The sequence below is a fragment of the Elephas maximus genome, chromosome 8 (assembly GCF_024166365.1).
Source record: "Elephas maximus indicus isolate mEleMax1 chromosome 8, mEleMax1 primary haplotype, whole genome shotgun sequence".
NCBI lineage: Eukaryota > Metazoa > Chordata > Mammalia > Proboscidea > Elephantidae > Elephas > Elephas maximus.
Window position 1 is genome coordinate 5750651 of NC_064826.1, and position 72089 is coordinate 5822739.

At 40.4% G+C, this 72089-nt stretch overlaps 3 protein-coding genes across 3 annotated transcripts in view; all 3 read right to left on the bottom strand.

The window, feature by feature from the left end:
* Window positions 1–26447: 26447 nt before the first annotated feature.
* On the bottom strand, window positions 26448–27365 carry LOC126082066 (olfactory receptor 6B1). The gene has a single exon (XM_049894493.1). It carries the CDS (start codon window positions 27363–27365, stop codon window positions 26448–26450), a length of 918 nt encoding a protein of 305 aa, XP_049750450.1.
* A 2491-nt stretch (window positions 27366–29856) lies between these two features.
* LOC126082106 (olfactory receptor-like protein OLF3) lies at window positions 29857–50937 on the bottom strand. Its single transcript, XM_049894559.1, has 4 exons — window positions 50000–50937; window positions 30693–30747; window positions 30527–30580; window positions 29857–30078 (listed from the first exon to the last, which is right to left on the bottom strand). The coding sequence occupies exons 1-4, from the start codon at window positions 50935–50937 to the stop codon at window positions 29857–29859; spliced, it is 1269 nt and encodes a 422-aa protein (XP_049750516.1).
* Window positions 50938–71528: 20591 nt separating this feature from the next.
* The window catches only part of LOC126082107 (olfactory receptor-like protein OLF3), a 981-nt gene continuing 420 nt past the window's right edge, over window positions 71529–72089 (bottom strand). Inside the window, exon 1 of the mRNA XM_049894560.1 lies at window positions 71529–72089. This exon is cut by the window's right edge and continues 420 nt beyond it. Coding sequence (XP_049750517.1) covers window positions 71529–72089 — 561 coding nt within the window.

Below are 72089 nucleotides of genomic sequence, written 5' to 3' on the forward strand. Positions count from 1 at the left end.
GTGTTGGCAAAGAATATTGAATAAACCATGGACTGAAGAATGGACAAATCTGTCTTGGAAGAAGTACAGCCAGAATGCTTCTTAGAAGTGAGGATGGTAAGACTTCATCTCATGTACTTTGGACATGTTATCAGGAAGAACAAGTCCCTGGAGAAGGACATCATGCTTTGTAAAGTAGAGAGTCAGAGAGATGGATTGACACAGTGGCTGCACCAATGGGCTTGGCACAGTGGCTGCAACAATGGACTCAAGCATAGCAGGGATTGCGAGGATGGCACAGGAATGGGCAGTGTTTCATTCCATTTATGTAGGGTTGCTATGAGTTAGAACTGACTCGATGGCACCTAACAATGACAGGAACACCTCCCACTCCCATTCGCACCCCCTGCAAGTTTGCTTCCATGGTGCTGTTTCTGGTACAATGACCAAGGAGTGGATGGATGGATGGATGGATGGATGGATGGATGGATGGATGGATGGATGGATGGATGGATGGATGGATGGATGGATGGATGGATGGATGGATGGATGGATGGATGGATGGATGGATGGATGGATGGATGGATGGATGGATGGATGGATGGATGGATGGATGGATGGATGGATGGATGGATGGATGGATGGATGGATGGATGGATGGATGGATGGATGGATGGATGGGTGGGTGGGTGGGTGGGTGGGTGGGTGGGTGGATGGATGGACAGAAAGACGGATGGACAGACGATGGGCGGACGGATGGATGGATGGGTGCATGGCAGGCATTTCATTAGGAACAACAGCCAAGGTCCATATCCTGGATTTTAATTAAGACTTTCCACTCCTCTGATTTTTTTTTTTTCATCATTCCATAGGCCACATGACCACAGGAGCTATAGAAAGGGAGAACTGGGATGTTCCGGGGAAGTATACTCCCATCCCATGACCACTGGATCATTCTCCATGTGCTCCTTATGTCTCCAGCTCTGCAAACACCAGCCCTGTCTCAAAGCCCAGAAAGCTGTCTGCCTATGAGTTGACCCTGTACTGTCATTGTTAGTTCAGTGTACTGATTTCTGGAACCTTTCTTCCTCCAAACCCTAACTTCTAAAAACTACCAAACTTTACAAAAGACACCTTACTCACCGTGGTACCAGCCCTGGTCTTATTTCAGAGCTATGATTAGCATTAGGAGAAATTGCACAGAGGTCAGGAGAGTGTTTGAAGGTCAAAGTAGAAGCTCATGTTTCATCTGGGAGTCTTAGAAAGAAGATTCCCACTGTTCTCTCTGCTCACTGATGCAGTCACTGGGACTGCTCACTGTGAGCACCAGAATCGAAGGTTTTATTGTGAATTATCTCCACCCAACCCCTCCCAGATCACCCCTGAGGGTTTCATACAGGGAGAAGGGCAAGGATGTTCAGCACAAAGACACCATTTCTACCAGGAGACCCAAAGTTGTTTGTTTTTCCATTTCTGTGCTCTGGGCCCTGGGGATGAGGTTCAGGAGGAAAGGAGCTGGCAGATGGACCCGTACACATGAAGCTCATGTAGTAATAGAACGTACACACCCGTGGGACCACAGCTCTGATTATGCTTCCCGAGCGTTGGGATGGTGATGGTTTCATGGGTCTTAGTCTTGCTGCAGATGGATTAAGTGGAGCTCAGAGGAGGCTGAACCAATCCATTATCCCTATGAGATAATGACTTGGAGATGGACATTAATTTCTCTCTCCCACCCTTCCTTTATCCTCCCTCTTTCTTTTTATTCATCTCTCCTGCCCCCTCCCAGTTTGCTGCACTACATGATATATGATACATTATAAATGATAAAAGTATTAACTTGACTTCAAAATTTTAGTTTTTGCCAAATTTCTTTAGGAAAAATTAATTCATATGCACGGCATATGGCCAGGTGATCACAGCAAGTGATCTTCACTTTGCTTAGTGCTTTTAGACAGAATAGTTTTTAAAATGGCCTCATTCTTCCTTGACTTTAAAATAACACGGATGCTCATGGTAGAAAAAAAATGAAATCTGCCATAAGTCCACTATTGAGAGGTAAATTTTGTCAACACTTGGTGTTTTTTTTTCAGATTTCGTGTACTTTTAACATAGTCGAGCTCATACTATACATAAAATTTCATATGCTGCTATACCACTTATAATACAGGCAGTATCAGTCAATGTAACTTTAATGGTTGCATAATATTCATTATACCATATGAGCATACCATAATTTCTGAAAAAAAAAATTATAATGAAATAAATAACTATAACAAAACGTTTTCCCATTTCAACCATTTTTACACATACAATTTAGTGACAGGAATACATTGCACAACCATCGCCACCGTTTCCTTTTTTTTTTTTTATCACCCTTAACAAAAATTCAGTACCCTTTAAGCAGTAACTGTCCATTTCCCTCTTTCCTCCAACCCCTGATAATCGCTAATAAAGTTTAGTCTCTATACCATTGCCTATTTTGGGTATTTCATATAAGCAGGGTCATACAATATCTGTCCTTTTTTTTTTTTATCTGACTTATTTCACTCAGCATCATGTTTTCAAGGTTCATCCTTGTTGTAGCATGTATCAGAATAAGCCAATAAGCACGTGAAAAGATACTAAATGTCGTTAGCCATCAGAGCAATGCAAATCAAAACCACAATGAGATACCACTCATACCCACTAGGATGGCTGTTATCAGAAAAATGAAACTAATAAGGGTGAGTTCATTTCTCTTTATGGCTGAGTAACATTCCATCATACGCATATACCACATTTTACTTACTCATTCCTCTGTCGATGGACATTTGGATCGTTTCTACCTTTTAGCTATTGTGAATAATGCTGCAATGAACATTGGTGTACAAAGATCTGTTTGAGTCACTGATTTCAATTTTTTTGGATATATACCTAAAAATGCCGTGGTGAGTGATATGGTAATTCTATGTTTAATTTTTTGAGAAACACCAAACTGTCTCCCACACAGACTGCACCATTTTATATTTCCACCAGCAGTGGATGAGGGTTCCAGTTTCTGCATACTCTCACCAACCCTTGTTAGTCCCATTTTTCTGATAACAGCCATCCTAGGTATGAGTGGTATCTCATTGTGGTTTTGATTTGCATTGCTCTGATGGCTAATGACATTTAGCATCTTTTCATGTGCTTATTGGCCTTTGTAAATCTTTGGTGAAATGTCTGTTCAAGTCCTTTGCCCATTTTTCAGTTGGTTGTTTGTCTTTTTGTTGTTGTTGTTTGTTAAGTTGTAGGCATTCTTTATTTATTCTGAATATTAAATTCTTATCAGACATAGGGTTCCCAAATGGAGAGACATTCTGTGTTTATGACTCAGAAGACTTAATATTGTCAAGTTATCAGTCATAACCCAAGTGACCTATACATTCAACACCAAAAAAACCAAACCAAACCCGTTGCCATCAAGTCGATTCTGACTCATAGCGACCCTATAGGACAGAGTAGAACTGTCCCATAGGGTTTCCAAGGAGTAGCTGGTGGGTTCAAACTGCTTACCTTTTAGTTATCAGCCGAGTTCTTAACCACTTTGCCACCAGGGCTCCAGGATCAACACAATGCCTATCAAATTCCAACCACCTTCTTTGCAGAAATGGAAAATCAATCCCTAAATCTATGTAGAATTACAAGTGGTCCGAAATAGCCAAAGCAATCTTGATAAAGAAGAACTAAGTAGAAGGGCTCACATTTCTTAATTTCAAAACATAATATAAAGATATAATAATCAAAACAGTCTGATACTAGTACAATAATAGACAACAGAATAAAATTAATAGTTCAGAAATAAATCCATACATATACAGCCAATTGATTTTCAACAAGAGTGTAAAATCCACCCAGTGGGGAAGGAATAGTCGCTTACTTGCTCGGTGTTTCAAATCTCCTAACCATGCCACCTCCACACTCTGCACCCTTGGATGCCTCCAGTACACATGATTCCTGCAACACCCACAACCCCCCAGCCCCTACCCTACCCCCGTACCAAGCAACTGGCCAAATGCTGACTCTATGTGCTGGGAGGAGAAGGTAGGAAAAGGTAGGATGATCTAATTATTGGAGTTTTTAGTTTTATTCTCGTCTCTGAATCATCTCTGTTTCTACTGAATTATTTTTGTTTTTCATTTTTGTCTCGTATTGGAAACTGCATATGCAGAGTTTTGCATAGGATAAAACTATGCAAAAAGTCATCTCAATTAAATGTCCAAACTGACTTGTGTGTGGATATATATATACATACACACACATGTTTTTTGGGTGCTGATTTCCTGGGGGGTGAGAGGTCACCCAGCACCTCTATCAGGTTAGCCCAGCTAGTCATTTTGAGATTCTTTCAAATGTGAATATTTCTGGGGGCTGTTTAGTTTACCCAGTGAGCTCTTCAGCCTCTTGTCAGAATGTGAATACTTGAGTGTAAGAGATTGAGGGGCAGGGAGAAAACTGGGCTAGTACCCTCATCCTCCAGCGTTCAGACTTTCACTTATTTCCTCTGTGTTCAGCCTGGAGCCTCCTGGTGTCTATTTCAAGTGGGATACCAGAACCCAGGGCTTCTTATCTTTAATTTCTCCAGAAAATAAACCTGCAGACTCTTGCTGGGTGTGAATTGTTGCCTGGAGGTGTGAGTGGTGCAGGGTTTGGACGATCCAATGGCTCTAACAACGACTGTCCTCTCATTTCCGGTTTCTGTCCCTTTGCCTACGGCTCACCCTCCACTGTTGCTGATGCCCTCAAGTCTGAGGCCTCTCAGCAGTCCTTGGAGCTAGCATGTCTCATATCTTCTTGGTCTTCTTGGTGTGGTTGTTAGTAGGTAACTTCTCTGCTAAGTTAATTAGCAGTCCTCTGAGTACTTCCATCCAGTGCCGTCCAGTCAATTCCAACTCATTAACCTGAAAGAGTTGCCAGGTAATCCCTCACCCCTGGGAAATCAGCATCCAAACAATATATGTATGCTTATCCACACACAAGCAAGATTGGACATTTAATTGAGATGGTTAATCAATTCAGGACGAAAATGATTTAATTCAAACTGCTTTGTTGAAGTAAGTTTAGATCCATAATGACCCATTCTTTGACTCTCTGACCTTGTGTTCACAGACGTGCCAATGGAACAATGTTGGGATCTAGGTAAATGGAAGAAGAACCAGGATGGGTGGCACTCATTATAGATGGTATCTCTGATGGAATTGTATAAAGAAGCTTCAGATCATGAGTTAATGGTGAACAAAACCCCCTTCTTTGAAATACATCATGAAAAGAATGAGCTAGGAAGCTACTAAAAGTCAAAAAATTTTCCTGAATATGCTTGGGCAATTTCCTTGTGCAAATATCACTAAATTGCACACCTGAAAAATGTTGAATTGGCAAATGTTGAGTTATACGTATTTTTATAACAATAAAAAAGAAATTTAGATAAACGCAATTAATTTTTAGGGAAAGAACTTTCTTAGAGTGAAGATTAATTCATGAAAATATGCATTTTCAAATGACTGTGAGCCATCCCTTAAAGCAAGGTACATGCTATAAGTGTACTTCCATATGTATATATATACAAATGTATATATATTATATATATATACACACATATATATATTATATATATATATATAAAGTTACTACTTCTCTTGTCCACTTATGTCTTCTCTCCCATTTTATTTGTTCCTGCCATTTGTACTTTTTGCTCTACTGCCATTTCAGTGGTATCTGGGGAAGAGGGTAGAGATAAACATGTATGATAGATATACCTTGCTTTAAGGGATGGCTCACAGTCATTTGAAAATGCATATTTTCATGAATTAATCTTTCACTCTAAGAAAGTTCTTTCCCTAAAAATTAATTGCGTTTATCTAAATTTCTTTTTTATTGTTATAAAAATACGTATAACTCAACATTTGCCAATTCAACATTTTTCAGGTGTGCAATTTAGTGATATTTGCACAAGGAAATTGCCCAAGCATATTCAGGAAAATTTTTTGACTTTTAGTAGCTTCCTAGCTCATTCTTTTCATGATGTATTTCAAAGAAGGGGGTTTTGTTCACCATTAACTCATGATCTGAAGCTTCTTTATACAATTCCATCAGAGATACCATCTATAATGAGTGCCACCCATCCTGGTTCTTCTTCCATTTACCTAGATCCCAACATTGTTCCATTGGCACGTCTGTGAACACAAGGTCAGAGAGTCAAAGAATGGGTCATTATGGATCTAAACTTACTTCAACAAAGCAGTTTGAATTAAATCATTTTCGTCCTGAATTGATTAACCATCTCAATTAAATGTCCAATCTTGCTTGTGTGTGGATAAGCATACATATATTGTTTGGATGCTGATTTCCCAGGGGTGAGGGATTAGCTGGCACCTCTGTCAGGTTAATTAAGATCAGAGGCAGGGCCACAATAGATGGATCCTGATAGAATGGGAGAAAAATTTAGAACAGACCTCAAACTCTTGAAGTCCAAACTTATCGGACTGGTTGAGACTAGTGGACTCCTAGAGACTACGGCCCTAAGATACTTTTTAAACCTTGAACTGACTAAACTAATCTCCTGATCTCACCTTTTAGCTAAATAACAGGTTGGCTCACAAAATAAAGAACATTACCCATGAGTACTGTGCTCCTTTAAAAAATCATCTATATGAAACCAATTGGTCAGCAATTAGTTTAAAACAAAGGTGTAAAGGTAAAGAGGCAGGGAAACTAGATTATTGAAAGTGGCACAAACAGAACAGAAATAATGAGAATGGTGACACATTGTGAAAAAACTAACCAATGCCACTGAAAAACTTGTTCAGAAATTATTGAATGGGAACTTAATTTGCTGTGTAAGCTTTCACTGAAAACACAGTAAAATACTATTTAAAAAAAAAAAAAAACCAAAAAGAGCAGAGGTAGGCTAAGGGTAGGGATGTGCTTGGTAAATGTATACATGCTTCTCACTGCAGAGCTTGGCAGCACTCCAGCTTCTCCAGTTGGCAGCCAATAGGACATCGCCAAGAAGCCCCAAGTTGTGCACCCAGACAGGAAAATAAGTGTGAGAGCCTCACGTATCAGTGACCTATTAGATCCTTCAGAGTATTCTCTCTCCCCCCCTCAGGGGCTGTGAGTGAATCCGGAAAGATTCCAAGTTGCAGGGAATGTGACGTTGGAGCCATCACCCGCCGGGTTTCTTGGAAGTTTCCATACTTTGTTCCCTGAGCTCTCGCAGTCCCAGTTAACACACTAGACAACCATATCTTAGAGTCTGTTTGTGATTCATTAAAAAGACACAGCTGAAAAGTTGCCCAGGCATCTTGGCAAAGATTTAAAAAAACAAAAAACTTTTTAATTGGTCTCGAAGGTATAGAAACTATTTCAGGATTTAAAAAGTGTCAGAAAAATTCTCCTTGAGGGGTTCATTAAAACTTTGCCACCGTTAATTATGGCAGCAGCTTTCTCAGCAGGCAACTGCTCAGAGACAGTGGGGCACGTGGCCTCGTGGGGAAGAGTTCTGGTGGCTCTGGTGTGTGCCCAGAGGTGATACCTAAGTGGACCACAGAGATGCCCTCCTTGGAGATCTGAGTGCCAAGTATTTTATCAATGGGCTGAGCGCTTCTCCCACTCTCACATTAGAATAATAAGCCAAATGAGCTACAACATACAAAGGAGCCTTTATATTCCAGAAACAGTGCTAAGATTTTGTATACATTATTACCAGTCTTCAAAATAATCTTAAACAGTTGGCATCCATTCCCTCTCTGTTTAAAAAAGAGGAAGCCACTATAACCACATTAAATAACTCACCCAAAGTCATATCAGTGACAGCCCTGGGATTTGAAATGGACTCCAAAGCCTCTCCATTTCTCTGCTGATGGAGAGTTGAACACGAACTCAAGCAGGCAGCCTCTAAACCTCTACCCCCAGTACCTAGTTCGGCCACCCAAATAATCTCTTGCATGTTTTTCTTTGGCAACAGCAATGAAGACAAAACGAAGCAACATTACCCGGGGGCGTGATGATAAAGGATATAGGCAGGAACTTATTCAGATGAGCTTTATTCCAGTTTTAGAATTCCATGCTGCCGCCATGTGTCTGTCCCAGCTGCTATTAATGCCAGGTCTAACTCCACCATCCCCTTGCCACCTACCACATTTAGGTACTGTCACTGGTATTCTAATACAATAGAATCTGTCTCCATAGACAGTCACAAATTGACGCCAAATTATTCAGTACTCTCATTTTCCCAATGTCAAAGTGGTAAAAAATAACAAGAACCCTGTAAGGAGAGGAACGATAAAGTTTTATTGAGGATTTGTAACAGCTGAAGCTGGGGTATAAAACAAAAAAAAATTTTTTTTTTTTTCCTGAAGTCCAAAAGGAGAGAGAGATTTTTATATAGGAAGGCTGGGGGTTACACATGAGTAACAAGTAAATCTTTCACAGTCAATTAATCTCAGAATTTCTGAGGGCAAACTGTGTAAGTAATTTTTGAGAACAATTTTATATAAATATCTTTTTGGGGGAATATTTTTGTCATTCTTTTACTGGAACATTCTTATCATTTGCTTAGCTATAAACTATAACTTTGTCAATAAGCATTCTTTCTGTGAACAGAAGATTTTTATTAGAGTCTTAAGTAAGCGTGACTACATACTTGTTCGTTCAAGGGGGTGCACATATCCTGAAAACAAAAGCAGTGATTTATGGCAAAAGTGAGTTTGATTTAGACTTTTTAGTAAGCGAGGCACCTTAGTTTTAAAGCATCCCTACACAATCCTCCCTTCTGATCATGAGTCTCCACATAGATTCCTTGATCACAATTATAAGAGCGCTTTCTCCTGCCTGGGCTTGCTCTATGTGAGCTTTCCTTCTGTGTTTATAGTATCATAGTTAGGCACCTTACTTCACCATGCCATAGTTCAGACACTCTGCTCCCGTGATCTTCTCGTTGGTACGTGTGTAGAGCGAGGCCACATTTGGAAAAACAACTTGGCATTTTCAAAAGACTGACTCAAGGTATGAAACTATGGTTGTTTATAAACTTGATTTCTTTAAGATACATAATTTTTTGCATTGTTGGGGAAATAATAGTTTGATTAAAAATGTTGGAGAAACAATTCATACTTACAAACATTAAACTAACTCCATAAAATTCAGTAACATGCGTGGAGTCTTGTTCCATGATCTTGGGATTAATTGTTTACCTCTGCAGTCATCTGCTTCTGGCCACTGGGGCATTTAAATATTATTTTAAAGTCTCCAGAAGGCTGGCTTGTCCAAAGAGATGTTTTGGCTTTCTTAAGTTAGAAAATTTGGGACTTCCCTTGATTTGACAACATGCTTCGTGTAATTTATAACATATTAAATAAAACTTCTTGGTATTTTTCCCTTCATAAAATAGAAACAAATATTTTATGGCTTTTCTACAAAATTTTAAAAATTTCAGGAGTTTATTACAGGAACAATATTTGAGTTATTTAACCAAATATCTTAAAGGTAAAAACTAGCTTTTTCTAGAGCCATAGGGCTTAGTTTTTTATTCAGAAATTTATTTTGTAGAACCCTTGTTTTCAAAGTAGATTTCATAAAGAGTAAAATAAACTTTTCAACCAAGTAATTAAGAGAAATTTTGTATCTTAACAGAAAGAAATTTTCTTATCTCAATGTTATTTGACATTAAATCCTTTGAAATTTTCATGAATTAATCCATTAAACCTTCAGCTGTAATAAACAAGAACCTTGATCATAACAAAAAAAATCTTTAACAAACTTTCTAAATTTCTTGTCTTTGTTATGTATTTCTCATAACATAATCCTTAAAGTGACAAGAAAATGAACACATTCACTGTTAGACACACATATACATACACATACCTTTTCTATGTGGCTTTTTTTTTTTTCTTTTTTTTCCAGCTTACTATATACCCTCAAGTTTTCCTTTTATTATCTTTCATATTCTGGCATAACCAGACTTTCCATTTTATGACAAAACTACTCTTTCTCCCTCTTAAAAAATTTTAACCTTCACTTCTTGTCTATTTAACTTTCCTCTAAGCATTTACAACTTTCTATATCCATCTAAATTCTTTTCTTTCCTCTTTCTCATCTTGGTTCTATGCTTTTCTCTTTCTTATCATGTAACAACCAATCTATTTTAGGACAAAATTATTATCTTTTCTTTTAACAAAACATATTTCATATACTTAATTTAGCTCAAGTTATTTAAAAAATAAACTGCTACTATGCTGACGTATCACAAAACGTAAAACTTTATTAGAATGAATTCATTTTTATTAATTCCTGGGAATGGTAGGATTATTCAATTCATATAAGTGCTTATTTATTATTAAACTAATTAGAGTAATTTTTTGAAGAAATAATCTAATTTAGTAATACCATCCAGAGTTTAGAAATTATTATATTTTCATAGCTTTGTCTTTTACATGTTTTATAGGATTTTCTTAGAGAAGCAATTTAGAATAATTTGTCCTTTTTTAAGGCTTTGTTATACCAATGAACAATTCATTCTTGTTTGGTACATTTTTCAAGTAGACTGATTTATATCAAAGTTTCTTAGAGTAACTATTAAAAGCCCAGGATACAAGCCAGGCACAAGAAGCAATTTTTCTTGGAAGAGAAAAGAACTGAGATTTTTAGATTGTCCTATGATAAACAGCAGCCATGGCCTTCAGTTTGATACAAAAACAGAAGCATAGACACAGTGAACTCTCAGAACAAGGTAAAACAGAAAAATCATATAAATTCATCAGTCTGTGAGACCAGCTTCAAAATCAAGCTTATACAATATTATATAATATAAACATATGGGAAGCCTAGGTTCAACAATTCTTGGACAAGGTTGACTCAATTTAACAGAAAAAAACAAGTCCCACATAAGCTTATTAATTTGCTATAGTTTCAGCTGGAGGTATTTTATTTAAACTTTCTGACTAAAGCTGAGCATTAAACAAAATTCTCTAAGAAGACAATGTAAGTGGGAATTCATTTTCTCAAAGTGGAAGGAGAAATGCAGAGCAGGTAGAAATTCATTTTTCTCAAAGTGATCATTGAAATTCCAAATTTCTTATAATATATTTCACTTGTTGTTGTTTTGAACATGAACTTCAAGCCAGTGTCCTGGTGGGTTTGGGGGGGTCTAGGCTTATTTATCATGGATGCTTTAAAAGTTCAGTTATCAGCACAGTCTCTTCAATGCCATTCAATATAAGCAGGTCTGGAAGGGCTTTTTATTTTTTGTCTCTTGCTTTGCACTGAGTCTTCTCAGTTCTGGGAACTCAGAGAGCTGTTATATGGGAGTCAAAATTCTTCCATCCCCATGAGCCTTCCAATTCTTGTTTGTTTATGGCTTAAATTGGATATTTTACTTTTAAATTAGAGGGATTTCTCTTTGCCTGATTATCATATAGACTAGTTAGTGTAAATCAGGAAGTCCAGGCTGGTAGCTTCAACAAGGATCTGAAATTCTTCATGATAGCTGGCATTTCTGATTAAGCAGCCTTAAATTGCTCACAAACAAACAAACAGACAAACTAATTAAAATAGGAACCCAAAGAACCTCAAAGAGGCTACTGATTTAACAAATTGTCCTTAGGGAGCTCAAACAAAAATCCAAATGCAAACATTTTTGCCATGTAGCAAGCAAGAGTAGACACTCACAACAACCAATACAAACAAGACCTAGACCCATAGTTCTTGGCCATGTATCAAGGAAAATCAGCTTCTCTTTTGGATTTAGCATACCCCATATTGAGACAGTCACAATAAACAAATTTTTACTTGCAAGAACCAAAACAAATCCTACAATAATACTCTAAAAACTTTGAAGTAAGACAGTAGAACTCAAATTGCAGAGGTTATTTACCTTAAGATGTCTACCAAAGCCCACGGAGTTGGACAGCCCAATTGGAGCCTGGGTCCTTGGCACTTCAGGTCACAGAAGATAATGCAGCTTTGAATCCCACAATTCTGATATCTTGGTAAAAATATCAACAACTCTGTAAGGAGAGAAATGATAATTTTATTGGAGATTGTTTTAGCTGAAGCTGGGATAACTCTTGGTAAAATACCAAGTGCTCCAAAGCCTGAAAGAAGAGAGGGATTTTTCTACAGGAGGGCTGGGGGTTACATATGAGTCCTAAGTAAACCTTTTACAATGTCAACTAATCTTAGACTTTCTGGTGGCAAATTGCTTAAGTAGTTTCTTGAGAACAATTTTATATAAACATCTTTTGGGGGAATATTTTTGTCATTATTTTACTGGAACATTCTCATCATTTGCTTAACAGTGAAATATAACTTTGTCTATAAGCATTCTTTCTGAGGACAGAATATTTTTATCACAGTCTTAAGTAAGTGTGACAACATACTTGCTCCTTCGAGGGGTATGTACATATTCTGAAAGCAGAAGCAGGGATTTAGGGCAAAGGGGAGTTTGATTTAGACTTTTTAGTCATGCCAGTCACCTCAGTTTTAAAGTGCCCTTACACATCAGTAATGCATTAACTAAGGTCCATGGTATGGTGAATGCTTGGGGTTACCAGCTTTGGTATTATTCTGAGTTCTCCAAAAAGTAGACGCCGAGAAGAAATTAGATGTACAAAAGGTTTTTTGGAGGAAATGCCATGAAAAAATGAGGAGGAATCGAGGAAAGGCTGGAGAGCCATTGGATACAGGTCCCTGTGAAGGAGAGAGAGGGGAAAGAGAGGATGGAAGGCATCAGACTGCAGAGCAAATCTAGGAAAATATTGCAAGGTAAAATAAATAAGGAAACGCTGGTGGCTTAGTGGTTAAGTGCTATGGCTGCTAATCAAAGGGTCAGCAGTTCAAATCTGTCAGGCGCTCCTTGGAAACTGTATGGGGCAGTTCTACTGTGGTATGATGGCACTAGGTTTTTTTTTTAATAAATAATTTTTTAAATAAATTTCTTAAAATAATTTTTTTTAAATAAATAATTCTATGAAAACCCTTGAAAAATGGTAGAAGTGGGGACTTACATTCTTTTCAGATGTAAAATATCACTAATTGAGAAATAACGATGGTGTGAGAAGTGTACAGGGACAGGGGTCATGGAGTCCACATGCCCCTAAGCCCAGTGTTGACACTTCCTAACTTGATCATAAGTAACCCCTCTACTCTAAGGTTCAGTTTATCTACCTGTGGAATAACCCATAAACCCATTGCCTTCGAGTCAATTCTGACTCATAGCGACCCTATAGGACAGAGTAGAACTGCCCTGTAGGGTTTGCAAGGAGCGCCTGGCAGATTTGAACTGTTGACCTTTTGGTTAGCAGCCATAGTGGGAGTGCAAAACATCTTCCCAAACCTGCTTTGAAATCCTAATAATTGGTCCAGATGTAAAGTATTGTTATTATTGCTACGTGGCCCAAGATAGGTTACACGGAATCCACAGAATCATGGATGAGGGTGAAATAAATTCTGATCTAAGAAAAAATAATATTTTGAAGGGTTTACAATGCTTTCTGTAGAATCTGAATTTATGTACCAACACCGCTTTCATTAACCAGTGCCTGCTAACCAAAAGATTGGCAGTTCAAATCCACCGGGTGCTCCTTGGAAGCCCTATGGGGCAGTTCTACTCTGCCCTATAGGGTCACTATGAGTCAGAATCGACTTGACAGCAATGGGTTTGGTTTTTTGCTTTGGAGATCAAAGGCAGGTAAAACAAATCCAGTCCTTGAATGCTAATGGGACCTGTCACATTTTATGGAAATGAGCTCTTATACTGAAGACATTTCCTGTTCTAAAACTAGTTTCCAAAAATGCAAGAGTTTCTTCAAGTATAAAACCTTCCCATTTCACCTTAAAATAATGCTCCTTTTCTAAAACAAACTTGGAATGTTTTTGAAGGTTGCTTTTTTTGAACCAATGTCAAGGCAATAAAAAGAGATAATGTGTGTTTCAACAAGAGTTTACCCAAATTAAGGGGCAAGAAGGACAGATCCTCTGGAGCTCAGCTTCACAGAGGTGGTGAGAAAGACGTTTTAAAACAGCTAAGCCTGGGTTAACTGTAGGCAGCCTCCTCTACTCAGTAGATGGCTGTAGCACAGTGCAACCCCTCCACCATAGCAATCAAAAACATCTCCAGACATTGTCAAATGTCCCCTAGAAGGCAAAATAGCCCCCATTTGGGAACCATCATTTATAGCCATATCTGTATCTATATCTATGATATAAAGCGAATATGTGAAAATATTAACAATTGTTGTTTTGTTGTTAGGTGCCATCAAGTCGGCTCCAACTCACAGCGAACCTAAATATCATGTATAACAGAATGAAACATTGCCCAGTCCTGTGCTATCCTTACAATAGTAGGTATGTTTGAGCCCATTATTGCAGCCACGGTGCCAGTTCATCTCATAGAGGATCTTCTTTTTCACTTACCCTCTACTTTGCTGGGAGCCCTCGTGGCACAGTCATGAAGAGCTTGGCTGCTAACCAAAAGGTTGGCAGTTTGAATCCACCAGAAGCTCCATGGAAACCCTACGGGGCAGTTCTACTCCGTCTTCTAGGGTTGCTATGAGTTGGAATTGACATCAACAGGTTTTCTACTTTACCAAGCATGATGGCCTTCTCCAGGGACTGATCCCAACTGATAACATGTCCAAATAGTAAATATAGGAGAAGAGTGTATCGGTACTCAATGTACTATTTTTCAAAATTTATGTAGATTTGTGAAAATTTCACAACAAAATGTTGAGAAAAAGAATAAATTGAATCAAACAACACATAAATTGATTGGCCAAAAGTGTATATAATAAATACAATATAATAAAAATATAATAGCAGCATCTAGAAGACAAGGATTATGGAAAACTACATGGCAGCCTGACCCTGCCCCATTTTCATTCTCTCACTACTTACCTTGGATTTATTTTTTAATACTCCAAAGTTCACAAAAATCTGTTAATACATAGATTCTATTTTTCACTCTTTCAGTGCAGAGCAGTTACCAGGCACAGAGTTGGCAATCGAATGTTAGTTGCAGCTGTTACTTTAAGACAGTTAGGATCAATATTATCCCTAGTCATAGTCTATGGTGAGTTCTGGAAGACAGAGTCCTATTTCTGAAAAACAACCAAACTATACACAAACCAGGGTGGGTCCAACTACTGAGCACACTCCTGCCCAGTCGGCATGCTTGAGTCTCTCTCCAGCTTTTTCTTCTTTTCTCTGTTCTCCAGCCTCTTCTCTCATACTGAACTCCTGAGCTAAATTAAAGTGTTATTCATATCATTCTTTCTACAAGTTTCGTTCACAGTCTTCAGTGGACAAGGAATGATAATAGAATCAAGTAAAATCTGGACAGAGAGGAAGGAGAAGAAAGGCAGGATGAAAAGTACATGCACAAATTTCATAATTGTCCATTGTAGGTAATTCTCTACCTGGAGCAGATCATTAATTCAATGTAAAGAAGTGGAAGACTAAGGATGTTATACAGTAAACCTGTGAGAACCAGAACTCAACAGAACTGTATTATTTTTCTGGGTTTCACAGGTTTTCCATCTTTGACAGGGTGCAGTACTACCACTTTTCTATTGTTCATTTTAGTGGAAAATATTTGAGTTTTCCTTCTCTGACAGGTTTCCGCCTAACACAGCTTCCAGCTTTTGCAGGTTTTACTGTACTATATTAAAGCTATAAATATAACATCCAGAATGAAACCACAATCTTCCTAACTATTAAAAGAAATGTGCACAATAAAAATAAAACATACCATATGGTTTTTTCAGATATAAATCCTCAAATCTTAACATCAAATCACATGATATAACCCAGACCAAACATTTCAGTCACATCAAAATTGTCAAAATGTAAATAGGCTAAACTTACTTATTAAAAGAACTTAGAGATTGGGTTAAAAAAAAAAAAAAAAACTGAAGCTCAATTTTATGCTGTACACATGAGACACTGCCAAAGCAAAAAGACTCAAAATGTGTAGAAAGGAATGTTTAGAAAGAAAATATGATTGTGGCAAACTGGGAAAATACAAACAAAAATAAAGCATGAGTTGTAATCTTAATATCAGACAAGGTTTAATACAGACCAAAAAAGGATGTTTACCTGTGTTTTGTTGACTATGCAGAGGCATTCAACTGTGTGGATCATAACAAATTACAGATAACATTGCAGAGAATGGGAATTCCGGAACACCTAATAGTGCTCATGAAAGTACCTGTGCACAGACCAAGAGCCAGTGGTGCGAACAGAATAAGAAGATGCTGCGTGTTTTAAAGTCAGGAAAGGTGTGTGTCAGGGTTGCATCCTTTCAGCACACTTATTATATCTGTATGCTGAGCAAATAACCTGAGGGCTAGACTATATGAAGAAGAATATGTCATCAGGATTGAAGGAAGACTCGTTAACAACTTGTGATGTGCAGATGACACAACCTTGCTTGCTGAAAGTGAAGAGGACTTGAAGCACTTACTGATGAAGCTCAAAGACCACAGCCTTCAGTATGGATTACACCTCAACACAAAGAAAACAAAAATCCTCACAACTGGACCAATAAGCAACATCATGATAAATGGAGAAAAGATTGAAGTTGTCAAGGATTTCATTGTATTTGGATTCACAATAAATGCCCATGAAAACACCAGTCAAGAAATCAGAAGACATTGCATTGGACAAATCTGCTGCAAAAGACCTCTTTGAAGTGTTTGAAAAGCAAAGATGTCACCTTGAGGACTAAGGTGCACCTGACCCAAGCCACAGTGCTTTCAATTGCCTCACGTGCCTGCGAAAGCTGGACGATGAATAAAGAAGACTGGGGAGGAATTGGTGCCTTTGAATTGTGGTGTTGGCAAAGAATATTGAATACACCGTGGACTGCCAGAAGAGCAAACAAGTCTGTCTTGGATGAAGTACAGAGTGCTCCTTGGAAGCGAGAGTGGCAAGACTTCATCTCATGTACTTTGGACATGTTATAAGTAGTGAGTAATCCCTGCAGAAGGATATCATACTTGGTAATACAAAGGGTCAGCAAAAAAGAGGAGGACCCTCTGTGAGGTGGATTGACACAGTGCCTATAACAGTGGGCTCAAACATAGCAACAATTGTGAGGATGGCGTAGGATCAGACTGTTTTTTGTTGTATGTAGGGTCACTATGAATTGGAATGAAGTCGTCAACACCTAACAACAACAACAAAATGGTCTTGAAATTTAAACCATGTAAGGTATAAACTTAAAATAATTTTTTTTAAATGCAAAGAGCGTCTTTTGCCATTCAGTTTTACGTAGCGTATTTTTGCCATTTGACTCAGTAGGTACTCAGGCTTATGCAGACCTTGAGAATCTTAAAATGTCTCAGTCTCAGTTTATTCATTTGTGTAATGCAGAGTGTTGGACCAGATGGTGCTCAAGGCCTTTGTCAGTTCTAATTCTCCAATTTAATTGTTGAGCATTATTCATATTGCCCACTAGATGGTACCCACACCATATAAAATTGGTGCCCATCCCACAGTTGAGATAAGTGGCTTTTATTTAATTTATTTATTTATTTATTTTGTGAGTGGTAAAAATGAATTATCAGGACGGGTAGCCTGTTAGGTACAACAGTTAAAATTTAAGAAATAACTTATAGTGAACCATAGTTTTTCTGTGAAATTGATACAGAATTGTCATATGAAAATACAACCATTATTTAAAGAAACATGTGCTAATAATTAATAAGTATCCCTTCCAAAAAAGAAAACATTTTTTTAAACCTTATTTAAAGAGTATCTTTCATGATATGAACTCAAAACACATTATTTAACAAATATTAACTGAGTGGTTACCCTGAATACAGCACACAGAGCAACATGATAGTGTTTCCAGCCACACAAGGATAAATGAGGCACAGATGTTCTTCCACGGAAATGGATATTTACAGTTTAAAACACTAATACAAGGGAAAAAGTGAGAAGGTCCAGGGAGTGCAGACATTATTTTCAGCAGCAGACATCAGCATTTCTTCTTGGTATTTGAGATGAGTTTTGGGTTACAGGCTGAATTTGTCGTGTTGCAAAAAAAAAAAAAAAGAAAAGCAAGTTGAAGTGTAGTAGAGGATGTTAATTGCCAAGGTAAGGTCTTTGGACTTTATTAAGTAGACAATGGAGAAAATTGAAGACTTTTTCACACAGTTTCACAGGCAGAGATGCGTTCTAGATAGATGTCTGGTGGCTATTCGATTAGAATGAGAGAACAGAAGCAGGGCTCCTTGTACCACCTGAGAGACCATGGTGTCTGAGATGGATGATAGCCACGGTGGTGACAGGTGGTAAGGCAGTACGGTGAAGGACGGCATGAATCCAGGATGAGGAAACTGAGTCAAAGATAATAACTGCATGATTGAAAAAAAAATCAGAGTCACTTATGTTTCTGCGAGGATTGCGTGAAATGATTATTTTTGAACATCTTGAGTTTCAGAAGCTGACAACAGCTTTTCTCTTTCAATGAATCCAGTTTTTTCCTCTCAGCAAAGCAAAAGCTCCCAGTGACTGGTTTTGTAGCTGTCTGGATGAGCACTTGTGATTTGTAAAGTTAGAAGACTGCTGAGGCAGCATTACGACTGCAGCAAGTAGCTCTGAGTTGGGTCTGGGTTTACTCTGTCAGTAACCACTGCAGTGCTTCTAGATGCTTCTCTTAAGAGGCTTTTCCAAGACACCTAGAGTACGAGGAAAAATACCCACACAATGCCCCAGGAAACTCTCCCTTCATTCAGTTCAGGTTAGTTTAGCAATGTTGACTGAGTGCCAACTCTGTGTCAGATGCTGGGACAGGCTCTAGGGACACAAAGATGACAACAACATCCCTCTCCTTTGAGCTCAAGGAAGACAACAGAGGATGGTGGACTGTACCTGGCTGGGGAGGTGTTGGTTGGTAAGACTCCTGGAGGAGGTGCTGCCTAAGTTGAAACAGAAGAATAAAAAATACTACTCACACAGCTGAAAAGGGAAGGCCCAGGAGACAGCCTGAGCAAAGCCTCAGCTACCTGCTGGAGAGGGTAGTGCAGAGGGGGGAGAGGAGGCAGGAGGCAAGAGCACACCACAGAGAGCTAAATAAGTAATACAGCATTAATTAAGCAGAAAAAGAAATGGTAAATGGGACACTGAAATCTAAAAAGTGGTTGTCTACGAGTAGATGGATTGCAAGAGCTTTGTATCTCCTCCTCCTTCCCTCTCTTCCTCCTCCTTCTTCGGTTACCTCCCATTTACCATTACTTGTTTCCAAGATGAAATTATTCAAAACCAGATTAAAATGCTGATTTAATCCTGTCATTCTCTTCTTTAAAACATCAATGTTTCTCTTCATCATATGCAGTCAAGCAGAGTCCTAAGCCTTTGTTATCGATGGATTTTTGCACCACCGATCCCTGAAAAAAAGACATGTTTCTTGTACCTCCAGGTGTGCCTCTTAAGGGACATTGTTATTGACACATGATTTCAGCATACCAGGGGGGACTCGCACTTTATCAGTTTCAACATGAGCCAAAAGGTGACCTTGCCAAATGTTAAATATGCTTCACGCAGTGTTATAAAAGCAGCTTTAGCCTGCTCCCAGTGCTGAGCCCTCCCGTTACCATGACAACCTTCATAACAAAAGGAATGGCTGATGAGACTCCTCTGAGAACCAGAGCTTTGCCTCTCCGTTTGCTGCCTCTTTTTGGTCTATAGTATCATCGAAGCAGCCACGGCCAGCCTTCTCTACGCACCATATTATACATCAGAAATCCTAAATTGTTTAAATCTTCTGTTTCATTATAGCCTGTTTCCCCATCTATACATGTGAACTTTGCCCACGTTTGCCCAGCGGGGAGCACTCAGAAGCCCATGCCTCTCAGCCCCTGCAGTTGTCCTATACGAAGGGTTAACTCTTTACAGTTCAATAAACCATGTCAGCTTTGTTTCAACTTCTCTGCCAAACCAAAAAACCAAACCCGAAGCCACTGAGTCCATTCTGACTCACAGCGACCCTATATAGGACAGAGGTTTCCAAGGAGCGCCTGGTGGATTTAAACTGCTGACCTTTTGGTTAGCAGCTGTAGCTCTTAACAAATATACCACCAGGGTTTCCCAACTCCTCTAAGCAGGCTATAAAATTATAACTTTTTTTTCAATTTCTGCAGGTTAACCTCCAACCGTAAAGGGCTGTAGACTATTTGCACCTTTACCTGACATACATTTTTAGTGAAATATACTGCTGCCTTCCGTAAGAATGTCAGATTAGAATCAAGCAGACTTATGAGACAAGGCTCAGGCATGATGTCAAAAAATGAAGCGATTTCCATTTTTCCAAATTACAGACAATTTTTTAACAAGAGCTCTATCTGCTCATACAGAGAGGACTACTCATTATTTTGTAGGCATGAGCATTTTAGAAGGTTTATCTTGGGGAATTAAATATATGGAGTGCACAAAACCCTGGTGGCACAGTGGTTAAGTGTTAGGCTGCTAACTAAAAGGCCAGCGGCTCAAATCTACCAGCTGCCCCTTAGAAACCCTGCGGGGCAGCTCTATTCTGTCCTATAGGGTTGCTATGAGTCGGCATCGACTCAAAGGCAATGGCTTTTGGACAGTCAAACGAAGTAGTGTGGTAGGCATTTGCTGATTTGAGATAACCAGCATCAATGGCTCCCTCTTCCTGTTAACAGAATCCCAGTTTTATCTCAGGTAATTATTCTCACTGAGCAGCCCATGGGCTTCAGGGCAGGTTGATTCATCACTAGCTCCAGGTGTGATCCCTGACTGGCTTAAGCCAGTTAGCATGTTCCATCCTCATAGTCATGGGGACACTTTTAGGGATGGGCATGAATGTGTGACTAAATCCCAGCCAATAAAGCCAGACCAGACACATTCTCAGGGTCTCTGAGAAAGATGTGACCTTGCTTTCCCGAAAACAGTACCAGGAAAAACTGCAAGGAAGGCTGTGGTCCCAGATGCTGCTGACAGCCACGTTGTAGCCACAGAGAGAGCCAGCTCCACAGGAAGCCTGCCAAGAGGAAGACAGCAAGGGACAGAAAGGAACCTGGCCTTTGGTGACATGATCTAACTGGGGGTAAAGTTTCACCTAAAGCTTGCCCACCCTTTGTTATGTTACATGAAGCAACCGATTCCTGTTGATGTTTAGTACAGTTGAGTCAAAGTTCCAATATTTGCATACACAAAATTTCTTAATGGTCTCTGTCCCCCACTTCACCTCTCCATTTCAGAATCTTTCTTCTCACTTGCTTTGAAAAGCCATATATTCTTGAACTCTTGTGAGAACATAAAACAATTTCCTTGAATGTCCAATATCCTATAAATTCTGCCATCAATCACTTTCGGAAACACGCTCTCTCTCTGCACCTTGAGAAGCTGACACTTTCTCATGTCCTCAGGCCAATGTTTTTGTCATTGTTCTTACTCATCTTTAAATGAGGTGAAATCTGCCTAGATTTCATACACAGGTTGAAAGGATCTTCCTACCCTTTTCCAGACATCATTCCCTCTCACGAAGCAAAGACACGGCAGGTTTAGTCAGATCAGTTTTCTGCCTTATAATTATTTTCTTTTCACCCCAGGTTGCGGGATGAGGCACTCTTGTATTTCAGATCATCCCTAACTTAGCTAGAGGAATATGGTCACAGATAGCCCACTGAATTAGCTCATAGATGGTTAACACCAGAAATTTATTTAAGAAAAAAGTCAGATAATTAGGTTGCAGTGGACAAAGCAGGAAGTGTCACAAACCCCCTGCCCCAATTTCCTACTCTTGGCTCCTAGGTGAGATAACTACAGCCTGCACATGTTTTCTCAGGGTAGAGCTGCTCAGAGACGATACCATAGTACTCTTTATTGACTATGGTTAACTCTTCCAGGCCTCAGCATTAGAGCCTATTCAATGGAAGGTAAGGTACGGTGTTGGGTCTCCAAGGATTATCTGAACAGGCAGGTTCCCCACAGCAGGCCACCCTATGACCAGTGATCAGTGTTCCTACAGTATACCCACAATAACCCCACACACCATATTTTTCTTTTGCTATCAGTGTACCATTGTATCCTCACCACTTAAAATGGTGTCTAGCACACAGAAGGTACTCAATAAATAATAGTTGAATAACATGTCTTAATATAGTCCACTGAATGATATATTCCATGTGTAATTAACATATTTTTATTTTATGAACTTCTTTATGAGTTTGGTTGGCGATAACAAAATCCTCAGGACTTGTCCTCTGGATAAACTGTTACACCTAGCTACCAGGCTCTGTATCATGGCCACTCCACAAATTCACCCAACCCCAAGCAGGCTGACCTAAAACTTCTAGCTTGCTTTATATGAGTTTCATGTTACAAATAGCTCTCTGTGTAAGTATTTAGCCATTAAACTGGTATAAATTATATCCTCTTTATTGAGGCTGCTTCCTACATTGGGCTGGTGTGTACCTCCAGTTTGCTTGGTCTTTGCGTTTGGGTGTTCCTCTGACACAGGTCAAGGCTGGTCTAGTTTGCTTAGTCTATGGGCTTGGGTGTTCCTCTCACACAGGAATCAAGGCTCTTTGAAATACAATTTAATAGAGTTTATACAGAAACCCTATTTCCACCATCTCACCTCATCCAGGATAATAGAAAGAAAGAGAGAAGAGAGAGAAAGAGAGAAAGAAAGAGAAAGAAAGAAGGAAAGAGAGAGAGAAAAAGGAAGGAAGGAAGGAAGGAAGGAAGGAAGGAAGGAAGGAAGGAAGGAAGGAAGGAAGGAAGGAAGGAAGGAAGGAAGGAAGGAAGGAAGGAAGGAAGGAAGGAAGGAAGGAAGGAAGGAAGGAAGGAAGGAAAGAGAAAGAAAGAAAAGAAAGAGAGAAAGAAAAGGAGAGGAGAAGGAGAGGGAGGGGGAGGGGAGGGGGGAGGGGGAGGGGAGGGGGGAGGGGGAGGGGAGGGGGAGGGGGGAGGGGGGAGGGGGAGGGGAGGGGAGGGGAGAGGAGAGGAGAGGAAGCAGCCACTTCTATTTGGAGCTTCCCAAATTATACAGTAGAGTCCAGCCAGCATGGGAGGGCCTTCCACGGATCTGGAGGGCAGAACCTTTGCAGCTAGTTTCCCACGTGAACCCTAACCACGCATCAGCTTGCTTAGATCTGACGTTGGCCCAGCTCCCTAACACCCAAGGCCTTTTACACCACATCAGTTGATGCTTGTAAGATCTGTGTAAGGAAGGCAGAGTAAGCATATTATCCTATTTTCTATGTGAGGAATCAGTGTCTTAGGGAGTTTAAATGGCTTGTTCAAGGTCACATGGTAAATAACTATCTGCGACTAAAACTGAGATCATGACCAGTCCATCCAGAGTTTCTCATTCCTCACGTACAGACCCCTGCTTCAGGTGTCTGTCTGCTCATGTTTAACAACTCTGTCAGATGTTCCATCCTATTTTGATTCATCTGAATTCTTCAGAAAATAATCACTTTCACGTGGAGAAATGTTCATAACCGTTTCTTCATTGCATCAAGGAACAAATACTTTCCAGGAATGTGCATGAAATCACGTCCATTTCCTTTTGTATGTTTATTCACCACAACGAGGTAGGCTTGCATTTCATCTTAGTTTCTTTTCTTCCCTGGGGCCTGTACTTCACAGTTGTCCATTCTGCTTTGTTATGTGGTCTCCTGGTGCAGTCATCAGTGACTTCAGCCAGGTCCCTGCACAATTAGCTCCTGTACCTGGCTTGTTGAAGGAACATGTTCTCTGCCCTGGGAGACCATGTCAACTGCAGAAAGGACCCAGGACCTGGAGTCAAGAGACTTGGGTTTTTGACCTCTGTTCTTCACTACATGTGGCTGTATGTTATTTACTTATTTGAGTTTTGGTAGCTTTATAAAACGGAGACAACAATCTCATCTAATGCTCTTACTTCAGAAGAAAGAGAAAACTGTCTTGAAGGTGCTGTTTGTTTTTCAGTGAAAAGATGTTGCAAATTCTACAAGCCATCCGTTTTTAAACTGCTCTAATAAAAGGTTTAAATTCCCCCCGGCATTGTCATGTTATATTGAATTATTGAATGCAGTTTAAAGTGCCGCTCCCTTTGCCACTGGTGAAGCCAGGAACCAGGTGTGGGATATTTGTTTACCTTGTGTCTGTATAGAGCTGCTACTGGCCTCAGTATTGAGAAGGATTTTATTTTTCTTTCTCAGCATGAACGCAGCCATTAGAATGATAAGTCAAGTGCTCATTCGTCAACCTGAGCGCTAAAAGTGGTAGAGGTTACCTCACTAAAAGCCTGGCCTTTCCAAATGTTTTACTTCTTAAAAAAAAAAAGAAAAAAAGGACATCATTTTCCTCCCTAATCTTCTCTGTTTGATCCTCTGGTTAAGTGGGGAACGAGCCCTTCTTTAATTTTGCCAAATATGGGTAGCCCCCAGCTTATGATAGAGTTCTGTTCTGGCGACTCTGTTGTGAATTGGTTCTGATGTAAATCTAATAGCTCATTTTCTTTTCCTTTTTTAGTTATTATTATTATTACCTTATATTATCAGTATCTATATAAATCCAATTTTTATTTGTTTTTGGAGGTTGGAACATTGCATATAAAAGTACAGGTATACTTTTAACACGGTATGTAGTATATATTATCAATGATAAGACATACAAAAAAAAGATGGTTGTCAGTGCGATTTGTCTTAACTCAAATATGTCATAAGCCGGGGACTACCTGAATTGCAGAGTATTTTCAATAAATGTCACCATAAATTGAAAGCTTAAAAAAAAAAAAGAGTGGGCTACCTGCGCATATCTGTGTACCCTAGTGTGGGTATGTGGGCATGTTTGATGAAGACGGTCTAGAGTAATGTGTAGGGTGTCAGACAAATGAAGAAGGAGAGTTGGGAATCACTGTGGTTATAGAATGAAAATCCCTGTCACATCCTGTAATTGGCCTGGTCACCTTGATATGGAATAAGTGAGGGGAGAGTGAAGGTCAGGGGAGTAAACATGAAGAATGAGAGAAAGATGAGTTAGTAGGAAAAGAAGGCTGATGGGGGCAGCTTTTATTCACAAATAATATATTTGATGTATTTATCATCTCTTTTATGCTCATTTACTAGAGGATACAAACAAACATGTTGTAAGTTCTAGAAGGTAAATATGACATCCAATACAAGGCAACTGTGTAAGTTTTATCAGAAGACAAAATATAAGTGCATAAAGTACAGTTCACTTATAGATAATAGAAAGCACCCAAGCTACTGGAAGCAGAAAGGGAAGTAGGGGCTTGCAAATATTGTTGTGGGGGGGGCACTAGAGGAGCCTCGGCTATAGTCTCTGCCACCAAAGTGAGCTCCTAGAAAACATCCAGAATGAGTTTGAGAAGGCAGCTGCTACTTCTGTCTCCACCAGGAGCCTGGGAAATCAGGATGTCAATGCCTACTCTGTTGGTTTCAGAGTCTTAGTGCTTGTTGGATCCAAAAACAGCTTTCTCATACACTGTCAGAAACGCTGGTGGTGTAGTGGTTAAGAGCTTGGCTAACAAAAAGGTTGACCGTTTGGATCCACCAGTCACTCCTTGGAAACTCTATGGGCAGTTCTACTCTGTCCTATAGGGTCGCTATGAGTCGGAATCAACTTGAAGGCAAAGGGTTTTTGCTTTTCATACACTGTTGTTAAAGATTGAATTGCGTCCCTCAGAAAGATATGTTGAAGTCCTAACCCACGTACCTGTGAATGTGACCTTGTATGAGGAAGTTAGGCCTTTCACCGAAGCTATTATCATTTAAGTCATACTGGAATAGAGTGGGTCCCATTCCTAAGCCCCTGAGTGGTGTCTGATAAAAGATCCCTCCCCTTCAGTTTCTCACGTGAACCCTAACCTCATGTCAGCTTGCTTAGATCTGACACAGAGACAGAGACACACACACCAGGGAAGACAAAGGCCATGTGAGGCTTGGCCTGCAAGCCAAGGAATGCCGAAAATAAAATAAAATAAGATAAAATAAACACTCGGGGCTACCAGAAAGGATCTTCCCCTAGAGGTGACTGGGAGAGAGAATAGCTTTGATGATGCCCTGAATTCAAACTGTAAGGAAATAAATTTTGTTCTTTAAAGCCACCCATTTTGTGCTATTTTGTTATAGACGCCCTGGAAAACTAAGACAACTGCCATCTCATTCTCTGTACTCAACTTAGTTATGAATTTACTCGGGCTCAGGAGCCCCATTGTGGGTCATGGCTACAGAGAACCCCTTTTCTCTTGGTCTCTATACAATGTCATGCCCCTAGAGTTGATGACAATAGGAGCAGAGGCTGGCCTTGGACTAACCAAGAGCCCATGGTTGGTGTGGACGTAGCAGTATCACGGTAACATGGGTAACGACCAGGAGAAGCCTAAAAAAGGACTAGACAGAGAATGGCTGGGCAGGCACACACCACCCTGTGTTTTAGTCGACTACAATAGGCTAGTCAGAGCGGGTACCCTAGCAGTAGGCCAGCTTCCTCAGAGCCTCTTTGACCTCCCGGTTCCTCAGGCAATAAATAAAAGGGTTGAGTGCAGGGGTGACGATGGCATAGAAGATGGAAATTACTTTGTTCATATTAAAGGCGTGGATGGCACGGGGCCGAGCATACATGAAGATTGTGGCGGAGTAGAAGATGGTGACCACCACAAGATGGGAGGCACACGTAGAGAAGGCCTTCTGCTTCCCCGTGGGCATGCGTAAAACAGTGGCCAGAATGCACCCATAGGACAGGACGGTGATTGTGAGTGGGAAGAGGAAGATGACCAGGGCCAGGAGGAAGTCCACCAGCTCAGCCATGGACATGTCTGTGCAGGAGAGGTTGAGCACAGGAGAGATGTCACAGAAGAAGTGATTGATGACGTTGGGGCCGCAGAAGCTGAGGCGGGAGATGAAGTAGGTCTTTGCCAGGGAGATGCCAAAGCCAGTGGCCCAGGACCCAAGAGCCAGGCGGGCACAGAGCCTATGGCTCATCATGGTGGGGTAGTGGAGTGGGCAGCAGATGGCCACGTAGCGGTCATAGGCCATGGCGGCCAGGAGCACACACTCTGTGCACATAAGTGCGATGAAGAAGTAGAGCTGGATCATGCAGTGGGTGAAGGGGATGCTGTTGCTCACAGACCAAAAGCTGACCAGCAGCTTGGGCACGGTTACAGAGATGTACCAGGTCTCCAGGAAGGAAAGATTGGCCAGGAAGAAGTACATGGGCTTGTGCAGCGGTCGGTTCTGCTGCACCAGCAGGATGATGACCATGTTTTCAGCCATGGTCAGGACGTAGGCCAAGAGGAACATCAGGAACACTGAGGCACGCATGCCACAGGTCCCAGGGAAGCCCACCAGAATGAACTTGGTGACCCCGGTCTGGTTCTCCACCTCCATGCTGGAAACGCAGGGCTTAGTTCTCCTGAGGGGAACAATTGCTTGATCAGTCCAGTTAGAATAGCTCACCCTCTACCTTCTCTGAGCAGCAATAGCAGCAAAAGATATCATTTATTAACCATGTATTATGGGCTAGAACATGCATGAGGTACATTAGACACATAATTTAATTCCTACATAGCTTGTATGTATATATTTATGTATATACAGTTTACATATATGACATATATATACGTACACACATATATGTATATATATATGTCATATATGTAAACTGTATATACATATATATATACTGGGGATTTTTATATACGTACACACACATCTGTGTTATTACGCCCTTTTTAGTGATGAAGACATCGAGTCTCGAGAGCTATTCTGTAACTTCCCAAGTTCACACTGGCAGCAAGCAAGGGATCACATTCAAGTCTAAGTCCTGAGCCCATGCTCTATCAATATCCTACATTGCCTTCACCAACACTGCCATGCTCAGCAGTACCAAACCTTCCCGTTCCGTGCTCTGATTGCCAATTCCAAAGGATTCACCTCTCCTTCCTGTCCCGCCATTAGGAGTCCTTCCTCACACCTGTCACACCTTCACATACTATTAGTTCTTTTTCCCCTGCCGTCATGGAAAATGGAGAGGAGCTGCATCATCTGCGAGGTCCTCTGTGAGGGTGAGATGGAAGAGCTGGGTTTAATTCAAATCCTGGCTCTGCCTTGAAATCCACCCTCTCTGAGACTCAATTTCCTCTTTTGAACATGGACATCTCTGTCCAGCCTGTGTCATTACCAAGCAAAACCCAAATGAGATTGTGTAGATGAAGTTGTATGTAAACTGTAGAAGACAATAGGTAGAAGGTATGCATTGACTAATAGCAGAGATCAAGGCCAACATGGTCACTGAAAGGAGCGCTCAGTCCTGGGCTGGGGTGTGGGAGGAGATTTAAAAATAATTATACAAATAAATGCATCTTAAGATTTCAGACACATCCAAGAAGGCTTAAATGGAGAGCACAGTGTGAGTGTGATCAGGAAAGGTCTCTGCCTTCTGGGAGGTGGCATGTGGCCAGAGGAGGGTTGGGCTTCAGCCCTGTTTAGAGCTGTGCTGAGAGGAGGCTGTGTTGCAGGACTGATGGATGGGGCATGGGGTGCAGGGGACAAGGGGGAGTGGTGGGCAGGGCCGTACTGAGGGATCTGAAAATGGTCCGCATGCAGTGGGCAGCAAGCAGAGGAGTTAAGCTGAATGGGAGTGGCGTGGTTTAGGTTATGGAAAGATGCCTCCACTCCCACAGGAAGCAGGAGTGGAAGCTGCAAGACCAGTTAGAGGTGACTGCAGGGGAAAGCGACAGGGACCTTGAACACTGGGCTTTCACAGACATGGGTGGATTTAAGACACCCTTTTAGGTGTAATCATTAGCAGTGACTGATGGACTGAACGTGGGAGATGAGAGAGAGGGAGAAAGCAAGGACGAGTCTCAGAGACGTGGCTTATTATATGTGAGGCAATGCCATTGACTAGTTGGGAAACTTGGAGAGCTAACAAGCATTTTCCTCCTTTAAGGAGATAACAATGGACAAGAAGTTGTAGGGTTCTATTTTGATTCATTTTAACACGAGGTCTAAGCAATCAGTCCAGAATATTCTGGAATAATAATTTACTGAGCATTTACTAGGTGCCAGGAAGTGTAAAGAGGACTTTTCATACATTCCCATTTAATCTACACAACGGAGCTAATGAAATATTATTATTCTAATTTTGCAGAAGGCACTGTGGCTTAGATAGATGAAGTAACATTTCCAAGCTACAGAGTGATGAAATCAGAATTACAGTCAGTCCCAGAGGTCTGTCGGACTGTGAAAAACCAAAACCAAACCAAACCTGCTGCCATCAAGTAGATTCTGACTCACAGCTGACTGCAAAGGTGTCCCCTTAACTGCTCGGCTAATTCACACTCAGAGGAAAAATATCAGAGTTTGAACTCCCCATCACTTTTTCATACTTAAAATTTTCGACTATTTTATGAAATGTTTTGTAAACCTACTGAAGTTCATTGTAGGCATGATCTATTAGAGATGAAGGAGTCCTGGTAGTGCAGCCACTCAGCTACTAATCGAAAGGTCGGTGGTCCCAACCAAGCCAGTGATCTGCAGGAGAAAGACCTGGCAATCCGCTCCCATAAAATATTACAGCCTAGAAAGCCCTATGGGACAGTTCGACTCCATCACATGAGGTTGTTAAGAATCGAAAATCAACTCAACGGCACATAACGACATCAGAGATGAGCCCAAGCTTCAAAAAACCCCGTCAGACACACAAGCACGTGCACACCCGACAGAAATGAACACACAGAAATACTCAGGAAAGGGACCAGAGAAGGCGCCATCACGGAAACATCAGCAAGTGAGAGGAGGAGGCATTTTCGGCAGTGGAATCAGAGTGAAAAAGGTATCAAGGTACGAAACAGACTGGCATTTTCAGAGAAGCAACTCATCGTGGCCATGTTGCCATGTGGGGCAGATTGTGAGTGAGTGGACGAATACAACAGGGATCATGGGAGATACGGCAATAGTAAGGATTTGGGGCATAATCCTGCAAGATAGCCAAGTGATCCTTGAGGGCTTCCAGCTGGATGACCACATCCTCATCTTCCACGCTGGCTTTGGTGGGGAGAGGGGTGGATTTGGGTGGGACAGGAGGCCAATGCAGAGACTAAGAGACGAGGTGACAGTGGACATATTGGGCATTAAACCCTGTAGCCCCTTTTACCCATGATAGTCTCTGCTCCCTCACAGTGTCCTCAGACACGCTGTCCTTCAGAGCAGATTCCACCAACGATCTAGACAAAAGGTCCTAGCTGCTTCTCTCCCTTTTTGTGCCTGTGGGGCTTGGCCTTCCCCTTTGTTTTCCCTGTTCAAATCTAGGTTCCCAGTAACTCGAATTTGATGAAAATATAACCTCTGTGCCTGCCAAGACATGGCTGCTGTTTTAGGGGCACGGTCAGGATGAGACGACGGGTGTGGCCCAGGGGTGTCAGGAGATGGGGAGGGGACTCTCAGGCAGGAACTGGAATCTGGGGTACACATCTCTGATCCTACACACACCAAGAGATGGCCTTTCACAGCAGTGGGATGCCTGTTTCCTTCCATTCTCTGCATACCTGGTCATACTTAGCTGTCAGAGGTGAGAGTGTTCTCTGACTGGTTGCTAGGAACTGAGGGAGGGAAAGGGAGAGGCATAATGACAGAACTGAACATGTAGGATCAGATACTCTGTGCTCCCAGACCCCACCACAGTGCTGCTCACACACTTAGAGGGCCACTTACCTCCGCTTGGCCACCTCCAGTGGGGTGGGAGATGAGAAGGAATTCCTCACTGGATCTAGAATCAGAAGAAGTGGAAAAGAAAGGCTCAGGTGGTGAACCGACATGAGGAGTCCGCTTTCTAAACCTAGTAGGAGTGGGCAGGCCCTGATTACCCCACTGCTTCTGAGCAGATGGTCAGTGCTAGAGGAGTGGGCAGCCCCGGGCACCAGGACCACGTTTACGCCTAAGGTGGGGCAGGGCTGGGGTCCCCGAGGCCCTGGGGCCAGAGTGCCCATGCCTTCCTGGTGGAAGCCACAGTAGTCTGAGGGTCAGCAGCTGTGAGCATCTTCAGGTTCTGAGGGATTTATGTGGGGTTAGGATTTTTCCTAAGTCGCTGCTAAGTCCCAGGGGAGAGGAATCTTAAGGATGGCAGTTCAAATCTCTTGTGGGAGCCATGAGAAATCTCTGTTGTTTATTTTGGCAATCTTATTTTTTAATATATTAGTTCCAGTGGAGGGGGGGATCCACTAAGGCCAAACATTTTGGAAAACACACACACAAATTTGAATTCATTCTCTGTAAAAACATGAAGAGGAATTTTTTGGCATTATCTGTTCTTCTACTTTTAAATCGCTGTTCACAAATTTTGATTTATTATTCAGTCTTACTTGAAATAGGATAATCACATCAGTGCTCCAAGGGGGAAGCTGATTCCCAAGTAGACTGATTATGGCTTTCAGGAGATGAGATGATCCTCTGACTGGTTGCTGGGAACTGGGGGGCTTTTTAGCAAAAGAAAAATTTGGTAGAAATTTTTGATTTAAATGTTTTTGCCATAATTTTTATGCTAAATAATACTGCTTTACAGTAAGCCCAGGGATCTGATGTAATAAATTCATCATGATGGGTCATTGTCACCTGTCAGCTGTCCTTTGGCTTCACTAGGCCAACATTCCAGGTTCTAGGACAGATCTCTAGATTACTAAATATCACATGAGTCTCTGTGGTCTGCAGAACTCCTTAAGTAGCCATTACACAAAGAGGCCTTCAAATTTACTGAGTTTCATGAAATGGTAAATAGAGCTATCGACAGTTATAAGTAACTTAGTCTGGAGTGCCACACATTCTTACAGTAATTAAGCAGCCTTTAATATAGTTCCCCTATGGGACTGGAAGAGGAGCCCTGATGGCACAAGGGGTTAAGCACTTGGCTGCTGACCAAAAGGTCGGTGGTTCAAATCCAGCCAGAGGCTCCTTTGGGGAAAGACCCGGCCATCTGCTTTTGTAAAGATTACAGCCAAGAAAACTGTAAGGGGCAGTTCTACTCTGTCACACGGAGTCACTATGAGTCTGAATTGACTTGATGGCACCTAAAAATAAAAACATGGGGCTGAAAGGAGCCTTGGTGATGCAATGGTTAACCACTCAGATGCTAACCAAAAGGTTAATGGTTCAAATCCACCCAGCAGCTCTGAGGGAGAAAGACCTGGTGATCTGCTCCCATACAGATGAGAGCCTAGAAAACCCCGTGGGGCAGTTCTACTCCATCACATGGGGTCATTATGACTTGCTATGAGTTGGAATCAACTTGACAGCACCCAACAAAAAACCAAATGGCAGCACATAAAATAAGGTACCTCTTCCAGAACTCTGGCCTCAATTTGCTTAAGTCCCAGAGGAACTTAGACTGTCCTATAATGTATAATTTGATATTAGCTGCAATTTTCCAACATGTTCTTAACAATCTAGTGTAATCTGGGGGTAACTAATAGAACGAAGACATAACTTCCACCAACAATACCTGCCCTGCCTACGTCCTGCTCAGCCCATTGGCGGCGTGCGTAGGGAGACTAAAAAGGGGGCATCCTTCCCCTCCAAAGGTGAAGCACACCCATCTGTTTGAGAGGCTTCTATGAGTTCCTGTGCCTGTGATCCTTCATACGAGACTCTTAGGTTCAAGTTTTCATATAAATAACCCGAGATACGTTGGAGATATTTCACAGTTACAAGCTGCCTGCATTCCAGAATATGAATATACAAGCTTATCCTAGGATTAAGTTCTGTGAACATTCCACAGCAGGTCTAATCTGTATGAGAAAAGAATTCCAAACAGTGACAGAGTGCACAATATTTTCAGTTGCCCAGCATCATTTCTTGAGTCATTCATTTTTTGCTCACTGATTTGTAAATGCTATTTCCACCATATTACCTAATTTGGGCATGCGTGGTGGTTTCTAAATTGAGCTGTCTATTCCCATCTGTTCCTTGATTTGTCTAACCCTGAGTAAATGTCAGCTTATTGCTTTATGCTAAGTCCTCTTACCTGGTGTAGCAAGCTCTCGCTCCATTTTTTTTTTTTTTTTTTAATTTTGATTCCTCATCGGATCATTTTGACTGATTTTTGTCCATCACTTCCATATAAATTTTAAGGTCAATCTATAGTTTTGACTTTTCCAAAATGTCAAATAAATGGAATCATATAGTATGTAGTGTGGCTTCTTTCACTTAGCATGTTGCCTTGAGGGTCAGGCACGTTGTCACATGTGTCAGTGGTTTGCTCATTAAAAAAAAAAATCAGTTATTGTATTTTTAAGTCCTATGGTTCCCATTTGGTTCTTTTTTTATAACTTACGTGTCTTTGTTGAGATTTTCTTTTTTTTCCAGAAAATTTATAATTGCTTTGGAAGCATAGTTACAATAGCTACTTTAAAGTCCTTGTCAGATAATTTCAACATCTAATTCCTTTTTGGTGTTGGCATCTGTTGATTGTCTTTCTCACTCGAGTTGGGATATCCCTGGTTCATGGTAAGTGATTTTCTATTGTTTCCTGGTCATTTTGGGTATTATAGCACGACACCCTGTATTTTATTTAATCTTGGTTATTCAGAAATCTCTCACGTATCTGGGGATTTCCCAGAGGTCTTTCTGGTCCTGATTTCTAATCCAATTTCATTATGTGCAAAGAAAATGCTTTTTATGATTTCAGTTCTTTTAAATGTTGACATTTATATTCTTTTGTTGTTGGCTATAGTATATGAAAAATGTCAGTCAGACAAGCCTGCTTGATAACGTTGCTCAGGTCTTCTTTGTCCTTACTAAATTTTGTCTAATTGATCTATCAAATACTAACAGATTGGCACTGGCATCTCCAATAATAATGGTGGATTTGTCTATTTAAACTTTTTTCCATTAGTTTTCAGTTAAGGTAAAATTCACATCACATACAATTTACCATTTTCTCTTGCTCTTTGGTTTTTAGCAATTTGAATATACTTTTTTTTTTTAATTGCACTTGGAGTTCTCTGAGCTTCTTGGATCTGTGGTTTATTTTCTTTCACTGATTTTGCAAAACTCTTTACCATTATCTTTTAAAATATCCCCTCTGCCTTGTTGCTCTCTATTCCTCTGGGACTCAAATCAGGCAATTGTTACATTGTTTTTGCATTGTTGTACAACTTTTGATTCCTTGTTATTTCCCTTCCTCCCTCTCTTTTCTCTTCATGTTTCAGGTGAGTAATTTGTATTTCTAAGGAAATAAATCAGTTCATTAATTCATTCTTACGCTATGGTCAGTCTGTTTTTTATTTCTAGCATTTCCATTTTGTTTACTTTTATAGTGTTCATTGCTCCACTGTATGGAGCCATGTTTTCCACAAGGTCTTTTAACATATTAATTATAGACCCACTACCTTTGAGTTGAATTCTGACTCATAGCAACCCTATAGGACAGGGTAGGCCTGCCCTATAGGGTTTCCAAGGCAGTAAAGCTTTACAGAAGCAGACTGTCACACCTTCCTCCCAAACAGTAGCCAGTGGGACCAGTTCGAACCACCAACTTTCAGTTAGTAGCTGAGTGCTTAACTATTGCACCAATAGGGCTCCATGTTAATCATAATTATATTACAGTTCTTGTCTGAAATCCAGTCTAGGTCACTTCTGGTTCTGGTTCTTTCGAATCCTTTAACTATGGGTAATTTCCACTGTATGTCTGTCAGTTTGTCACACAGTGGTGGCTTGCATGTTGCTGTGATACTGGAAGCTTTCCCACTGGTATTTCAAATACCAGCAGGGTCTCCTTTGGTGGACAGGTTCCAGCTGATCTTCTAGACTAAGATAAAGTAGGAAGAAGTAAGTCTACTTATTTAAAAAAATGGCTAGTGAAAACCTTATAAATAGCAGTCGAGCATGATCTGATATAGTGGCAGAAGATGAGTCCCTCAGATTGGAAGGCACTCAAAATACAGCTAGGGAGGAGCTGCCTCCTCAAAGAAAAGTTCACCTTAATGACATGGATAGAGTCAAGCTTTCAGGACCTTCATTTCCTGATGTGGCACAACTGCAAATTAGAAGAAACAGCTGCAAACATCCATTAGTAATTGAAACTTGGAATGTACGAAGTAAGAATCTAGAAAACTTGGAAGTTGGCAAAAATGAAATGGAGCACATAAAGATCAACATTCTATGCATTAGTGACCTGAAATGGACTGACCATTTTGAATTGGACAATCATACGGTCTACTGTGCTGAGAATGACAAATTAAAGAGCAATAGTGTGTTGTATTCCTGTCAAAAAGAACATTTCAATATCTATCGTGAAGTATAGCACTGTCAGTGATAGGACAACATCCATACACCTAAAAGGAAGACTAGCTAATAAGATTATTATTCAAACTTATGAACTAACCACTGAGGCCAAAGAGGAGAAGATTTTACCAACTTCTACAATCTGAAATTGCTCAAACATGCAATTAAGATGTGCTGATAATCACTTGCAATTGGAATGTGAAGTTGGAAACAAAAAAGAAAGATTAGTAGTTGGAAAATATGGCCTTGCTGGTACAAATGGCACTAGAGATTGCATGGTAGAATTTTCCCAGACCAAAGGTTTCTTCATTGCAAATAACTTTTTTTCAACAACATGAACATTAACTATACACATGGACCTCCCCAGATGGAATACACAGGACTACATCTGCAGAAAGAGACAATGGAAAAACTCAATATTATCAGTCAGAACAAGGCCAGAGGCCTACTGTGGAGCAGACCATCAATTGGTCATAAGCAATTTCAAGTTGAAGCTGAAGAAAATTAGAAAAAATTCACAAGAGCCAAAGTACAACCTTGAGTATATCCCACATGAATTTAGAGACCTTCTCAAGAATAAATTTGATGCATTAAACACTAATAACTGAAGGCAAGACAAATTGTGAAATGACATCAAGGACATCATCCATGAAGAAAGCAAGAGGTCATTAAAAAGACAGGAAAGAAAGAAAAGACCAAAACGAATGTCAGAAAAGACTCTGAAACTTGCTCTTGAACATCTAGTAGCTAAAGCAAAAGGAAGAAATGGTGAAGTAAAAGAGTTGAATGGAAGACTTCAAAGGGCATCTCATGAAGACAAAGGAAAGTACTATAACGACGTGCAAAGACCTGGAGATGGAAAACCAAAAGGGAAGAACACACTTGGAGCTGAAAGAACTGAAGAAAAAATTCAAGCCTTGAGTTGCAATATTGAATGGTTCTATGGGGAAAATATTAAAAGGTGAAGGGAGCATCAAAAGAAGATGCGAGTCACCATACCAAAAAAATTTGGTCGACATTCAACAATTTAAAGAGGTAGCATATGACCAGGAACTGCTGGTACTGAAGGAAGAAGTTCAAGCTGCACTGAAGGCATTGGCAAAAAACAAGGCTCCAGAAACTGAAGAAATACCAACTGAGATGTTTTAACAAAGGGATGGAGCCCTGGAAGTACTGACTTGTCTATGCCAAGAAAGTTGGAAGACAGCTCCCTGGCCAACTGAGTAGAAGAGATCCATATTTATGCCTATTCCCAAGAAAGATGATCCCACCAAAGGCAGAAATTATCAAACAATAGTATTAATATCACATGCAAGTAAAATTTTGCTGAAGATCATTCAAAAGCAGCTGCAGCAGTATATCAACAGGGAACTGCCAGAAATGGATACGGATTCAGAAAAGGACTTGGGACCAGGGATATCATTGCTGATGTCAGGTGGATCCTGGCTGAAAGCATAGAATACCAGAAAGATGTTTACCTGTGTTTTATTGACTATGCAATGGCATTCGATTGTGTGGATCATAACAAATTATAGATAACATTTCAGAGAATGTGGATTCCATAACACTTAATTTTGCTCATGAGGAACCTGTTAAGATGCAGTAGTGAAAAAGAACAAGGGGATACTCCGTGGTTTATATCAGGAAAGGCATGCATCAGGGTTGTATCCTTTCACCATACCTATTCAATCTGTATGCTGAGCAAATAATTAGAAACTGGACTATATGAAGAAGAATGGGGCATCGAGATTGGAGGAAGATTCATTAACAACCTGTTATGCAGATGACACAACCTTGCTTGCTGAAAGTGAAGAATACTTGAAGCATTTACTGATGAAGATGAAAGACCACAGCCTTCAGTATGGATTACACCCCAGCATAAAGAAAACAAAATTCCTCACAACTGGACCAATAAGCAACATCATGATAAATGGGGAAAAATTGAGGTTGCCGAGGATTTCATTTTACTTGGAACAAGTCAACACCCATGGAAGCAGTAGTCGAGAAATCAAAAGATGCGTTGCATTGGGAAAATCTGCTGCAGAAGACCCCTTTAAAGTGCTGGAAAGCAAAGATGACACCTTGAAGACTAAGGTGCACCTGACTTAAGCCATGGTATTTTCAATCGCCTCATATGCATGTGAAAGCTGGACAATGAATAAAGAATCCCAAAGAAGAATTGAAGCCTTTGAATTGTGGTGTTGGAGAAGAATATTGACTATACCATGGGCTGCCAAAAGAATGAACAAATTTGTCTTGGAAGAAGTAGGACCAGAATGCTCTTAGAGGCAATGTTGGTGAGACTATGTCTCACATATTTTGGACATGTTGTCTGGAGGGATCAGTCCCTGGAGAAGGACATAATGTTTGGTAAAGTAGAGGGTCAGGAAAAAGGAAGGCCCTCAAAGAGATGGACTGGCGCAGTTGTTGTGATGAGCTTAAGCATAGCAACAATTGTGAGGATGGTGCAGGACAGGGCAGTGTTTAGTTCTGTTGTAGATAGGGTCATCATGAGTCAGAACTGACTGGATGGCACTGAACAACACCAATAACAATATGCATGTGAAAGACAGATAATGAATAAGGAAAACTGAAGAAGAAATGATGCCTTCAAATTTTGATGTTGGTGAAGAATACGGAATATACCATGGACTACTTGAAAGAAGAACTGATCTATCTCGATAGATCTACAGCCAGTATGCTCATTAGAAGCAAGAATGTGGAGACTTTGTCTCACATACTTCGGATATGTTATCACAAGGGACCAGTCCCTGGAGAAGGACATCACGTTTGGTAATGTAGAGGGTCCAAGAAAAAGAAGAACCCTCAACCAGATGGATTGACACAGTGCCTCCAATAATGGGCTCAAGCATAACAATGATGGTGCAGGATAGGGCAGTGTTTCATTTTGTTGTACATAGGGTTGCTGTCAGTCGGAACTGACTCAATGGCACCTAACCACAAAGTTACCTTGTGACCCCCATAGATTTCAAATACTTTCAGCTAGAGGTTTCTACTGCCTTGTGGGCCTGTGGGGGCAAAAGGATCTAAATCAGTGTCACTTCTCTGCCCAGCTTTCCCCAAGCTCAGCATGCATTTGTCATAATAGCATCTCTCTCCATTGTTCTGCTCCCCCCCTCGGAGGAGAAGCAATTGATCGTTCATTGATGACAGCCTCGTGGTAGGGGCAAGGGTGTTCTTGGTTTTCCTGGTTCATCCTTAGGCTTAGGTTTGGGGATGGCACCTTCTCAGTTTTCCCACCTTAACTAATGACCACCATGACAGCCAATCTCTCCTTTGTGTCTGTAGTTAGTTATGGGTGGGAGATTTTTGCCCCTTGCCTGGTGAACCCTATTTGTATCAGTGTGGCATCCTGGTCTGATTCTATTTCTATCCCTCCCCTAAAGGCAGATTGCTTCTTTTCCTACTTTTTCTTCAGCAACAACGTACCTTTGCCTAAATGAGTGCCCAGTACCTTCCAATGATAGACTTATGCTGATTTTTACAAGGCAAGACTTGTGTTGGGGGCAGGGAGGGTACCTGTGCCTCCTTCAGAAGAGGAAGAAAAATGCTTCTACCTCCCCATCTTCGTCCTTTGAAGATAATTTTCTTTCTTTTCTGGTTGCTTTAAAAAGAAAAAAAAAAAAAAAAAAACTGTTGTCTTTGGTTTGCAGCAGTTTTACTCTGATATACCTAGGTATGGTTTGGTTTTTTTTGTTTGTTTGTTTTTAACATATTTCTCCTGTTTGAGAGTTATACTGCTTTATGTGTCTGTAGGCTGATGTCTTTTTTCAGTTTTGCGAAGTGTTTGAACATTCTCCCTCACATATTCCTTTCTTCCTTTCTCTTTTTTCTCTCCTTCTAAGACTTCAAGTGCGGGTATGTTAGACCTTTTCATCATGTCCCAAATGTTAGATCATTTTACCATGCCCCACAAATCACTGATGCTGTTTTTTCATTTTCCTTCTATTTTTACTTTCTCGACCCAGCCAAATTGTTTCCTACTGACTTATCTTCTACATCACAAATCCTCTTCAGTGCTCTCTAATCGGCTGTTGTAATCATTATTGTTTGCTTAGTTCTATATTTTATTTCTTAATTCTAGAAACATCATTTGATTCTTTTTAGTAGACTCCAGCTTTTTGACACTATTCTGTACCCTGATTTCTGTTTTGTTAAACATGTGAATCAGGCATTGTCTGATAACTCCGATGTCTAGATTTCCATTGCTTTAGCTACTTGACATTTGAGAGTGAATGTCACAGTGTTTTCTGACATTTATTTTGGTATTTTCTTTCTTTCCTGTATTTTTAATGACCTCTTGCTTTCTTCATGTATGATGTCCTTGATGTCATTTCACAACTTGTCTGGTCTTTGGTCATTAGTGTTCAAAGTGTCAAATCTATTCTTGAGATGGTCTCTAAATTCAGGTGGGATATACTCAAGACTGTACTTAGGTTCTTGTGGACTTCTAATGTCCTTCAGCTTCAACTTGAACTTGCATATGAGAAACTGATGGTCTCTTCCACATTCAGCCCCTGGCCTTGTTCTGACTGATAATATTAAGCTTTTTTGTTGTCATGTTCCACAGATGAAGTGGATTTGATTCTTGTGTATACCATCTGGCAATGTTCAGGTGTATAGTCTCCATTTATGTTGTTGAAAAGATATTTGCAATGAAGAAGTTGTTGGTCTTGCAAAATTCTATCATGAGAACTCCAGCATCGTTCCTATCACCTAGGCCATATTTCCCAACTTCCAATCCTTCTTTTTTGTTTCCAACTTTCACATTTCAAGCACCAGTAATTATCAATGCATCTTGATTGCATGTTTGAGCAATTTTAGACTGCAGAAGTTGGTAAAATCTTCAATTTCTTTATCTTTGGCCTTAGTGGTTGGTGCATAAACTTGAATAATGACCGTACTAGCTGGTCTTCCCTGTAGGTGTATGGATATTATTCTATCACTGACAGTGTTATATTTCAGCATGAGTATTGAAATGTCCTTTTTGACAATGAATGCGACACCATTTCCCTTCAATTGTCATCCCCAGTATAGTAGACCATATATTGTCCAATTCAAAATGCCCAGTACCAGTCCATTTCTGTTCACTAATGTCTAGGATACCAATGTTTATGCATTCCATTTCATTTTTGACAGTTTCCAATTTTACCAGATTCATACTTTGTACATTCTATGCTCTGATTTTTAGTGGATGTTTGCAGCTGTTTCTTCTCATTTTGAATTGTGCCACATCAGCAAATGAAGGTTCCAAAAGTTTGCCTCCATCTACAGAATTAAGGTCAACTCCACTTTGAGGAAGGAGCTCTTCCCCAGTTGTCTTTTGAGTGTCTTCCAACCTGAGGGGGCTCATCTTCCAGCACTATATCTGACAACATTCCACTGCTATTCATGTTGTCTTCACCAGCTAATTCTTTTCAGAAGTAGACTGTGGTGTCCTTCTTCTTATTCTGTCTTTGTCTGCAAGCTCAGCTGAAACTTGTCCGCCATGGGTGACCCTGCTGGTATTTGAATACCAGTGGCATAGCTTCCAGCATCACAACAACAGGCAAGCCCCTAAAATATGGTAAACTGACAGAGGCAAACATTTTTTTAGTGAAACAAAGTAGTTTGTGTTTGAAATGTGAGAATTCAAATGGAGAAGTAAAAAAGGTCATTGGGTATACGGTACAGTTTTGGATGTGTAAATGTGGGAGTCATCACTATGTGGATATTATGAGATCAGCTTGGATATGAGTGTACTTGAAATAAAAATGTATTTGAATCTTTAACCTTCTGGGATATAGACATCTGGAATAAGATTTGGATTCTGCAAAAGAGTCTAAGAAGTAATTTCCCGTGAGACAGAAGAACACAAGGACAGTGTGGGGTCCACTGTACATAATACATAGTGTTATGTAGAAAAAGTTGTTGTTAGAAAAATTTAAGTGAGATGAGAACTGAAAATTAGCCACAGGTTTTGGCGACATTAAAGATTTTGGTCACTTTTGCACTAGTGATTTCAGAAAAATGGTGGGCACAAAATCCTAACTTAAATTGAAGAAGGACTGGGAAGAGAGGGTAAGAAATGAAGGGTGCAGTCTGTTCCTTCAAGGAATTTTTACATAAAGGGATATAGAGAGATAGTGACATGTCAGGAAGTTGATATGTGATGTGGGTTCAAGGAGGTTTTCTTTTTTATCCTTAAAATTGGCAATGTCACATCAAATTTGTGCTTATGGAATGACCCTGTAGAAAGTGAGAAATTGATGATTCAGACTGTTCAGACAAGGGCATATTCAGAAGCCTAGAAAAATTGGGGGGAATTTCTTAATAAAAAGAATATAAAATTATTATGGAAATGACTATTTATTTGAAACATGAAATCACAAGCAATTAAAAATTTTGAAAGGCAAAAAGTAGCTTAAATATCAATAACTAATTTATTTTTGGAAGGATTTCAGATATTATAAGAAAACAGCTTTTAAGATGGATATGTGACCTTGGATGGGTGCAAAGATTAGGCATGAACCTGTAAAAACAACAGAAGAACTCAATTTTCAATGAAGTATGACTTCAAATGCTAAAGACAAAATGAAGGATTTGAATCACAAGTGGTATTTGAGGTAAGTGAAAGACTTGGAAAAGAACAGATCTGTATTTATAACGAAGATGAGTTGATACTAATGGATGGATGGAGTTAGATTAATGGCTAAGCTAATATATTATTATTATTGTTACTGTGGTAAAAATATACATGACCAAACATCGTGCAACTCTACAGTTTGTGCACGTACAATTCAGTGACATTGATTGCATGTTTCCAGTTGTGCAGCCATTTTTTATATTCTTTTCCAAATTATTCCACCACCATTAACATATACTCAGTGAAGCCTAACAACAACTCCCTCTTTCCCCCTCCCTCCCTCCCCTACCAACTGCCTTTGAGTTGATTCCCATTCATAGGGACCCTGTAGAACAAAGTAGAATTGCCCTATAGGATTTCCAAGGATGTAATCTTTACGGAAAGAGACTGCCACGTCTTTCTCCCATGGAGCAACTAGTGGGTTCAAACTGCCAACCTTTCAGTTAGCAACTGGGTGCTTAATCACTGTGCCACCAGGGCTCCTCGGTAAAATCTAATAAGTTTTGGTTTCTATATGTTTGCTTATTTTATGTACGTGAGATCATACAATATTTGTCCTGTGAATAATTTATTTCACTCAGCATAATATTTTCTTTTATGATTATGTTTCTTATGAATAGCAGTGGAACATTGTCTGATATAGTAATGGATGGAAGATGATCCCCCCAGGTTGGAAGGCACTCACAAGACCACTAGAGAAGAGCTGCCTCCTTGAAATAGAGTTGACCTTAATGACTTGGATGGAGTCAAGCTTTCAGGACCTTCATTGGCTGATGTGGCATGACTCAAAATGAGAAGAAACAGCTGCAAACATTCATTAATAATTGGAATGTGGAATGTATGAAATATGAATCTAGGAAAATTAAAAGTTGTCAAAAATGAAATGCATAAAGATCTATATCTTAGGCATTATGAGCAGAAATGGGCTGGTATGGGCTATTTTCAATTAGACAATCACATAGTCTACTATGCTGGGAATGACAAATTGAAGGGTAATTGTGTCAAGTTAATTGTCCAGAAGAACATTTCAATATCCATCCTGAAGTACAACACTGTCAGTGATAGGATTTTTACAAGGAAAACCAGTTAATATGACTTCTATTCAAATTTACATTCCAACCGCTAAGGCTAAATATTAAGAAATTGAAGATTTTTCCCAACTTCTGCAGTATAAAATTGATCAAACATGCAATCAAGATGCATTGTTAATTACTGGTGATTGAATTGTGAAAGTTGGAAACAAAGTAGAAGGATCGGTAGTTGGAAAACATAACCTTGGTGACAGAAAAAACTCTGGAGATCTCATGACAGAAATTTTGCAAGACCAACAAATTCTTCATTGCAAATACTCTTTTTTTCAACAACATAAATGGCAACTATACACAAGGGCCTTGCCAGATGGAGTACATGAGAATCAAATCCACTACATCTGTGGAAAGAGATGATGGAAAAGCTCAATATCATCAGTCAGAACAAGGACAGGAGCCAGCTGGGGAACAGACCCATCAATTGCTCATGTGTAAGTTCAAGTCGAAGTTGAAGAAAATTAGAACTCGTCCATGAGAGCCAAAGTACAACCTTGGGTATATCCCACCTAAAATTAGAACCATCTTTAGAATAGACTTGACGCATTGAACACTAATGACCGAAGACCAGATGAGTTGTGGAATGATGTCAAGGGCATCATACATGAAGAAGCAAGAAATCATTAAAAAGACAGGAAGAAAGAAAAGACCAAAATGGATGTCAGAAGAGACTCTGAAATTTGCTTTTGAATATCGAGTAGCTAAAGCAAATGGAACAAATGATGAAGCAAAAGAACTGAACAGAAAATTTCAAATGGTGGCCTAAGAAGACAAAGTAAAGTATTATAATGAAATGTGCAAAGACCTGGATATAGAAAACCAAAAAAGAACATGCTCAGCATTTCTCATTCTGAAAGAACTGAAGAAAAAATTCAAACTTTGAGTTGCAATATTGAACGATTCTACGGGGCCAATAGTAAATGATACAGGAAGCATCAAAAGAAGATGGAAGGAACACAGAGTCAGTGTAACAAAAAGAATTGGTCGATGTTCAACCATTTCATGAGATAGCATATAATCAATAAACCAATGGTACTGAAGGAAGAAATCCAAGTTGCACTGAAGGCACTGGTGAAAAACAAGGTTCCAGGAATTGATGGAATAAGAATTGAGATGTTTCAACAAACAGATGCAGTGCTGGAAGTGTTCACTCATCTACGCCAAGAAATTTTGAAGATAGTTACCCAGCCAACCAACTGGAAGAGATGCATATTTGTACCCGTTCCAAAAAAAGGTGATCCAACAGGATGCAGAAATTATTGAACAGTGTCATTAATGTCATAGACAAGTAAAATTTTGCTGAAGAAAATTCAATAGCAGTTACAGCAGTACATCTACAGGGAACTTTCAGAAATTCAACCCAGATTCAGAAGAGGACATGAATCAAGGGATGTCATTCCTGATGTCAGATGGATCCTGACTGAAAGCAGAGAATACCAGAAAGATGTTTACCTGTATTTTATTGACTATACCAAGACATTTGACTGTGTGGGTCATAACAAATTATGGACAATATTTGAAAGAACTGGAATTCCAGAATACTTATTTGTGATCATGAGGAAACTGTACATAGACCAAGAGGCAGTCCTTCAAACAGAACAACAGGATACTGCGCGGTTTATAGTCAAGAAAACCATGCATCAAGGTTGTATCCTTTTACCATACTTATTCAATTTGTACGCTGAGCAAATAATCCCAGAAGTTGGACTACATGAAGAAACACGTGGCATTGGGATTGAAGGAAGACTGATTAACAACCTGCAATATGCAGATGACACAACCTTGCTTGCTGAAAGTCAAGAAGACTTCTTCACTTACTGATGAGGATCAAAGACCACATCTGTCAGTATGGATTGTACCTCAACATAAAGAAAACAAAAATCCTCACAACTGGACCAATAAGCAACATCATGATAAATGGGGAAAAGATTGAAGTTGTCAAGGATTTCGTTTTACTTGGATCCACAATCAACAGCCATAGAAGCAGCAGTCAAGAATTGAAATGGCACATTCCACTGGGCAAATCTGATGCAAAAGACTTCTTTGAAGTGTTAAAAAACAAAGATGTCACTTTAAGTACTAAGATGAGCCTGACCCAATCCATGAAGTTTTCACTGGCCTCATACGTATGTGTAAGCTAGACAATGAATAAGAAAGACCATAGAAGCATTGATGCCTTTGAATTACGGTGTTGATGAAGAATGTTGAATATATTATGGACGGCAAGAAGAACCAACAAATCTGTCTTGGATGAAGTATAACCAGAATGCTTGTTCGAAGCAAAGATGGCGAGACTTCATCTCACATACTTTGGACTTGTTTTCAGGAGGGATTAGTACCTGGAAAAGGACATCACTCTTGGTAGAGGGTCAGCACAAAAGAGGAAGACCCTGTACAAGATGATGGCTGCAACAACGGGCTCAAGTATAACAAAGATTGTGAAGATGTTGGGAACCTGGCAACGTTTCATTCTGTTGTATATAGAGTCACTGTGAGTTGGAACCGACTGGATGGCACCTAACAACAACAGACCTTCTCAGGGAACATTGGGTAGACTAGCTTCAGAGTGTCAGAGAATGTTGGAGGACCTCTTTACTGCTATGGAGTATTCAGTGACACAAAAACATGACTCTCCAGTCTTTGATTTGTCTACACACCATTTCTCTTGGTAAGCAATTTTTGTACAGTGGACTTACTGTATACTAGTCTCATATTCAAACTTTCTAGGCTATGTTTCTTCAGCCTTCTTCACCTTTGAATTGTGGTGTTGGTGAAGAATATTGAATATACCATGGACTGCCAAAAAAACCAACAGATCTGTCTTAGAAGAAGTAAAACCAGAATGCTCCTTAGAAGCAAGGATGGCGGGACTGTCTTACATACTTTGGACACGTTATCAGGAAGGATCAGTCCCTGGAGTAGGACATCATGCTTGGCAGAGTACAGGGTCAGCAGAAAAGAGGAAGGCTCTCAACGAGGTGGATTGACACAGTGGCTGCAACAATGAGCTCAAGCATAACAATGATTGTAGGGATGGCTCAGGACCGGGCAGTGTTTCGTTCTGTTGTGTATAGGGTTGCTATGAGTCGGAACTGACTCGACGGCACCTAACAACAACAACAGGCTATGTTTGACTATTTCCCAGCCTTTCCTTCCCTCTCCTCCCATTTCTCTTTACCCCACCCCCAACAAATCTATAAACAAACAAAAAATTGCTCTTAAATCGCTTCCAACGGTTGGTAACTCCATTTGTGACAAAGTATTACTGCTCCAAATGGTTTTCCTGGCTATAACCTTACGGAAGCAGATCACTAATCAAAAACAAAAACAAACCCATTGCCATCAAGGCGATTCTGACTCATAGAGAACTTATAGTGCCACTGGGTGGGTTCAAACCGCCAACCTTTAAGTTAATAGACAAGAGCAAACTGTTGTGCCACCCAGAGAATGTCAACAAACCCACAGAGCTCCAATATAAAAGAGAGCACCAGGTAAAATGGGGATTTCACAAGTCTGCTTTGAAAAATTTGTTCTTGAGAGCTGAAGAAGTTTCGTTATGGAAAGATTAGTCTAAAGGAATTTTACAGGGACATAGGCATTGTTTTTTAAATGTGAGATCATTATTTTTTACTTCATCCCCACTCCATCTTTGCAGGAGTCATAGAGGAACTAGGACTCGTGCAACATCCCTGGGGAGTTTCAAGACTACCTGGGGAGCGCAAGGATAGACTAGACTTCCAGCTAATGATTCGATGGAGCTCAGAGCATGAAGAATTGTGTTATTATCTAAGTCTAACATGTTTATATGCAACAGCAGTCAAAGTCCAGGATATAATAATTAAAAAAGCATTCGACAAAGTCTGTTATAGCCTTTTAGATAAGGTGATTAACATGTTTGAATGATGTGTTTAAAAGTAGATTGAACAACTTATTGACAGCAATCACGATAATCAGCTGTGCAACCCTACCCTTAATCAATGTGATTTTTCCATCACCATTAACCCCCATTTTCTCCCTCCCTCTTGGCCCTGGTAAGCACTAATAAATTTTGGTCTCTGTACGTTTGTCTTTTCCTGCCTTTTTATATAAGCAAGGTCATGTAATATTTTTGTCCTTTTGTGATTGGTTTATTTTGATCACCATGTCTTCAGGCTTCATGCATATTGCAGTATGTATCAGGACTTCATGTCTCCTACTGGCTGAGTAGTATTCCAGTGTGTGTACGCACCACATTTTGTTTATCCATTCATCTGTTGATGGGCTTTTAGGTTCTTTTCACCTATTGGCTATCGTGAATAGTGCTGCAATGAACATTGGTGTACAAGTCTCTTTTTGTGTCTCTGTTTTCAAGTCTTTTGGGGATATACCTAGGAGTGGAATTGCTGGATCATATGGTAGTTCTATTTTTAGTTTTTCGGGGAATAGCCACATTGTCTTCCACAATGGTTTACCATTTTGCATTCCCACCAGCAATGGATAAGTGTTCCAATTTTCTCACATCCTCATCAACATTTGTTATTTTCTTTTTTTATCTTAGCCGTATTGGTTGGAGTGAAATAGTATCTCATTATGGTTTTGATTTGCATCTCTCTGATGGCTAATGATGCTGAGCATCTTTTCAAGATTATTGTAATTGCTCTCAATAAGTTGTACACCTATAAAAAGTTGAACTGGCAATAGTTGTGTGATAGATAATATTTACAACAACAAAAAGAAATGGTAGCTGCTGAGGCTGTTTATGTACAACCAAACACCTCATGGAATTTGGTTCCTTGGTTTGAAGGTTGAGAGTCATGGTTTCATGGGACATCCAAGTTAATTGGCCTAATAATATGTTTAGTGCTTCTTTTCTATCTCGTAGTTTGTTGTGTGGTGCCTGGGGTCTTAAAAGCTTGCGAGCAGCCATCCAAGGCACAGCAGTTAGTCTCTATTCACCTGGAGCAACAAAGGAAGGAGAGTCAGAAATAGGAGGAGGAAATGGAATGTGTGGCTAATTGCCTCCATGAACTGCCTCCTTTGTCATGAGACAATAGACTAGAAGAATTGGTTAGTGCCTGGCTACCATTTGGACATTTTGATCTTAGATTCCATAGAAGAATGCTTATCAAAAGGGGAAAAATTCAGAACAGAATTTAAAATTCTCATGGACTTTAGACTTTCTGGGGCCACGGAGGGTGGATGAAATCCTGAAACTATCGGCCTGAGAAAATCTTTAAACCTCAAACCAAAAATATCCCCTAAAGTCATCTTAAAACCAAACAATAGTTTATCTAACCTAGTAAAAAACGTATGCCTTGAGCATTATGCTCTTTTAAGAATTATGTATATGGGATCAAAGTGAAATAGCAACTGAAAAGATTAGATAGGAACCTTAAGGGGCAGTGAGTTTATGTTAATGAGGGAGGAACAGCTCAGAAAATGGGGGTGAGAATGATCGCACAACTCAAAGAGTGTAATCAATGTCACTAAATTGCACATGTAGAAACTGTTGAATTGGTGTATATTTTGCTGTGTATATTCTCAACAACAGCAACGAAATAAATAAAACTTAGGAAGAAAAAAGATAGATTGAAAAGAATACACAAAATCTCCTCAATAAAGCTTTATCAGTGTGGAGGTAGATTCACAGTGAAAAATGTAACCATGCTCTATTCAGCATTTAAGTGCTTTCCAAAGTGGGAGCTAAAATTTCTTCTCATTGAAAATGTCATATATGGAAGACCAAAAACATTTATAATTTTAGGTAGGATAAGATTTATACAAAGATCATTCCAGATTTGTTACATTTCTAGAGGATTGAACTGTTGAAGGACTGTAACCTTTTAAGAATAAATAAGAACATTTGAAAATTATTCCCTGAAGGGATTTGACATTAGAAGAGGTGTAGTTATGGTAATTAGCTCAGTGGGGTCAGAGTTTCTCCCCTAATTTTTCCTTTCTGGAAGATTTTTTCAAGTCATTTGAAATAATATTATAAATAAGTTAATGGCACAATTATTTTGTTTGTTTCAATCAAACCCCTACTCTGAGAAGCACACACACATGCATCAATTTAATGGAAAATTAAATAGGTGTAGTAAATTCTTTGGACAAGGTAATTTTACCAGAAATTTGCCTAACTACATCACAGTTTTATAACGACTGTCTTAATTGCAAAGTTTGGAGGGTTTAGGTCATTTAAAAAATAAATTTAGGATTATAGTTAAGAAAATAAAACAAACATATCACATATTTTACATAATTCATTCATAATTAGTATAAAAATTTCCCCTGTATCAGAAAGGGCAATAGACCTCTCAGGACAATAGCCCAACCTGGCCCTAATAATTTCTATCTTTAATTTCCGACATAATCTGTAAGTCATTTCCAAGGGTAAGCAAACTTATTCGCTACATATTTTAGGAAGATTAGCACATATTTCAATCAGTTACAAGACGGAGGAGTGGCAAAGAAGTAAAATACCCTTTATATTCACAATGGAAGAGTAAGGGTGGTGTAGCTAAAATAATGAATGACTTTGTTAGTGTCTACTACATGGCAGGCACTATATACAGATAGTATTTACACACTCTGAAAGGTTGGTATTATTTCCTTGTTTTACCAAAAATAAAAACTAAAACGATATGATTTTTAAATAATGTGCCAGCTAGCACAGTTAATGAGAGGCAGAACAAGAATTGGCAATGAGGTCTGCTTGGCGAAGCCAGGGATCATTCCTTTACATATGGTACAGAGACAAAATCAAAAGTGGACAGATAAAGTCCAAAGACCCCCGGATACCTGAGAAACAAACATCTAAGAAGGGGCCATAGCATGGATCATTGATACTTAAATTATTAGACTTTGACCTACGTAAGGAAACCAATTAGCCATGTAGAGGAAGACGTTTTATTCACACACAAGGATAGACCATTATAGTCTTCTTTACTGTGAATATGGAAGTCCTGTCTACACTCACTTGGTCTCCTTTGTGGTTTTCAGGGTAGATAACAAGAAATTCTTAGAGTCTTTACCCTTTATCTCTCAATTTCTCTAAAACTTTCCTGAGTGCGGCCATAACTTCCTTATTCCTCAAGCTGTAGATCAAAGGGTTCAACATAGGGGTCACCACTGCGTAGAACAGGGCCACCATCTTCTCCCCTTCTACCGAGGAGGCAGACCGCGGCCCCAGGTAAGTGAAGATAGTAGCTCCAAAGCACATGGAGACCACAGTGAGGTGGGAGGTGCAGGTCCCGAAGACTTTGCTCCTTCCCGGTGCTGAGCGAATACGCAGGATGGCAGCCACTATGCGAGCATAGGAGAACAGGACCAGGAAGCAGGGAAGCATGATCACCAGGAAGCCAGAGACGGCCACCATGACCTTGTTGAAGGAGATGTCCACACAGGATAGCCGAAGCACTGCCAGGGTCTCACAGGCAAAGTGATTAATAATATTATGACACAGTGGAAGCCGGAATGTGATGATGGCTTCCATCAGCGAGTTCATGAAGCCAGCTGCTAGGCAGCCGGTGGCCAGCCCCAGGCACAGCCATCCATGCATGATGACTGTGTAGTGCAGGGGGTGACACACAGCCATGTAGCGGTCGTAGGCCATGGCTCCCAGCAGGAAGAATTCGGACCCACCAAATGCCAGGGATGTGTAGAGCTGGAACATACAGCGGTGGAACGGGATGGACTTGTGGGCTGAGAGCAAGTGAGCCAGCAGCTGTGGGGCAATGCTGTTTGAGTAACAAAGATCCACAAAGGACAGAACACTGAGAAAGAAGTACATGGGGGTATGAAGCCTGCTGTCAAGTCTGATAAGGAGGAGAATGAGGACATTTCCCAAAATAGTCGCCAAGTACATGGCCAGGAACAGGACAAAGAGGGAGACCTGGGTGCCCCAGTCACTGGACAGCCCCAGCAAGAAGAACTCACTCATCCATGTCTGATTTTTATTTTCTCTGCCCATGAGCTTCTGAGGACCAAACTAAAAAAGAAAAAGAAACACCAAAACTATTGCTGTCGAGTTGATTTTGACTCAAGCAACTCTCCAGGACAGAGTGGAACTGCCCCACAGAGTTTTCAAGGAGTGGTTGGTAGATTTGAACTGCTGATCTTTTGGTTAGCAGCTGAGCTCTTAACCACTGAGAGGACCAAACTAAAGATGTGGAAATAACAAATTATAGGAAATCAAGATATAGGCCATATGGAGTACTTTTTTTTTTTTTTTTCTTTTTACCCATTAAATACTTAAAATTCCTCTAGAACATCTCAGCCAAATCAGGATCCAAACTCTACTTGAACACATTTGTGGGATGAGGAACACCACGGCACCCAGTACTGCAGCTAGAAATCAGGAGAAAAGAAGTTACGTTCTTGAAATTCAGTTTACTGGAACACAATTTCTTCTCCTAAATATCTGCCCTTAAGTGGGGAAAGGAAACTGAATGAAGTGTAGAAGTTTAAAACTCATCTTGATTTAGTGGTTATTATAGGAGGTAATTCCTATCTTTCTGCTGAGCAAGTTGCTGGTCTTTTCTTAATTAAATAAAATAAAAATATCTGGACGATACCTTCCTGAATGATATTTGGTACCAATAATCTTCTTTTTGTTTACTGGGTGTTCCTCTCTAGATATCTCAGGTACCACCCTGCTACCCACCTCAGTGAAATGCATCCAATGAAACCCTGAGTGTTTTTAAATAGTCTTATACTTTCCATTACTAAACGATTTTTAGTTTATTTGCTTTAACTTGCCCTTCTCCTTTGAAAGCATCAGGTAGGAAGCTTCCTCTCTACCTACCTCACACCAGTGGCCCAGCTGGGCAAGATCAGTCCAAGATGGCCAACCACAAGGATCAGCTGTATTGAGGGAAGATACACATAGCTGTTAAAATTCACCCCTTATTCCTGCCTTCAGGAGAATTTAATGAAGTGTTTAATGTCATCTGGTTGTTACTTAATAATAACAGTTTTCTTAGGGAAGGAGCAGCTCACGCACTTTCCAATATAATATGAAGCATTCCTCACCAGTGAGGATGGAAGGGCCTGGGGTCATACCTTAGTTACAGAACGTGGTGACATCCATAGTCATAGATTTTTGACCCAAGAAAAAAAAATTCTTTTATGTTTGTTCACTTAGGGAAGGGAAGTGACCCGTAATCAAAGGATGTAGATGAGGGTCTGAGATCTTGGAGAGAACACTCTGACAGTGCAGCTTTGACAACATAATACACGTGTGCAAGTGTGTGTGTGTGATAATGCAAATGTTGCCAGAATCCATAGTTTATTCTGGTTAATGCTTTGTGACAAGACTTACACAACTCTGTAAATCACGAATAAAACCTAGAAATATACAAAAGTGATATGAATAACCTTCAATAAGTGTTCTTCTGTAACCTGTCCTTGAAAGAAATCCTCGTGATTGGTCCTACATTGTCTATAAAATTTATCCGAATAACCTTTCTTCAGTCCTGCCTGTCAAGAGCTTAAACACGACGGTGCTGCGGCACTCTGCCAGGTTTATCAGCAGCTAGGTGTGCACACCCGGGTGTATCAGCAGGTAGGCATGCAGACCCAGGTGGCATTAACACGGAGGTGGCTGCTAGCAGTGAATTCACTTATACCGTTTAGATGTCTATAACCAGGCTCTAGAGAAAAGTCAGTTTAAAAAAATCAAACGAGAAAACAGGGAGGTGCTTTCCTATCTATCCCCAAAAACACATCCAAAAGGAGGGTAGTTTTGCTTAAAACCATGTGGGTTTTGCTCAGAAATGTGGTCAAACAAGCAGATTTCCAAGTGACCCATTACTATGTAAGCAATTTTTTTTTCAAGTAAAATATATTGAACATATTTTTTAAGTGATACAAGTGTCAAAGTCAAAACAAAATGTAGTTTTTAGTAAAATTGTTCTGAATAACTTACCCAAGTCAATTGGCTAGTTGATAATTGAATGGTCAGATCCATATTTAGAAAAGCTTTTCACCTGTGTCTATCATTGTGGTGACAGAAGGAGGGGAGGAAACCAGCAAGCTCTTGAAGCACTTGTGGCTAGCCAAGGTGCAAAACTCCATCGAGTGGGAAGCATGTTAAGAATTAAAAACCGTAACTGTATCTACTTCCATATTCTGTTGATATAAGTTAACATCTATTAGTCACTGTGTGCTTACTCTGTGCCAGGCATTATACTAAATACATATCTAGTATTATAATATCACATAACACAATGTAATACAATACATTCACAGCAACACTCTGAGCTTTGGCTTATTATCTGTATTATTAAGAAAGAAGAAAGAGATGAGGTGGGCAGAAAGTGGAGGAGTCACAGGTTAGGTTTTTGGTATGAACAGCATAAGCTCTCTAGGTGGTGCAAAAGGTTTGCACTCCACTGCTGACCTAAAGGTTGGTGGTTCAAATCCACTCAGTGGTGTCACAGCAGAAAACGCCTGAAGATTTACTTCCATTAAAATTACACCCAAGAAAACTCTATGGAGGACAGAGCTACTCTGTAACACATGGAGTTTCAGGAGTCAGAATTGACTCAACAGCAACCAGCAACGACTAACAAGATGCAGCGTAAGGAAGACAAAACAGCAATGAATATCTAAACTGTCCCGTTGCTGAATAATATTCAACATACCATGGACTGCCAGAAGAATGAACAAATCAGTTTTAGAAGAAATACAGCCAGGATGCTCCTTAGAAGCAAGGATAGTGAGACTTGGAATAGCTTACTTTAGACACATCATCAGGAAAGACCAATTACTAGAAAAGAACATCATGTTTGGTAAAGTAGAGGGTCATTAAAAATGAGAGGAACTCTCCATAAGATGGAGTGACACAATAGCCGCACCGATGGGCTCAAATACAGCAGCGGCCGTGAAGATGACGCAGAACCAGGCAGCTTTTCGTTCTGTGATACACGAGGGCACCACAAGTCAGAGCCTACTTCACAGCGACTAACAACAACAGCATACACCGCATGACCCCGTGCACAGCACAATGGTCTTTGTTTAAAGGCTTAGGATCAACCTAACATAAAAATCGGGAGACATACGAGCAGGACTGACATCCTACTTTTGCTTCCATTCACTTGAGAGACTGAAAATTCCAGAGCTGTGGTGGCCTGAAGTCAGTTGGTCCCACTTACCTATGAAGCTGAAGTCTGGCCTTCAAGCTCAAGGGCATCAGACAGAAAAGGAGGAGAAACACCAGCACAGCCTCCATTTGGGGGCTGTCCTCTTGCTGCACATGATTAACCAGCTTCTCGCACAAACTTGAAAGGGCCGTCGCGTTACACGTCGTGCCCCACACAGTACCGACCACAGCTCATCACGAACACACAACAGGAAGACCTCCTTTCCCTCCAAGAGCAACAGAAGAACTGCAGTGATGGTTAGTCATGGAAACAAAGAGGATTCAATACAAAAATGGAGAACCAAAAGCAATTATTTTTATAAAACAGCTCCGAAAAGAAGATTTGAACTTGAGCATGGTTTGTCTAGCCAAATGAATACTTCCATCGAGGAACAGATGAAGACGACAAAGCATTCTACCCTGAGGGGAGGGGTCTCATCTGCCTGGGGTTTCCTCCTTTCTAGCTCTCTCTTGCGGAGAACTTGGACTTTGTTCTCTGTCGTAATGAGTGCTTATAAATGGTGCCAAGGCGTACCCCCCAGTTTGTGTAAATAGTGTCACAGTAAAAAAGGGTGAATGGATAAGTCATAAAGACTCCCCACAAGAAGAGGTGAGTTGTGTTGCCAGGGTCCTTAGTAATCACACCGAAAGCAAAGGTAAAATGTTGAGTAGGTTCGTAGTTAAGTCAAAATCTTTACACAAGTGGAGAAGAGAGCCAGGAGTTCTTTGCCTAGTGTCCCTTTTGGACTCCACATACAAACACACTCACAGCACACACAAGCTCTTAGCAGACTTCTTGTATACCTACTTAGCTGTACACTCAAATGTAAAACCTCAAAGACACCCAGATCTTCACGGATTTGTGATATATGTGTATTCATTAAACGTCCCTAAGGAAAAAAAAAAAAAGAATCAGAACTAGCCCAAATTTGAATCTACAGGAAGATAAACAGATGATAGATTCCTGAAAGAGAAAGTTATGCACAATGGGTGAGTGGGGGAAAGGAAGGGTATGTTGAGGTGTAGGTAAAAGTAAGTAAATAAATGAGGAAACATTGATGTTGATGGAAAAAATCAAAAGTTAAAGAAAGATAAGTAGGGTTTGAAAGGAAAAAGGAAACCAGAAAGGAAGTAAAATAAATAAGAGTATAATGAAGCATTCAAGGAAATAAAACTGAATCTAAATGAACAAGAAATGGAAATTATGAAAATGGGAGAAAGGACAATTGAAATAAATAGATGTCATTTCTATTATCACTTAATCAATTTATACATTTATAAAGGTGTCTACTATTTTATCTACTGTGGCTACCAATGTTTTAATAGTCTTATTATTCAGTTCCAGAGTGTTGTATTTAACACTTCTTTGCAGTAAATATTTTCTAGAATTTGGTTCTATCATGATGGAAACCCTGCTCAAAATAGTGTTACCAGGGGACCGACAGATTCTCAGAAACTTTGAATAGTGAGATCTTTCAGGACATCTCCATCAAAACAAAACAAAGTCTCCAGGGGAGATTTTTCTTCAGTTACATTATTAAAAACCCAAAACTCCTTCAAAGATCCAAATGCACTTAGCTCAGGTACATACCCTTGGCATCACTGTGTTCTTTCCACAGTAGCATCGTTTCTCTTCTACGGCCACTATTTTACTATCTATCTCATAAAGAGAGCAGGCACCTCTGCAGAAGTGTGCCTGTGTCACCACAGCTGAGGGAAGGTGATCGGAAGCCCACGTCCCTCTACACAGAGCCTCTGGAATGGTGTGGAGGGGAGCCAGAGGAAGAGGGAAGGGAAGACTGAGGGCAGGGAGACAGTAGCGAGAGGGCACCGACTTGAGCTGTGGGTGTAAGAGAATAAACTGGGGTTCCAGGTCCACGTGTAGGCAGGCCTCCTCTACCCTCTGCTCAGCTCCTGTCTACCCTCTGCCATGGTCAGAATGTCATCTCTCCTTTCCCTCTTTTACCTCAGACTCCTTAGAGAGTGAGCACCAAGCAGTCCCAGCTTCAGTGGGAAGCCCAGCCCAACGTTTACTGCAAGTAGAAATGCCTGTATCTAACATTACACCACTAGATCCGTGTCTTTGGGCCATTTCCATGCAGCTCAAATATTTTATTTTTCATTTTAAAAGACCCTTTCCTTTAAGTGGACTGCTTTTTTAGAAAGTATTCCACCAAACTCTAGAACATCAGTTTTCACATCTGTAAAATGAAGAAAGTGGCATAAAGTATCCTCTCAGAGATGTAAACACCTCGTTATCCAGCAATAATGAAAATAACAAAGGTGATTTATTAAATTAATATGCAAGTGGAAGTGAAGTTGAAAATTTAAGAATACTGTAAAAACATGTACAAGCTAAGCAACCTCTTCAGCGTGCAGGAGCAGACCCTGGACCTGGGCAGGCTACGCCGTATTTCTGACTGGTCCTGGTGGGCAGTTGTGGAAAGCAGGTCAGACGAGGTGTGCTACTTCACAAGGCTTGTCTACCAAACAGCAATGTGGCACAAGGTGAAAGAGCTGGTCTTAGAGGAGTCCTTTTTTGACTGGCGTCACAGAGAAAAGGCCCTTTCGCACTGACCCAGCCCCTGGCCTGATTCCCAGAAGTCAGCGAAGAGCAGGGACCGGGCATAACTCTAGCTCTGATTTTAAGGAAGTGCAGCCCCATCAGAGGTACCAAAACCAGTTAAGTCAATTCCAGCTCATGGTGACCCCATGCAGATCAGAGTAGAACTGCTCCATGGGGTTCTCAGTGGATGATTTTTCAGAAGCAGATCACCAGGCCTTTCTTCCAAGGCACCTCTGGGTGGACTCGAACCTCCAATCTTATGGTTAGCAGCCAAGCGTGTTAACTGCATTACCCAAGGACTCCCACCAGAGGTAGGGGTCCCTCAAAACACTTGGAAAATGCTAGCTCCCTAATTTGAACACCCAGAACATATTTTCATAGGGCAGATTTCCACTAGAGGACACTACAACAAGCTGCATACCTAAAGACACAAGGGAGACCCTGGACAGCAGGAGTCTGGTTTCAAAACCCTTGTAGCTACATGAGAGTTGAAAACCGACTGGAAACGCCGGCTCACCTTTGGCTGGGAGGAGCGGGCCCCCTGTGTTCTAGAGGGATGGCAGGACTGGGAGAGTTGTGGAATTTGAAGCAGAGTGTTTGGAACAGGTAACTTTCTCTAGCTTCAAGGATGAAATCTCCAAGGGCCAATTATGCTTTATTTGAGGGTTCTTTTACTTTTCCTCCCCCTCCTTCTGGTCACTTCTGCACCTAACACCCTAAGCTACGTTCCAACTTTGGTCAGGAAAGTTTTGTTTCCGCATCCCAGGAGCACAAGAAGGAGCTCACTGAACTTTAGTTTCTCAAGGGAGGAAGTCTGAATCTTCAGTGACACCCCCTTTGAGATGGTGGGTACTTTGATCCCTCTCTACGAGCTTGTGGATGTGACAGATACCTAATGCACATCCCAACTTCTTCCTTCCATCACCCATCCCCACATCCCCCTGTGCTGTGGCTCCTGGATCAGGCAACTCGGGGAGCATGGGGGAGCCATGTGGTGCAGCCCTGGGCAGATGTCCCTTTCCACTGGGCCACTTCCCACGTTGGAACCTCTTGCCCCGCATCCTGAAACATTCCCAGAACTTTCGCCTTTCACTTTACTGTAAGGAAGATGGATCTCTCCTGTTTTTTACTTCGAAATTTGCATGCTCAAAATCTTTAATGAAAGTACAACCATCCCATGTAAAAAAAAAAAAAAGGTCGTGAGTGTGTTAGGCGTGTGCAACGAGACCTGCAGAGGCATAATGCATCCACCTCCCCCGAGTGGGAGTACAGATTCCCCTGGTGTACATTGTTAATATGGAGACCTCCAAGCTGCTCTGTCCCATGCTCGGCAGTCTGGCGTTGCCCCATGAAAACAGGCTTGTTATGATCTCTTCTCCCTGCTGATTCTGGGAGCTATGGCCATGGCTTCGTCTCTTGGTCAATGGTCTGAGGACTGCTCCCTAAGCACAATAACAGTCAGCCTGGGGGTGGGAGGGCTACTCTTGTGAGTGTTGGAGTTGGAGGGAGACGTGTGCTTAGAGCCCAAGTTAGCTCTGGACTCTAGAAAGGGAACAGCAGGGAAAGCAAGGGGAGGAGAGGAAGGGAGGGCAGGGGAGGAGGAGAGAAGGAAAAGAAAAAGCTGCTTTCTAGCCCCTCACCTTTAATATTTGGAATTTATTTTTTCGTGTGGCATATAGTAGGGAAAATGATGTTTCTTTTATATGCCAGGAAAATCTTAAAAAAAAATAACAAAAACAAAACTTAAAAAGCACAAATTATAGAATAAAAAAGTAACTAATATGATTAAATAAAAATGAAAGATCTCTGTTCAACAAAGGACACTGTGGACAAAGTTACAGTGAAATGACAAATTTAAGGAACATATTTGCAATGGTTAAAACAGAAAGGGACAAATATCTGTAATATACCTACCATCAAGGAAAAGACAGAAAATCCAATGGACAAATGGGCAAAGAAAATGAACAGGCGGCATAAGAGAAGTAGAAAGCCAAAGGTTAACTATTGGATTCACTCAGCAATGTTTATTGTGCTCCTGCTCTGAGACGGGCACTATTCTAGACACTTGGTCTACCTTTGTGAACAAGACAGAGCTTTGCCCTTGAGGATTTACATTGCAGAAGGAGAGACAGACAACAAAAAATAAATATTTAAAATATAAGTAAGTCACAAAGTATACTAGAAGGAATACATTCTTTGGAAAAAAATATAGGGGCAGGAGGAATGAGAGTGAGGAACAGTGAGGACATGTTCAGTAATAAATAGGACATGGAAGCCTCATGGACAAGGTGAGAGTTGAATGAAGAACTGAAGGAGATGAGGAAGAAGACAGCTGAGGAAAGAGTGCCTCAGACGGAGGAAACACAGAAAACAAAGGCTCTGTCCACTGCAACGTCTTTGACTTGTACTGAGTGATAAGGGAGAGCCATTCGCTGAAGGTTTGAACAGAGAAAGGACATGCATTGACTTACGTTTTGAAGGGGTCTCTCTGGCTGTTGCATTGAGAGTAGACTAGGGAGACAAGGGTGGAAGCACAGAGGCTTGTTGGAGGCTAGGGCAGTAATCCAGTGGCAGATGATGAGGCTCAACCTGAGTGCTCAGAGTGGAGGGGACAAGGAGTGATCATGCTCTGTAGAGTTCGGAAACTAGGGACAATAGGATTTTCTTGCAGATTTAATTCAGATATAAGAAAAAGGGACTCCCAGGGTGGTGCAAACCGTTAAGCATTCAACTGCTAGCCAACAGGTTGGAGGTTCAAGTCTACACAGAAGTACCTCAGAAGAAAGGCCTGGTGAGCTACTTTCAAAAAACCAGTCACTGAAAACCCTACGGAGCACAGCTGACACATATGGGTTTGCCGTGAGCTGGGAGTCAACTCAGCAGCAGCTGGTTTATGAGGAAAAGGGAGGGGTCAATGGCTAACCCCCAGCAATGATGGTGTTACCATGAGCCAAGCCAGGAAAACCAAACGACCAAACCCAGTGCCGTGGAGTCGATTCCAACATAGCGAGCCAGGGAAGGCCTGAATATAAGCCGTCTGAGGTGCGAGCGGGTGGAACCAGGCGGTCAGCCCACGAAGACTTGCTCATGCTGATTAGTTATCACAGTAATGCAAAATTAAACATCACTGAGACTTTAGGGAGCCCTGGTGGCACGGTGGTTAAGAGCTCGGCTGGTAACCACGAGATTGGTAGTGTGAATCCACCAGCCGCTCCTTGGAAACCCTGTGGGGCAGTTCTGTGCTGTCCTATATGGTTGCTATGAGTCCCAATCCACTCAACAAGTATGACCTATAGACTGGAAAATTCTAAAGTGGAATTCTGCCAAGTGTTGAGGTCGCGGTATATGGGAACCCTCATGACTGAAGTGGGAGCGTAGGCTTGTGAAGCCATTTCTCAGACCGATATCTACGACCAATTCCTTGGCTCCTTTAATATGCCCCACGGAAATCCTCACACAGGCCCTGAAGGGAGCATGTGTTATGACGCTCACCACACAGCTGTGTGTGGGGATGAGAAGCGGAAGCCAAGGGTAAAATGACCCGAAGGCAAGGGATTGCTATGAAGAGCTGGAATTAAGGGACTAGGAGCATGAATGGATCTTAAAAATACAGTGTTGAATGAAAAAATGTGATACTGAATGAGATTGTTAACAATACACTTCATGTCTTAAAAATACAAGCAGTCCCAGGGTTACCAACACCTGACTAAAAGCAGCACGCTTTTAAGAACCAACCCCCGTAAAAAACCAAACCAAACCCAGTGCTGTCGTGTCGATTCCGACTCATAGCGACCCTACAGGACAGAGTAGAACTGCCCCATAGGGTTTCCAAGGAGCGCCTGGCGGATTCGAACTGCTGACCCTTTGGTTAGCAGCTATAGCACTTAACCACTACGCCACCAGGGGGGCTATTATATTAAAAGTTCAGGGTACTTACAACGGTGAGTAATAACGAACAGGCGCCACTTTGCAATGCACATCAGAACATTGTTATTATTACTGTATTATTATGCTGAAGACAGTGCAATGTATCTGGAAGTGTTTCTTTAATGTTTTTTATGCATAGAAGGGTACACTTTATACTAAGACATTTTTAGTTTTTTATTTTTTTCTTATTTTTATTGTGCTTTAAGTGAAAGTTTACAGTTTGAGTCAGTTGCTTACACAAAACCTTATACACACGTTGTTATGTGACCCTAGCTGTTCCCCCTACAATGAGACAGCACACTCTTCCTCTCCACCCTGTATTTCCTGTGTCCGTTCAACCAGCTCCTGTCCCCCTCTGCCTGCTCATCTCACCTCCAGACAGCAACTGCACACATAGTCCCATGTGTCTACTCGAGCTAAGAAGCATGCTCTTCACAAGTATCATTTTTTGTCTTATACTCCAGTCTAATCCTAGCCTGAAGAGTTGGCTTTGAGAATGGTTTTAGTTTTGGGCTATCAGAAAGTCTGGGGGCCATGACTTCTGGGGTCCCTGCAGTCTCAGTCAGACCATTAAGTCTGGTCTTTTAACACAAATTTGAAGTCTTGCATTCCACTGTTCTCCTGCTCCATAAGGGATTCTCTGTTGTGTTCCCTGTCAGGGCAGTCATTGGCAGTAGCCAAGCACCATCTAGTTCTTCCGGTCTCAGGCTGATGGAGTCTCTGGTTTTACACGGCCCTTCCTTTCTCTCGGGCTCATATTTTCCTTGTGTCTTTGGCGTTCTTCACTCTTCTTTGCTCCAGGTGGGTTGAGACTAATTGATGCATATTAGGTGGTCACTTGCTAGCTTTGAAGATCCCAGACGCCACTCAACAAAGTGGGATGCAGAAGGTTTTCTTCATATACTTTGTTCTGTCAATTGACCTAGATGTCCCTGAAATCATGGTCCTCAGGCCCCAACCCTGCTACTCTATCTCTCTGAGTGTTTGGTTGTATTCAGGAAACTTCTTAGCTTTTGGATTAGTCAAGTTGTGCTGACTTCACCTGTACTGTGTATTGTCCTTCCTTTCAACTAAAATAATTCTTGTCTACCATCTAGTTAGTTAACACTCCTGTCCCTCCCTCCTCACCTCCATAACCACCATAGAATGTTTTCTTCTGTTTTTAAACTATTTCTTGAGTTCTTATAGTAGTGGTCTCGTACAATAGTTGTCCTTTTGTGACTGACTTATCTCACTCAGCATAATGCCTTCCAGATTCATCCATGTTATGAGATGTTTCATGGATTCATCATTGTTCTTTACCGTTGTACAGTATTCCATTGTGTGAATATACCATAATTTGTTTATCCATTCAACCACTGATGAGCACCTAGGTTGTTTCCGTCTTTTTGGTATTATAAACAGTGCTGCAGTGAACACGGGTGTGTATATGTCTATTCATGTGAAGGCTCTTAATTCTCTAGGATTTATTCCAAGGAATGAGATTGCTTATCATCAGTAGTTCTGTTTCTAGCTTTTAAGGAAGTGCCAAATCAATTTCCAAAGTGGTTGTATCATTTTACATTCCCATCAACAGTGTATAAGTGTTCCAGTCTCTCCAGGACCTCTCTAACATTTATTATTTTGTGTTTTTTGGATTAACTCCGGCTCGTTGGAATGAGATGATACCTCGCTGTAGTTTTAATTTGCATTTCTCTATTGACTAACGATCATGAGCATTTCCTCCTGTATTTGTTAGCAGCCTGAATGTCTTCTTTAGTGGAGTGTCTGCTCATATCCTTTGCCCATTTTTAAACTGGGTTATTTGTCTTTTTATTGTGGAGGTTTTGCAGTATCTTATAGATTTTAGAGATTAGACTGATCAGATTTGTCGTAGCCAAAATTTTTTTCTGTAGGTTGTCTTTTTACTCTTATGGTGAAGTCTTTGGATGACCACAAGTGTTTGATTTTTAGGAGCTCCCAGTTATCTAGTTTCTCTTCTGGTGTTTGTGCGTTGTTAGTAATGATTCGTATGCTGTTTATGCCATGTATTAAGGCTCCTACCGTTAACCCTATTTTTTCTTCCATGATCTTTATCCTTTTAGATTTTATATTTAGATCTTTCATCCATTTTGAGTTACTTTTTGCTCATGGTGTGAGGTATGGGTCTTGTTTCATTTTCTCATAGATGGATATCCAGTTATGTCAGCACCATTTGTTAAAGAGGCTGTCTTTTCCCCATTTAAGGGACTTTGAGCATTTGTCAAATACCAGCTTCTCATAAGCCGGTGAATTTATGTCTGGGTTCTCAATTCTGTTCCGTTGGTCTATGTATCTGTTGTTGTACCAGTACCAGGATGTTTTGACTACTGTGAGGGTATAATAGGCTCTAAAATCAGGTAGTGCGAGGCTTCCCACTTTGTTTTTCTTTTTCAGTAATGCTTTACGTATCCGGAGTCTCTTTCCTTTCCATATGAAGTCGGTGATTTGTTTCTCCATCTCGTTAAAAAATGCCATTGGAATTTGGATTGGGATTGCATTGTCTCTGGGTAGAATAGACTTTTTCACAATGTTGAGTCGTCCTATCCGTGAGCAAGGTATGTTTTTCCACTCATGTAGGTCTCTTTTGGTTTCTTACAGTAGTGTCTTGTAGTTTTCTTTGTATAGGTCTTTTAAGTCTCTGGTTAGATTTATTCCTGAAGTATTTTATCTTCTTGGGGGCTATTGTAAATGGTATTGATTTGGTGATTTCTTTTTCAACGTTCTCTTTGTTGGTATAGGAGAATCCAACTGATTTTTGTATGTTTATCTTGTATCCTGATACTTTGCTGAAATCTTCTATTAGTTCCAGTAGTTTCCTTGTGCATTCTTTAGGGTTTTCTGTGTATAAGATCATCTCATCTGCAAATAGAGATACTTTTACTTCTCCATTACCAATTTGGATGCCCTTTATTTCTTTTTCTAGCCTAATTGCTCTGGCTAGGACCTCCAACAAAATGTTGAATAAGAGCGGTGATAAAGGACATCCTTGTCTGGTTCCCATTCTCAAGTGGAACGCTTTCAGGCTCTCTCCATTTACAATGATGTTGGCTGTTGGCTTTGTATAAATGCCCTTTATTATGTTGAGAAATTTCCCTCCTATTTCTATTTTGCCAAGAGCTTTTATCATGAACGAGTGTTGGACTTTGTCAAATGCCTTTTCTGCATCAATTGATAGGATCATGTCATTCTTGTCTTTTGTTTGGTTTATGTGGTGGATTCCATTTACTGTTTTTCTAATACTGAACCATCCCTGCATACCTGGTTTTGAATCCTACTTGTTCACGGTGAATTATTTTTTTGGTACGTTGTTTAATTCTATTGGCTAGAATTTTGTTGAGGATTTTTGTGTCTATGTTCATGAGGGATATTGGCCTGTAATATTCTTTTTTTGTGGTGTTTTTAGCTGGTTTTGGTATCTGGGTTATGCTGGCTTCATAGAATGGGTTTGGGAGTATTCCATCCTTTTCTATGCTCTGAAATACCTTCAGTAGTAGTGGTGTTAACTCGTCCCTGAACGTTTGGTAGAATTCTCCAGCGAAGCTGTCAGGGCCAGAGTTTTCTTTTCTTGGAAGTTTTTAAAATTACCTTTTCAATCTCTTTTGTTATAGGTTTATTTAGTTGTTCTACCTCCATTTGTGTTAGTTTAGGTAGGTAGTGTGTTTCCAGAATTTTGTCCATTTCCTCAGGTTTTCAAATTTGTTAGAGTTCCTACCACTTTTTATAGTATTCTGTTATGATCTTTTAATTTCAGTTGTGTCTGTTGTGATATCACCCATCTCATTTCTTATCCAGGTTATTTGCTTCCTCTCCTGTTTTTCTCTTTGCAGTTTGGCCAATGGTTTATCAATTTTATTGATCTTTTCAAAGAACAAGCTTTTGGTCTTGTTAACACTTTCAGCTGTTTTTCTGTTCTCTATTTCATTTACTTCTGCTCTAATTTTTATTTTTTGCTTTCTTCTGGTGCCCGAGGGTTTCTTTTGCTGTTCTCTTTCTGTTTGCTCAAGTTGTTGTGTTAATTCTTTGATTTTGGCCCTTTCTTCTTCTTGGATGTGTGCATTTATTGGTATAAATTGACCTCTGAGTGCTGCTTTTGCTGTGTCCCAAAGGTTCTGGTAGGATGTTTTTTCATTCTCATTTGATTCTGTGCATTTCTTTATTCCGTTCTTAAGCTCTTCTATAACCCAATAGTTTTTTAGCAAGGTGTTGTTCAGTTTCGGTATGTCTGATTTTTTTTCTTTGCTTTTTCTATTACTGATTTCTACTTTTATGGCTTCACGGTCAGAAAAGGTGCTTTGTAATATTTTGATGTTTTGGATTCTGTTAAGGCTTGCTTTATGGCCTCATATGTGGTCTATTCTGGAGAATGTTTCGTGTGTGTTGGAAAAGAAAGTATACTTGGCTGCTGTTGGGTGGAGTGTTCTGTATATGTCTATGAGATCATGTTGTTTGATTGTGGCATTTAGATCTTTTGTGCCTTTACTGAGCTTCTTTCTGGATGTTCTGTCCTTCATCGAAAGTGGTGTGTTGAAGTCTCCTAGTATTATCGTGGAGCTGTCTATCTCCCTTTTCAATGCTGTTAGAGTTCATTCTATGTACTTTGGAGCCCTGCTGTAGGGTGCATAAATATTTATCACGGTTATGTCCTCCTGACGTATTGACCCTTTAATCATTATATAGTGTCCTTCCTTATCCTTTGTGGTGGATTTAACTTTAAAGTCTATTTTGTCAGAAATTAATATTGCCATTCCTGCTCTTTTTTGATTGTTGCTTGTTTGATATATTTTTTCCATCCTTTGAGTTTTAGTTTGTGTCTTTAAGTCTAAGGTGTTTCTCTTATAGGCAGCATATAGATGGATCATTTTTTTTAATTTATTTTGCCACTCTATTAACACACTTAGTCCATTTACATTCAGTGCAATTACTTGTAGGTACAAGTTTAGTGCTGTCATTTTGATCTTCTGTGTGTCTGTGTGTGTTGTTGACAGTGTCTTTGTTCCACTTAATTTTCTGTGCTGAGTCGTTTTTCTTTATTATTTTCTTTCCCTTTTTTTCATTGTTGATTTTGTATTTGCTGAGATTTTATGTTTTTCTTGTTTTTTAAATTGATGTGTAGGATTGTTAGTTTCCTTTGTCGTTACCTTAAGATTTACTCCTATTTTTCTAAGTTTAAACTAATCTTTTCTTTCTTTATATGGCCTTGACTTCCTCTCCATATGAAAGATCCATGACTGCATTTTTTAGTCCCTCTTTTTTTTAATTTAATGTTGTCATCTTTATAATGATATTTCTTTCTCTGTTTTGAGCATTTTAGCTTTGATTTATTTTTGTGATCTACCTATCTGGGTTGGTATCTCGTTGCTCTGTCCTGTGTGCTAGTTTCAGGTTGTTATCTGATGTTACTGACTTTCTAACCAGAGGACTCCCTTTAGCATTTTCTGTAATTTTGGCTTGGTTTTTGCAAATCCCCTAAAGCTCTATTTGTATGGAAATGTCCTAATTTTGTGATCATATTTGAGAGACAGTTTTGTTGGATATATATTTCTTGGCTGCAATTTTTTTTTCTTTCAATGTTTTATATATGCCATCCCATTGCCTTCTTGCCTGCATGGCTTCTGCTGAGTAGTCCGAGCTTATTCTTATTGACTTTCCTTTGTAGGTGACTTTTCTTTTATCCCTAGCTGCTCTTAAAATTCTCTATCTTTGATTTTGCCAAGTTTGATTATAATATCACTTGGTGACTTTCTTTTGGGGTCTACCTTGTCTGGGCTTTGATGAACATATTGGATAGATATTTTCCCATCTTTCACAATATCAGGGAAGTTTTCTGCCAATAAATCTTCAACAATTCTCTCTGTATTTTCTGTTATTCCCCCTCCCACACCCATTCTGGCACTCCAATCACTAAGAAGTTATTCCTCTTGATAGAGTCCCACATAATTCTTAAGTTTTCTTCATTTTTTAAAATTCCTTTATCTGATTTTTCCTCAGATATGTTGGTGCCAAGTGCATTATTGTCAGTCTCACTAATTCTGACTTCCATTGCCTCAATTCTGCTCTTATGATTTTCTATTGAATTGTCTAATCCTGAAATTTTATTGTTACTCTTCTGAATTTCTGTTTGCTTTCTCTCTACAGATTCTAGCAGCCTATTAAATTTGTCATTATGTTCTTGCCTAGTCTGTGTAAGTTGCTTTGATATTTTGTCTGTAAAAAAAAAAAAAAAATTTTTTTTTTTTTTTTATGCTGCTTGGCTTGTTCTGCTTTTTGCCTGATCTCCTTCCTGATGTCTTGAAGAGTTCTGTATATTAATCTTTTGTATTCTACCTCCAGTAATTCCAGGAAGTTATCTTCCTCTAGAAGATTTCTTTAATCTTTGTTTTGGGAGCTTGCTGAAGTCTCTTTATGTGGTTTTACATTGACTGTTGTCTCCAAGCCATCAATAAGTTATTTTATTTGTTTATTTTATGTTTTCTTACTATGTCCTAGCTTCTTGTTTTGTTTTGTTTTGATACACCCAAATAGGCTGCTCGAGTGAGCTAGTTTGATTATTGGTGCCTTTGAAGCTCTGATGTCCTGTTACCGGGGGGTTAGAGCCGTTACTAGGTATGTGAGCCCAGGGTTCCTTTAACGTTCCTGTATGGATTCAGCTCAGGTGTCCAGATAGTCAGTCACCAAGTGTGTGGTGCCGGCCTTCACCTACAGTCCAAGACGAATGGGGGTGATTGGTAAAAGCACAGGTATCTGGGTACAGTAGTGGGTCATGTGCTGAGCAAGGCATGAGACTAACAACTTTCCCCTAGTGTCTGTGAGGAAAGCATATCCCTGTTCTCTAGAGCACATAGGTTGGTGGGTTTTGCATCTGGACTATAGGTACCCAATACTGTTGGCTTTAAGGACTGGGAGGCACCACTTACTCTTGGGCCCCTGTCACAGGTGGCTAGATGTTGTGCATAGAGCCAGCAGTCCTCAGGCCCCTGATGTGGATAGGTGAGGACCCTGCTTAGTGGGCAGAGCAGTGTCAAATGCCATGAATCTGCCACTCCTGCTTATAGCTGATACAATCGAAAATCGGCTTCAAGTATATACCCTGGTGGCGTGGTGGTTAAGTGCTACAGCTGCTAACCAAAGGGTCAGTAGTTCAAATCCACCAGGTGCTCCTTGGAAACTCTATGGGGCAGTTCTACTCTGTCCTGTAGGGTTGCTATGAGTCAGAATGGACTCAACGGCACTGGGTTTGGTTTTTTGGTTTACTGTGCTAATGAGGCCCTACACTGATGAAATGAGCCCACACAGGTCTTTGCGCAGATGAAAGGCATTCAAAGTTCTTGGACCTCTTATGCCTGTGCCTAGGCAAAGGAACTGTTTCCATCAAATTCCTGGCTTAGGAGAGCCAGTAGATTACTTTTCCCCTGTTTGTTAATTTGTTCCTTCTCCATGACTGGGAGAATGGTTCAGGGTGAATGCAGTGTCCTTCTTCTGGACCAGGGGATGCAGCCGGCTGGGATCCAGAGCAGAGCAGGAAGGGAGCAGATAAGTGAGTATTTTTGGATCCCAGTAGGTTAAGTGCAGGTACTTGTTGTTTGCCAGTTGAGGGCCTCTTCTTGCTTGTTCTGGAGGGTTGAGCAGACTCTTTGCCATTCAGCCTCTCCTGATGTCTAAAACACATCCAGAACACCTCTGCTTGCCTCACCACACTCACAGCAAAGGGATCAGCCTGTGGGGTGCAAGTTCCCGCCAGGTCAAGTCTGGCAACTCCTCATTGCTTCTGAACTGTTTCTCCCTCTGCTACTCAGTCTGATTCCTCAACTTTGCCTTTGATGTTCAAGGTTTCCAGCTTGTTATATATAATCAATTTACTTGGTTTTTGGGGGAAGTCTTTGTTGTAAGAGGGTTCACAGGAAGCATCTGACTACTCTGCCATCTTGGCCCCACCTCCACTAAGACAAACATTTGACTAACTGACATGAGACATGAATCATACCTAACTGTTCTGACTTACATACAAATTCGACTTAAAGACAAATTTGGGAATGGAACTCATTCATAATCAAGGGACTGCCTGTACATAAATGTACTCTTGAACATAATTATAGACAATAAACTCACTAGAATAGTTGCCTATAGGGCAAGGAAGAAATTGGAGTGAAACTGGGATAAAAGAGAATTAATTAATCAATTTTTAAGCATTACTAAGCCTGGCCTTGTGCAGGCCATAGTGTTACATTAACTGAGGAGTATGACTAACCGATTAAGTCAACTCTGCATCTGAGGTTGAAAAAAAAAAAAAAAAAACCCTTATTTTCCAGAATCCTAAATTCCAATATACATGGTCTATTTTTTTATATATACTCCATAATTGACAGCCCCCTACAATAGTAAAATAAGTTTTGATCAACAAGTTATGCCATCAGCAGGCATCTATTATCATTGATAAGGCACTGGGAATACACATGTGACAAAGTCCACAGTCCCTGCTTTCATGAAGTTCCATTCCAACCGGTGAGGAATATTTTGACCTTCCCAGGGTGGGAACCTGGGTTTTCCTCTTTTAAAAAATGGGAGATCAAGACACCTTTATTTATGAGAATTCTGTTAGTATTGAACTGTTTTACATAGAATTTTTACCAGAGTTATTCATATTGCTAATCTATAAAAAGGATTCAAATTTTCTGGTGAAAGGAAGTGTTTATTACTAAAGTAGATAAATCTCAGATTTTATAACAGAAAGCACACATAGGTCTTTTATCCATCAGTTTGTACCACTTGTAGAAAAATACATTTTGCTTTTGTAGGTGTTTAGCTGTTTTCTCCCAATCCTTGTTAGAAGAGCAATGTGCTTGGAATGTTGTGGGGTGGGGGTGGTGGGAGAGGATGAGATGCAGATGGAGAAGCAGGCAGCAGCTTACTGTAAGAAGGTAGAGATGCGACTTGATTTATTTTCTAAGATAAAAATGTCCTCTGTAGGTCAAATGACCCAGGTTCTTCAACAAATAAACTGTAAGGAAAAGAAATGGATGGAGGAGACTTACAAGTTTAAAGAAACTTAAAAGACATATGAAGTTGAAACAAAGGGGAAGACTTAACTACATTCCTAGGGATGCTCACTTGGTGATAAAGCCATAAAGAAAGGCAAGAAGGCAAGTAGAGCTTTAGAAATGTCGGGGAGGGGTGGTTGTTGTTGATTAGAACAGGACACATGGGAGCACTTTTAGGGCTTCTGGAAGCTCTATTTTTTTCACCTGAGTGGTGGTGACAAGGGGGTTTGTCTTAGAATAATTCACTAAGCTACACATTTGTTTAGTGTGGTTTTCTGTCTTTTATGCTTTACTTTAGAACATAAAGCAAAATCAAGCAATAATGTTAAAAATTAAATTTGCTTTGTGAAGACCATAAAGTTGAAAAGAGAAAGGCCAGTTGGGAACGTCCTATTGCAGCAGTCAATGACTTACAAGGAAAAAAAAAAGTGGTTGCTTTCAGTAGGCTTTTATTAGTGGATATGGATGATGTAAAGTGACGAGATTGAGCTGATATTTTGCTGATAAAGTTAATGGACTCAATTGATGGATTGAGCATGAAAGAAAGGAGGCAAGAATGACTGAATGCTTGACATTTTGTAAGGAAAGGGTTTGGGGTAAAGGAAAGGGATAGCTTGGAGCACAAGAAACAAGCATACTAGCTCCATTTCAGTTATGTTAAGAATGAGGCTTCTATTATATAAGTGAAGGTGTTGAACAAGAAATTGGATGCAAGTCTTTGGAGCCCTGTAAAAATTTTTGTCTGGATTGGAGCTTTAGGAAAAGAAGAAGGAGAGGAAGAGAGAAGGATAAGGGAGAGGTAGGGAAGGAAAAGAAAAAGAAGAAGAAAAGGAAGAAGAACCATCTCAGCATACATGTATGTTTTTTTTTTAAGCCATAGAACTGAGTGAGATCATCTGAGAAGACACAGAACAAGATTCCGCTATAGCTACAGTAGTAGAAAAAAAAAGTTTTTTTTTTTTTTGATGTGGGAGTGATATTATACTTAGCTCTATAATTCTGTCCTAAAAAAAATTCTACAAAATATTTTAATATCTACTGTATGCCATTGTTCTGCTCAATATCTTCCATGTATTATCTGTAATCTTCAAAATGACCACACATCCTGAATGCCATGACATTTGTTCTGGCTGAAATGGCAGAGACATGAAGCAGATTTTTCAAAGCCATGCTGCTGGTGAAGGGTGGGGTCAAACATTGAAGCATGACTATCCTCACTCGAAGCTCTTCACTCTGCCCACATTACATTCTTGAAACAAAGAAGAATACCAACTCTAGGAGGACAGTCTACAAAGCAGACCTGAGTTTAACCATTTGAAGAATTTTTTTAACATATGAATAGTAGGACAACACCACCTATCTGTCAGTTTGTCTTACTATAGTGGCTTGAGTGTTGCTATGATACTAAAAGATATGCCACCAATATTTCAAATCCTGGAAGGGTCACTCCTGGTGGACGGGTTTAAGTAGCACTTCCAGACTAAAACAGACGGGGAATAAAGTTCTGGTGATCTACTTCTGAAATTAGTGCATGAAGACCTTATGGATCAAATAGAATATTGCTTGATGTAGCGCTGGAAGATGAGCCCACCAAGCTGACAGACATTCAAAATAAACAGTGGCCACGACAATGGACTCTAGCATACATATGACCATGAAGATGGCACAGGACTGGGCAACGTTTCGTTCTGTTGTAGGTGGGGTCACCATGAGCTGGAGCCAACTCCACAGCAACTAACAACAACAAATAGTAGGGCAGGGATGCATGAGCAGAACTGTGATGAGGAAAGGCAGTGCACAAAAATGTGTTCATCTGGTCTACAGTGTCAACACTATGAGGAGAATGGTCATATCAATCGATTCTTCTTTGTTTAGAATGTCTTTCTTTGTCCAGCTGGAGAAAGGGAGAACTTTTTTGAGTTTTCTTCACCAAGTTTTCCCAACACTCTTCGTAGGGCACTCATCACCTCCTTGTTCCTCAAGCTGTAGATCAAGGGATTCAGCATGGGAGTCACCACGGCATAGAAGAGGGCTACCATCTTCTCCTGTTCTGCCAGGGAGCCAGGTTCAGGCCTCATGTAGGTAGAGATGGCCGTCCCAAAGCACATGGAGACCACAGTAAGATGGGAGGCACAGGTCCCGAAGGCTTTTCTCCATCCCTGAGCTGAGCGAATGCGCAGGATTGCAGCCACTATTCCAGTGTAGGAGAACAGAACCAGGAAGCAGGGAAGCATGATTACCAGGAATCCAGAGATGGCCACCATGACCTTGTTGAAGGAGATGTCCACGCAGGTCAGCCTTAGCATAGCCAGCATCTCACAGGCAAAGTGATTGATAACATTATGGCAAAAGGGCAACTTGAAGATAAGGATGGTCTGCAACAGTGAGTTGGCAAAGCCAGCCACCAGGCAGCCAGAGGCCAGCACCAAACA

Coding starts and splice junctions, on each gene's coding strand:
- LOC126082066 (XM_049894493.1), bottom strand. CDS start 27,365: ATGGAGGTGGAGAACCAGACCGGGGTCACCAAGTTCATTCTGGTGGGC.
- LOC126082106 (XM_049894559.1), bottom strand. CDS start 50,937: ATGGGCAGAGAAAATAAAAATCAGACATGGATGAGTGAGTTCTTCTTG. Junction 30,748..49,999: donor GAGAAATTGAGAGATAAAGG/GTAAAGACTCTA, acceptor TTCTGATTCTAG/ATCCAGTGAGGAATTCCTTC. Junction 30,581..30,692: donor CTGGAGGTGGCCAAGCGGAG/GTAAGTGGCCCT, acceptor TCCCTCCCTCAG/TTCCTAGCAACCAGTCAGAG.